We start from the raw sequence: 72089 nt of genomic DNA, 5'->3' as shown, positions 1-72089 counted from the left end.
GCTGAAACGTGTTGGTAATTTTTCCCCATCACAAGTGTTGCTGGATTCCCTTTTTGCACTTTTTATGTTGTCTGCTTCCACGCACCTTGTAAGCTGGTAAAGTCGCTCCTGATCCTACTTTACTAGTTCTTACTCTTCCTGTGCTAAAACATGGGCAACAAAAACAGAGAATTCTTATAATAATTATGTTCTCATTATGTATTGGTGCAACACATCTTGTACTTATCTGTATTTTCAATATCAAAGTGATTCCAGGCATCACTACCTGCTTTTGAAGTCTTACGCTGCGTCTCAATTCGCCAACTTATACTACGCCCTAAAAGTATGTACTCTTTTTGTGAAGAAAAAGTGCATACTTTTGAGTGTGTAGCAGAAGAGTAGACAAGTTTTGGGACATACTATCATGTCATACAATAACGTCTTTAACGGTTGCTCTCTGTCACTTAGTTACACGCATCCTGTCACGCAAACTGACCTGTCAATCATCTTGTCAAAGATAAAATCCTCCACATTTCATAATATCAGGTTAACCTTTGATTAGTCACTCAAACCTTTATCTAAACCTCTCACCGTCGGTGGCGCATATCCGCCATGTTTTGTAGTTTTTTAACACTTTTTACTCGTGTTTGTAGTTCCTCCTCCAAAGCGCAATGGGTTGTGTGAGCAGTGAGCACGGATCCACACTTCGAAAATCCACCGGAAATAGTAGACCTTCCGGAGACTTCTGGCATACTCTTTTCAACATACTATGCTTTGGGGCACAGTTATTTTAATCTCACATACTGTTTAGGATAGATAGTATGGATGGACATTGAGACGCAGGGTTAGTTATCTGGTCTGGAAACATGCTGTCCTAAAGCTAACCAATCAAGTCTTAAGTTACCACCCAGAATGCTGCTACAACCTACAGAAAATAAAGAAAAATGTATCATCATTTTCATGATCGATCATACCCGTCACTTCCGAGTACTCATGCCCATCTCTATTTAATGGCACAGACATTTAGAGTACGTAAGTCAACCACAGTAATGCAAGAACACACATTAATGATTGGTCAAGTACTCTTTGTTGTTTTACTGCTTATGGACTCATAACTGAAAGACAAACTCATGGATCACAGAAAGCATTTTCAACATCTACTGTATATAAGATTGAATACGTTGTCCTTGACTTGAAATCCCCCTTAGCTTCTTTTAGTGCATGTGAGGCCACAGAATGTAACAGAACGGTGTCAAACTAATCAAACCTAACAATTAGAGTATACACGGCCAAACCTCACCCCACTTAACCCATAATCACAGGTCATGGGGGTTATGGGTAAGATTTGTGGATAGCTGTATGAGCAGGTCTTAGCATGACAAGTCACCTCTATTAGGTTTTACACAAGCTTGTTTTTCCATTAGCCAGTGTTGGGTTTAGCGTGCCGAGACATCCAAACAGCTAGGAATAATAACCTGTGTTACTCATACATGCCACGTTTACACGCACAAACACACACACAAATAATCATGTACTGCAGATTTGTACATATAAGCGCAGTGACACACACACACACACACACACGCACACACCCTCCCTGTTCATGGTGCACAGGGCCCAGGTCTCTAAGCCGCAGGTGACCACCGAGCACTGGATAAACACTAATAAATCTTCCTGCACAGCTCGGCAATCAGTCATCTATCAAAACTTAGTGACAGAGAGAGAAAGAGAGAGAGAGACAGAGAATGGAGAGCAGAGAGGGGAGGGGTGTCCGTTAACAAGAAAGTACGGGAAAGTCACAAAGTGAGTGAGTTTAAGTGTGTAATGTATTAAAATGCTTTGACAGTGAACTTTTTTTTGCAGTATTTACACGCTTTATATTTTTTCCTGTGATTTCGAGTTTTTAAAAGTATTAAGAATCTAGGAATCAGATCATTATGAATAATCACCACTGTACCTGAACATGCTCATTAGAATGTGTGAATAATAGATGTGGCTGTCCATCATTTTAAAATGTAAAGTTATGATGTAAAACGACGAATAAATATGTCAGATTCAGCACTAATTCTAGGTCTAAGTAAGTAAGTCATTTTGTGATAATGGACCATGTTAATGTCCTTGTACACTGGACACATTGTCAGAAACAACCTGACTACATTAGGTTACACCAACAAAAGTATTTTAGTAAGGGTCAGATCAGGCACAAATAGTTCCTTAAAGGGATAGTTCACCCATAATGAGGTTCTGTCATCATTTAGTTACTCACCCTCATGTTGTTCCAAACCTGCATGATTTTTTCCCTTCTGTGGAGCATACGGTACAAGATATTTAAAAAAAGTTTCAGTTGTTGAATTTGGAATCACATACTAGCATACTACTCGTGCTATTCCTGGTACAGAAAGATATGGTAAAAGTAGTATGTGGCTCCAAATTCAGCAAGTGTTTGGATCCCAGCATTTTTCAAAATATTTTTTACGTGTAATATATTGTGAGGGAGTCGCCAATTACCAACTTTACATTCAAGACTTATTCAAATCCTCAACAGCAGCAGAAGCCACAAAACCAATTGAGACCTCTCATTAATTTTATACATTTAAAAATAAATAAACTGAATGTTAATTCTAGAAAAATCTTTTTCTCGCAAAATCATCACTTTCATCATCACAAGCCAATCCAGTATATCATGTAATCAAGAGGATATTAAAAGAATTCTGAAGCTTAGTTTGTCTCTCCAGCCTCTCCACCCTCAGTGCTGGCAGTAAGCTTACAAGACCCTGATGCCATCCATTTGTCTCATGATGAATGTGGCAATCTTCTAGCCCCTTGCCCTGTCCAACACATTTGTTATGACCTGACATGCCGGCTGCTTTCCGCTCCATTCTTGCCAGTGGGGACTGCTAGCTAAGTAGGATGAGAACTCAATAGCAGACTTTGTTGAAGAGAGGCTGCCAATTATTCTTGTTTTTGTTGTGTCAATGATACAAAGTTATTCTGTTGTGAGCTGTCGCCTGAGCCATTCTGCAATAATCTACATGCTCTCTACTGCAGTTTGTGTTGAAGAAGCCAGAAAACCCAGGTCGATCAATGTTCGGGGAGACAGAAAAGTTTCTCAGAAGCCATAAATGTGATTTGATGCTAATCGTTCCTCGAGCTTACATGACAGCTTGAGAAAGAACTGTTTACAGCTGTCTTTAGCTGAGGGTCCAGTCAAAAGATCAGATCTCTCATTCCTCAGCTAGATAAAGGTTACACTGCGTATATTAGCTTGAGGAGGCTATTTAGTCTGGGCACCCTCACCGTTAGTCCAACGCTCAAGCATGAATCACGCACTGTTGCGACAGTGAAATTTGTCACCTTTTCCAGCAGATCAATGATAATTACCTCCCTGACACGAGTTCAGTTATTACTTTACAGGATCAAGGACAGAGGGGAGGGAGGGCTGGGGGCGATAGGCAGAGTCTGATCGATACTCTCTGAAATATGGCTGCTACAGGCCTCAGCAGCTCAACAAACCATTACAGCCACTGTTCTTCACAGCTTAGTGACTGGATCTGTTCTGAGTCCAGCTGTCTGTTTCTACTGCCGCTCTGAGAATCAGATAAACCATGGAAGAGGGAAATTATGCCTTTTCTGGTGTATATAAAACTATAATTGTGGGGTTTTCAAGAAAAAAAATCCTACCTATTTCCTTGAACCTTTTGACAGTTCATACTATCAGGTGTCTAAACGCAAAGATCAACTGTGAACATTCTTTTTTTGAATAATAAATAAGGTGGAGTTTAAAAATTTGAGTTTGCTGATATGTGTATTTTGTCTTTACCATCTCCTCCTGAGGAGTCTACAGAATCGTGTGACCAACAGTGCAGAGCTTGCTCAAAATTGGCAGCAGGCAGGTGTGGGTGCATCTGAATGCACAGTGAGGCCAAGACCTTACGGCCTGGTGTCAAGAAGGGCAGCAAAGAAGACACTTCTCTGCAAGAAAAAAATCAAGGACAGACTGAAATTCAGCAGGAAGTACATGGATTGGACAGCAGAAGACTGGTGCAAAGTTATTTTCTCTGATGAAGACCCCTTCCGACTGTTTGGGACTCTTCTGGAAAATCGATTGTCAGGTAAGGGAGCTCCGATTGATTTGGCGCTGATCATTATCGGCCGATAATAGCGAATATACTGTAGTTTGATCAGTGGTCTCTATATAGGCCGATAAGAAGAGCCGAGACGAAGCAAAACTCACGAGACAATTTTCTATGCACAGCTAAAATAGCTTCACTACATTCACCAGTCTGACAGTTCTAAAATGTGTCTGAAAAGGAAAATAAATTTGCAACATCTTTGCGGGGACATTGCAATGACAGCAACCCTACATCAATAACAGCAAGATACTAGGGCTGTGCGATTTTACCATCCTTTGGATGAGATGTTAAAACTGAGGTCCTGACTCTCTGTGGTCATTAAAAATCCCGAAAGAGAGAAGGGGTGTAACCCCGGCATCCAGGCCAAATTTGCCCATTGGCCTCTGTCCATCATCATGGCCTAATCATCCCCACGTATATATACACTGATTGGCTTCATCACCCTGTCTCCTTTCGTTACTACTTAAAAGCCCAAACTTAAAGGTAGGGTAGGTAATAATTTTTCTAAAAAAAAAACATTCCAAATTTGTTTAAACTGTCTTTATATACCAATACATAATTAAAATGTAAGTACTCTGAAAAAGAAAATATAAAAATCGAGTGACTGTAGACCTTTTAATCTGCAATAAACACAGCTCATTATTTCCATTCACTCCACCCCCTCCCTTCTGAGCTCCTTCCAAAGCCACGCCCCCAAAACACATGAACGCGCGACGCCAAACGCTCAGGCTGGAACAAGACGCATTTATTTACTTACTTATTTATTTACCTGAGACGAGTGGAGAGGAAGGAGCGCAGTACATACAGTGACATCATGTCAGAATCACATGTAATAAAATACCTAACTTTATCACTATGAATATAAACAAATAAGATTTCTTTTAGTACTCACTATCAAGCTAGCATATCGATAATGGTAAAGTTTCATTCGGTAACGAGCTATATTTATAAGGCAAAACTAAAAACAGGTTGCATTGATACACGTTTTTCCATTACCATCAGTTACACTGTGATGAAGATGAATTTCGTGTAAGATTCATAACATATACGGTGTTTTGCATGTAAGAGTTTCCATGATGAAAACATTGTTGACTCTAATGAAGACTAACGTACACTCCGAGTCCGGAGACAAGTACCGCATCGTCGGTTCGAGGACAGGTCCGCGGTTGAGGGCGAAGCAGAGGAGGTCGTTCAAGAGTGCGGGCAGGGTCCGAGGAAGTAGTTTTTGCCTTGTTTGCCTTCGCTGACTGCATATGCAGGTGCTTTGAGCTGAATATTTCCGGGAACGGTGACATGTGATGAGTGCACGCCGGGCAGCGCGCGCAGTGGGGCTCGGGGCGGGCACGAGACATGAAGGCATCTGATTGGTTCTTTACATTCGCACCGAATGGCAGTGATTGGTCAGAGTTTTTACTGTCCTGCAGCTGCTACAGAGGTCTGATTTTTTTCATTCCTTTTTCTAAACACATAATGTATTGACTACTATCAGGATGGAAGGACCATTTCACCCAGTATAAAAAAAAGTGTTTCTGAACAGGATTACCTACCCTACCTTTAAGATAGATCAGCTAGATCAGTGATTGTTGTAAAATATACAGTCTACTGTTGCTAAACTGCAGGACATGCTCGATAATAAAATTATATAGATTTTATATAGATATACTGTATATAGATATTAAAACTGCATTAAGTGAAAAGTGATACTGTTCCTCAAGCAGCTTTTTGCTCGGAGACGGAGCGGAACACGCACAAGCTAAGTAAACCATCTTAGTGAGTATTCACTTAAACACTGTCGGTTGTGTCTTAAGCAAACAAAAACAGTTGGGAAATAAGTTGCATGTGTAACAGTATATTGGATCCATTCTGTCTTAAAGTGACACAAGCCCAATATTCCTGCTGTCATTAATGTTAATCAAACAACAAAAGACAAAGAAAAAAAAATCACTCACTGCTCTTTTATAGATTTAGTAGGAGTAATCTATATTTCATTTATACAGTGAAGGCTATGCAGTGTTTTACATTTGATTACTTTCTGTTGACACTGTTCTGTTTAAAAAAATTATAATTCTTTCACAGGAATAATATTTGTTAAGCTCTAAACTGTACCTAATCACCTCAAAGAGAGGGAATGGAATATGTTGCACGTTGCTTGCCAATAAATAAAGAGTTGTCAATTGATGATGCTTTCTCATCTCTTAATATTGTTATAATTAAAATACATTGTTGTTAAAGATAGTTGGCCAATTATTTAATTTGGTGATCCGTATTGGCCAATACTCCTTCCAGTGATCCGTAATCAGCCCCCAAAATCCCGATCGGAGCACCCTTATTGTCTAGAGAAGAAAAGTCCTGTGTCGTGCCAACAGTGAAGCATCCTGAGACCACATCTGTGTGGGGTTGCTTTTCATCCAAGGGAGTGGCTCTCTCACAATTCTGCCTAAAAACACAGCCATGAATAAAGAATGGCATCAAAACATCCTGCAAGAGCAACTTCTCCCAACGACCCAGGAGCAATTTGGTGATGATCCATGCATTTTCCAGCATGATAGAGCACCATGTCACAAGGCACGTGTGATAATGAAGTGGCTCGAAGATCAACTCCACGGATCTTAATCCCATTCAGAACCCATGGTCAATCCTCAAAAGTCAAGTGGAAAAACAGAGGTCCACAAATTGTGATCAACTAATCACTAATCACTATCACTAATAAGGCAAAAATGGATCACCATTGGTCAGGATTTGGTCCAGAAGCTGATATCCAGCATGCGAATTACAGAGGTTATGAAGAAGGTTCAACACTGTAAATATAGACTCTGTGGTTTTTCCTGGGTCAAAAATGGTCTTCGGTGGTGGCGGATGAACACGGTCATCCACACACACAAAGTACAAAGTACCACCCATGTGAACTGCGAGCCGTCCATTGCTATGGTTATCACTGTCAATAGGATTCAGTCATGCATTTAAATACGGTTGTCAATCTAGAAACTCTGCAATGTGTAGTTAGCAGCATGAATTGCCATTATAATCACAGAAGCTGTCAATTACTTCAGTTTAATGTGAGATACACAAACTCCTGTTTTAATCAATAAAGCCATCTACGCTGTGTAATGAATCTCTTATTGACATCGGGATTTTATTTTGTTGGTTATAATTAAAAAAGATTTGCGCTAAACATAAACTCCACCATTTTGAGCAGTGTTGAGCAGATTCGGACTAATTTAAACATCTGATTAGCCATTGCGTTCACACACTTAACAGATATGTCTGTGATTGGCTACAAAGCTCAACGCTGCAAAAACACATTGTAAGAAATCTTTGCCGCTCTTCACAGAGCACAAACACAAACAACTGGTGCGTTCATTGGTGTGCAACGTGGCTGTTATCTGATTGGCTTAAGTAGACCGTGGGTGGAGTCCACTGATTTGTGGATTTGTCTGCACTAAGTTTGCGCGGTATAGAAAATACATATATTTTATTTCAAACGGTACGATATTATGATTTTGCTAATTTCAGTACTTGATATACTGCTGTTCCAAAGTTTACCGATAAGTACCGTCTTTTACAAGACAAGAGATCAACAGGTGAGTGTATCATTCAAACAATCAAATTTAGTCATTCATTTTCTTTTAACACTGATCAATGCACACATATTGTACATAAGATCATATCGTTTAAATAACACGTAAGCTCCAGCATGCGCTTGACATGCTGGAACCAATGATGTTTAGATCTCATAATATTTGCACTTAAGTTAGGTAGGTCTAATAGTAGTCAGGTACAGAAGTAAAACTTGTTTTCCAGTATACCATTGAAAAGTGAAAAAAAATATATATATCTACAAAAACTGAAGCAGTAAACTGTCATAGACTTTCAGTTATTTTTATCTTAGTTTCAGTTTTCATGGACTTTTGTTTGTATTCTTTAGTTCCTGTTTCTTTGTTTGATTTTCCCACCACTCCTTAGTTACCATGGTTACTGATATGATTAGTTATTACAGTTCAGCTGTGTATCATTAATTAACCTCATTTGCCTTAGTGCTTAAGTTCTTTGGTTCCTCAGGTTTAGAGCACACTGTTGCACATGCTGTTTATTTTATCATTAAATTACTTAGTATTTGGAACCTTTCAGACTCTTCGGAACTGTGTGTCGCAAAATCTGCGAAACAACATCCGCATTTATCTAAATTAAAAAGAAATATCCACTACTCTTCAAAAGTGTGTGGTCAGTATGCTTAGGTTTTTAATGTGCAATTTTGGCAAAGCTGAATTTTCAGCATCTTTACTTCAGTGACCATTTAGAAATCATTAAAATATGCTGACTTGCTGCTCAAGAAATGTTTATCTTATTATTATCAATGTTGAATATGGTTGTACAGCTTAATAATATATTTGTGGAACCCATTGAAAAAAAATAAAAAAATAAAATTCCAAGTTTGAAAGAGCAGCATTTCTTTGAAATAGAAGTTTTTGTAACATCATACATTTCTGTTGCCTTTGATGCTTTCTTTCTGAATAATAAGCATGAATTATTTCCACACAAAAAGTATTATAAGTATCACTAAAGGAGTATATTTTTATGTAAATAAAACTTGTTTTAAGGAGCAAGAGAACTTAATCACTGGTCTAATACTAACAATACTTACACAAGTCAAAAGCATATGTATGTGGTGAAAACGCATGCCCACATGATCCTACATAAAGACTGAAAATTACTTACAAATGGTTCTATTTGGATATCTTAAGAGATTTGTCTTTAAACTTTGAAGATGATGGATGAATAAAATAGGCCAGTTGCCTTTTTCAGAAACTCCTGTTTCCCAGAGTTTTCTGATTCAGAGCTTAGTGCAAAAGCATATTTTATTTTTAGACTCCCACCTCAACACACGCTCACACAGTCCCCGTTCATAGGCACGCTCCGCAGAGTGAGGTCTCTCTCCCTCTCTTTATTAAATGACCTGTCTGCCTGTTTTTGCTGTCTGTCCCTAGTGGCGCTGTATGTTAAATTCTATCATTAAAACCCATTACTGAGCTATCAAAACCCTCTGTAATTCCAGCTAATGACCTCATTTCCCTAAGTGTCACCCATGTCAGTCAGCGCTGGGGCCACTTGCTCTGGCAGGCGCTCAAAGTAGTGGCACACTGTTACGGGACATCCCCCACCCTCCCTTTTCTTCCGGAAAAGAAAAGGGGGAAAAAAAGCTCTTAGAAATCAATGGCGGTGGAAAATGACAAAGCGCAGCGGCATGGGACTTGGGCCCACGTGTGTCGGTTCTGATATACTGAATCTGATTGACCTAATAGGTGCAGTAGTCAAACTGGGGACAGCTCCTGATGTGTTAAGCAGTTTGAGAAGACCGTACACCTGATAAGAGGCGAACGGATGCCATTTCACAAGTGAGTGTTGCAGATTTCACACGTGCCAATCACAATTCTCCCATTTTCAGGAGCCGCTTCGAAATGAACATTTAAAAAAATGCAAAGAGGGGATAATGACACACATCATTTCCCAGTTTAATCTTCATCCTGCTCCTCCTCTTCTCCACGAGTTCCCCTTTTTCTACACTGCCAGGCATCGTCCTCTCAATTGGAAAAAGGGCCCTAAGGCCACTGGAGCACCAAGACCCTGTTTCTTCAAGGGATGGATAATTGACTCCCTTCGCTTGGTAATTTATCGCTTGCATATGCAGCTAATACATCAGCAGGCAAAACAGTGCTGACCTCCCAACCTTGTCCAACAACTCTACCAATGCTACCAAAACAAGCCCACACACACACACACTCACACGTGCACCTTCGGCCCAGCCCACCACCCCCCCCTCAATAAAGAGCCAGGAGCCTAGAAGTGAATTGGAGAGGGACACAACTGGCAGGGGAAAGGAAATAAAATGATAGATGGGGTGCATTGTGGCATTATGAATGAATTATGCTGGCCAAATACCTTGAGCAGAGCAGTGTGTCAGCCTGTGTCTATACTAATCTTAGAGGAAATATGACTGTCTCTACATTAAAGAGTGCAGCACAGGGTGAGCTGGTGAATTAGTTGAGCAATCAGACTATTACAAAGACACACTGTATCTTAGATGGCATTATTCAGTGGCCACATTTGTCAGCCTCACGCAGTATCATACTCAGCAGTCGGCTAGTTGTTTATGCCGTTTCTATCAGTGGGGTATCAGCATTGTCTGTCACCTCCTGTACATTCAGTCTGTTTGACAAGGATTCATCGCAACCTTCACTCGAGCTCCATCTACCTTCCTATTTATCATGATGACAGCACATTGTAAAACACATTATTGTGCATACCTGAGTACATTTAAACTTGAGCTGATCACTATTCTTTGCACACCCAAGAGAAACAGTCTCTAAATAAATGCTGCAATACAATAAATGTTAGTAATATTTAAAAGGAAAACTAAAATATTTTTGATTTTAATATTTGCAGTTATAGCAGTAATGGAAGTTCAGTTTAAAAATACAAATTATGAAAAAAGAAAAGGGGGAAGTCACCATCTCTGATAAATATAAATTACTGATATAAAACATGTAGTTTCTTGTTGTGAATGAAGATGCTTTGATTCAAATTTTGGTGCATCTAAAGGTGTTTTAACATAAATGACTGAAACTAAAATATAAATTATAACCAGTCAAAACTGGAGCAACAACCTGCAAACTACATTGTGTAAATAATTAAGTGACAATGAATGAATGAGTAAAATAATTACAAATCACATCAGCAATGCGACAAATACATTTGATTTAATTTTTGATATGTGATTGTAATTAGAGTAAATAATAACATGTAAATACAATAATGCATTTCTAAATAAGGTTAATCTTTAAATAGCTGTATAATCTTTAGATTTTATTCTAGAATCTTATCTAAATATTAGGTCTATTATCTAAGTAGAACGTTTTTTAGAGTTAGAGATTATTGGGAAATAATAGAAAAAGAATATCTTAATATAATCATGAATGGGACACTGCATACATGTATTATTATTAGTTTTATATATCTTTGTTTATTTAGATTTTTTTTTTGGTAGTGCTTTAATTTTTCATATTACTCGCTTATTTATTTATTAATGAATAATTATTAAGATATTTATTTAATGTTTAGACACCTAATTCAAAAGAGGGCGGATTGAATTTGTCTTTTTACATCCCCTGATTTACTGTAGCTTGTATTCTGCAACAATGTCTTGAGGTGTAATGGGATGTCGTGTCTGATGTCATATAAAAGTTTATTAATCATGTTGGGCAACCTGAATTAAATTCATTCAGGTTGTCTGACATACTTGCATGATAAAGACGTTCATGGGTTCTTTTCTTTCTAGCATGCACTTTTGACAAAGCGCAATCCTTCTCTATTCATTTGGTTGGGTTTTGGCGCCATCTGATGTTAAATTTAAAAATTGCAGGCCTGATCCACTAGATACAAGCTTACTTTATCTCATAAGATCAATTTATAAGCAATTGATTATTTAAAACATCAAACAACACAATTCTGTAAAATTAGCAACTAAATAAATAACATTGCTGTGAAGCATGACAACAGAAGACAACAAAAAGTAGGCCTGTTAGAGCCTGTCCTAAAAAACACATTTGACCCAGTACGACTGATTTTTCACTTCGAAGTAAACATAGGAGGGAGTCTAAAATATTAAATGTTAACTGTTCTACTGTAGTTATATCACTTAATGCCCATTAGCTACCAGCTCAGCAAAGGATGTATACTAGAACAACCGAAGATATTACAAACCTGTTGCTGCCCATCTCTGCCATAGTTTACAGATATGTTAATAACTCTTGTGTTAACTTTATAACATTTCAGACATCATTGATATAACTTTTCATCAATTAAATGTACCTCACCTCAGAAAATCCACTCGTGTCAGAGTCTGCGCGGGCTTCTGGAGTCACGTGCCCTTCCGACACACTTCACACTTTATTGTCCCTCACAGTAGCCTACTTGATTGTCCTGTACAAAATAATAATATCAGGAATTCAGGATAGTATTTCAAAATCAGAAAAAAATATATAATTTTAAGTTAACTTATGGAACAAGTCAGTAAACCAACACATTTCTTAAAGTTTTTTATTTGCTTTTTGAATGTTGTAAAGATATCTCGAAGAAAATGTTTCATCCTTTGGATGCGCTGTTTTTACACACTGTTTTTAAAGCATTTCCCCAGTGCTCTGCGCGCATTTTGAATGCTATTTTAGTGTCACTTCTTAAAGTGTAATGTTAAAGTTAAAGTAGAGCAATAATGTTTAAGTTAGATTTTTTCTGTCAATGCAGTTGTAATTGTGTTGCTGCTGTTTATGTTAAACGCACTGATTTTGTAATTGTGATTTTATTCCCGCATTCATGTGAATAAACTAGCAGCTAGTAGTAGCTTTATCCATGATTAGGTTAAGGCTAATACACGGACATGAAGTCAACATGATATTGGATATTAAGTTAACTAATGAAATCTGCAAACTTGTAGTAAATCTTTACTAACTTTCTTTACTTGCAGGCTAAACTAGATGCTTGCTGAAGAGTGAGCCTCAACACTGTCACTGAGATGCAAGTGAAGTCTCCTCAGACACCCGTTCACAGACTCGTCTTTCTCTTTTCTACATTCATTGTTGGTTATACACTTACTTGTGAGTGTTTGTGGTTTTCTAGGTTTGTGCTGAGTTACACCATATTACAGAAAATGCACACACCCACAAGATTTCAGAGACTCTATGTGACATTTTAAATGTTTATGATCTTTAGGTGAGTGTAAATTTGTCTGCACTAACTAATTACCTCCATCACTGTCTTCATTGCACTATATATACTTGACTTGCTTATTTAAAGGGTTAGTTCACCCCAAAATGAAAATTCTATCTTTAATTACTCACCCTCATGTCGTTCCAAAACTGTAAGAAACGAGTTCATCATCGGAAAACAAATGAAGATATTTTTTATGAAATCCGAGCTTTCCAACCCCTCCATAGACAGCAACGCAACAATCACTTTCAAGGCCCAGAAAGGTAGTAAAGACATCCTTAAAATAGTCGATGTGACTCCAGTGGTTCAACCTTAATGTTATGAAGCGAAGAGAATAGTTTTTGTGCGCAAGAAACAAACAAAAATAACGATTTTATTGAAGAATTTCTTCTCTTCTGTGTCAGTCTCCTACGCTGTTGACGTAGAAAACAGAAACACACTGCAGCACTTCCGGAAGTAGCAGTAGCAGATTAAACATAGTAGCAGATTTGAAGGCAATATTTTCTTTTTTGAGTAAATCTGAAAATAATTAAAAACAAGAGATAGAAGGGACTCTTACTCCGACTGGGCATGGGTGCTCCCTGGAGGGAAGAGATAGGCATGGGTGATCCAGGAAGGGACTGTGCAGGATCAACTCATGGGGCTTCTGATGCTTTAGATAGTGAGAGACGTTTCGCACTTCTGCTCCCTGGGGGGCTCCTGTAGTAATGGGAACAAACTCACGGGTGACTTTGTTGAGCTCTGACTGGCACAAGTACTTTCTGTTGAGACCCAGGAGCTCCCTGTTGGGAACATGGTGGAACAGGTGCTGTCTGTATGGGTCCCAGAATGCACAGATACAGATTTTGGGATCCTGGAGGGCATAGGGGCTCCCTGGGTGAAAGAGATGGGTGCATTTAGTAAATTCTCCCTCAGATGTTCAGCAAGCCTCCGTTTTTTTCCGGGCGGGCAATGCTGCTGACTCAGCCGGCACTGCCGCTGCCTGTGGAGACCTGGCAGGCACTGCTGCTTCTTGTGGGGTCCTGAAATGCACAGGCGCTCCCATTGGGGTACTGTTGGGTAAAGGTGAATCAAGTGGGGACTTGGTAGTAGAGATGTGCGGATGGGCTATTAGGCTATTTCATAAGCAACCGTATCACAAAACTCATCATCCGTCCGCCATCCATCCGCACCAAATTTTTGTTACCAATTTTCAAAGCTGCACCCGCCCGCCATCTGCTGATTGTTTTAAGGTCTATGGCCGATGCAAGGAGCTGCTGACGCGAGCCGTGAGGCTAGAAAGCTCTTTTGCCTGTTCTAGAAGGATACTGATCCAATGCAGCAAAGATATTTAAAGGCTAAAGTCCCTACTAGTATAACCTATTGGCTATGTTGTATCCCCAGAATATCAGCAGTGAACATCGGCAAACCTGACCTTACTTGACTAGGCTACTGTACAATTTTATCATTGTAATAAAAAACGCAATTTGGCACATCATTTCAACATGCGGCTATTTAGCCTACTACTAATTAATGCCTATTGCACTTAAGTTTTTTGCATTATTCAATGTCATTAACAAGTCATTCACATTATAGGCTAATTAACTCTACGCACTGTCATGTAAGGGTGACGACTAGGACGAGCCTGTTCTGAAGACTCCCGTTAATTTTGACTGCATGGGAAGAGTCTTTTTCAGGCTGACGGTGCAATTAATTTTATACCAGCAGGTCTAACAATCATTTGATTGGTTCAACCGCCACCTGCCTGAATTTTTCGTCACGTCATCAGCCCAATCCGCAGTTTATCCGTGGAGTCCGCGGCTGTAACCGCCAACCGCACATCTCAACTTAGTAGGCATGGGTGCTACTATGGAAAAGGCTTTAGGCTTCTGCTGCAGCAGTTCCTTTCTCAGCAGCTTAGGGATCTTCAGAGTTCTCCTTTCTGGGATCTTGTCAGGGATACCCTGAGCACCCACTATGCAAAAGACAGGTGCTCCCTTTAGAGAAGAGGCTATGAGCTTCAGCATCTCCTGTCTCAGCGGCTCACAGATCTTTAGTTTTTGCCTCTTTGAGATATTGTTAGACAGGGGTGCTTCCTGAAGAGACCGTATCACAGCAGCTTCTGCTGCTGTAGCTCCTGCCTATATTAGATTTGGCTATCTGGAACCTTGTCTGGCATGGGTGCTCTATTTGGGGAACATGTAAGCACCTTTGAGGCTAGCATAGGTGGCTTGGCTTGGACTTGGCGGGCATAGGTGGCTTGGCTTGGAATTGGCGGCCATAGGTGTTTCTTGCATGGACACAGAAAGCATGGCAGCTCCCTGTGGGGACTCAGCAGGTATAGGTGCTCCCTGTGAAAAAAAGGCCTTTTGCAGATGCTTAATCAGATGCCCAGGGATCCTAAGTTTTCCTCTTTGTTGGGACCCAACAGGCATAAGTGGTTCCCGGGGGACCCAGCAGGCACGTGTGCTCCTGTGGGGACTAGGCATCCAAAGCTGCTCCCTGTGCCTTTTTCTGCTTCTGCTTTCTTCGCTGCTCCCTGGTCTTCAATGATGCACATGGGAAGCCTGAGTGTGTGGCCTTCTCAGAAGCATCCCTAAAGACTAGGGTTGAGGTGAGCTTCCCCATCTCAGAAGAACCAACAGGCGCAGGTGCTCCCTGTCGGAATGTGATGGTTGGGCACTGGTGCTCCTTGTGTGGACCCGTCAGGCATGGGTACTCCCTGAGTCTTCTTCTGCCTCCACTGCTTCTTGGAAGCTTTGAATCCTGAGTGTGGGGGTCTTCTCGGATGCATCCTTGAAGACTGGAGATGAGGTGCGGTTTCCCCCCTCAACTTTCTCAGACCCAGCAACCACAGGTGCTCTCTTCTTCTGCTCTCTTCTGAAGTGATGAGTCAAGTTAACATATGGTTTTCTTAGTTTTCTAAAAAAAAAAAAATTACAGTGTATGCCTTTTACAGAAGAGGCAAGGGAGGATGAGAACCTCCTTAAAATGTATTCAAAATGAACCATGAAGTTAAAGGTGGGGTAAGTCATTATTGAAATATGCTGTTTGGAAGTTAGTCGGTCCAACACAACAACAAACGTGTAGCCAATCAGCAGTAAGGCGCGTTTGACGCTGAAGGAGAGAGAACGAACGATCAAGAGGGAGATTTGAACTGAAGAAAGACTGCAGAAATAGAGATGAGACACAATACAAAAGAGAAATGCTCAGAAGAAATCACTGGAAAATAAAGGGTTATGTCTGGCCAAGAGCTTTAGGACCCGTCCCGTGTTAAATTAGAAACGCTGTCCAGCGCAGGAAAGAGCTGAGCGGGAAGGCCTGAAAACAGACGTGGATGTTGCTTTGATTCGGGTCCACACGTGAGCAACACTGGGTTTGAGTGTCATTGTTTGTCTGGAGCTGCTGTGCTGTTGGCAACTAACAACCAACTGTTTTGTAATTGTTTGTAATTACTATTGTGTACTGTACGTTAGTTTTTTTGTGCTTCCTTGTCATTCGTTCATTATCTATGCTTTATTTTTCGTGAAGCATTATTCTGTTGCGCTTCTACTATGATAAACAAACATCCTCTCTTGGTTTGCGTGCATATCGGAGGCCAGTTAGTCAGTCGCCTTGGCGTCTATAAGTGAATGCGGTGTTAAGCGTCATTGTTAGTGCACTGGACTCACTCGCAGTGGAATCGGGGTGCGAGACTGACTCGGAGCAGGGCTGGTAGGATTGGAGTGTGAGTTTAAGAGGCGGGGCAATGAAGAACGGGATGTGTTTGTTTGGGTTGATTTCAAATATAAAATGACTTACCCCTCCTTTAAGTTTTGTTTATATCAGTTTATCTACCAATGTGCATAACTTAGATGAATATCACGTAAAAGTATCTCTATCATGCCCGGTAGTCCAAGCAAAATTTACTGACAGCACAAATAGAAGATGATGACAACAATAGGCCTACCTGCTCCACTTATTATTAAACTGACCAATAAGAATAGATATTAAAAATATGTGACCTTTAAAGACATAAGAAAAGCTAAATGAAAAGCTCCTTTTGCATTTTTTCACCTTCCTAAATTTCTTTTTTTTTTTTTTCTTTTTTTTTTGCTTAAGTCATCTCCTTATTATGATGCTGCCCACCTCTGGTAAAATCGCCCACATCCTCAGTTGAACAAATCATGCAGTTCTACCCCTGTAGTATAATGGCCTATGTCAAGAGTGTGACTTAAAGGGATAGTTCGCCCAAAAATGATATTTAAGCCATGATTTACTCACCCTCAAGCCGTTCGAGATGCATATGTCAATCTTTTTTCAGACGAACACATTTTCAGTTATTTTAGAAAATGTCTTAGATCTTTCAGTGGTTATAATGTGAGGCAATGGGGTCCAGCTGCTTCAAGTCCGAGAATGTGCATGCATCCTTCACAAAAATAATCCACCCGGCTCCAGGGGGATAAACGAAGGCCTTCTGAGTGTAATCCGTGCGGTTTTGTCGTAAAAATGTACATATTTAAAACTTTATAAACGAAAATAACTGGCTTCCGGTGGCGGTTGGTGCGCGTTCATGGAGATGGATGCTGGCGTATGACGTAGGACGTAGCGTAGGAAGCGTCGTGACGTAGAACGAACGTGACAGCGCAGCCAGAGAGCAGAGCAAAACAAAACTCTACGTTCGTTCTACGTCACGACGCTTCCTACGCTACGTCCTACGTCATACGCCAGCATCCATCTCCATGAACGCGCACCAACCGCCACCGGAAGCCAGTTATTTTCGTTTATAAAGTTTTAAATATGTACATTTTTACGACAAAACCGCACGGATTACCCTCGGAAGGCCTTCGTTTATCCCCCTGGAGCCGGGTGGATTATTTTTGTGAAGGATGCATGCACATTCTCGGACTTGAAGCAGCTGGACCCCATTGCCTCACATTATAACCACTGAAAGATCTAAGACATTTTCTAAAATAACTGAAAATGTGTTCGTCTGAAAAAAGATTGACATATGCATCTCGAACGGCTTGAGGGTGAGTAAATCATGGCTTAAATATCATTTTTGGGCGAACTATCCCTTTAAGGCCCGTACACACCGGGACGAATATCGGCGCGCGTTATTCGCCAGCGTTTTTCAACGCGTTTTTTGTGTTCACACCCAAGCGATTTTCGCTGACGATGAGCCGAGTGAACATGCAAATTCGTTCCCTGACATTAGATGGCGCTTAATGTAAAACAGAAATACAATACCACTCCATAACAATCTATACTCTGCAATACCACTCCATAACAGTTCTCTTTTAACAAGATTTTTGTAGTCGCTGTCGCGTTTGTCATATAGTTCTTTATTCCAACACCAACGAGACCAGCAGCTCTACATTCATCTTGCCTTGCATCTTCCTCCTCATTTCTTCCCGGCAGTGTCTGTCTATGGGCAGTGTAGACGCTACTTGGCGTATATCTTCTTCGCTGTTACGTATGTGTGCTCGGCAAGACCGTTTTGTGTTTGAGCGCCCCCAAGTTGTGTTTTACTGTAACTTCAGAAGCTCCAGACATGTGAGCAAAAGCGCCAATCTCATTGGTCGGGTAGTTTTTGACGCGGCGCGTCAAACCAAAAAAACGAACCCGAGGCGTTTAAAAAAAAATTACGCTTTTACGCGTGCCGTTTTTCGCGTCGGTGTGCACACTCACATTGGCGCCCTTTGTTTAGTCACGAGGCGTTAAACGTCGGCGAATATCGCGCGCGAAATTCGTCCCGGTGTGTACGGGCCTTTAGGCTGTTTTATTTTGCCTAAATCAAAAGACAATGAGACTTGGGCAATTTTACAAGCTTTTCAAGATGGCGACTGCATCAAGAAGAACAAAAATCTACTCAACCTCAATTATTGGTTCAGTTTTTTGTGTTTTCTGAGAAACCTGAAAAAAATGACTTGGGCACTTAAGGTGACGGTTTATAACCAGTCATGGTCAGAGGTAACCATTAAACTGATTAAGGCCAGTCAGCTTACAGTATCACTTCAGTGTCTCATCAGATCTGCTATTCGTTTGTAAATAAAATATAATGAATCTCAAAGAGATTGAATGGCAGGTCCATATAAACTTTTCTCATAATAAAGGAGTAATTGAAGGAGTTTCTCGACAAGATAACGTATATTTATGAATGTTTAAAATGGTCATAGTCTGTATTTGGCACAATTTATTGCATTGATTTAACATACTGTAAAGTGTTGTGTTGATGGAGAGATTAGGGGTACAAAGGGGCTAAAGCACCAGGGTAACAGGCACATTTGGCTTTATTCTCTTTTAAACCACTAGATGGCACAAAAATTCAGCTCAGCACTTTTCTTTACAACCACTTTTGATGATGCACATGGGAATTTGGCTGATTCTTGAAACGATCACGAACAGACAGCGCAAAGTTGATTCTGCGCTAATTTGATATAATATTTAATGTTTTAAAATGTTGTAGATTTATGTAGCAAATGCAGGGCTCGACAATAAGGACTGCCCGATGGCCCGGGGCCAGTGTGAACGACGACGCTCGGGACAGTTGAGGGAAGGGGTGTGCGATATATTGTCTATAATATCGTTATTGTTGATTTAACGATCTGACATCAGCGAGTATTGTGAGTATATGAGTATATCACATTTACAAAATATTGTAATACGTAAAAAATATATTTACAAAAACCAAACAAAAACACACCCATTGAGTGCACGCATACACTGCGATGTAGGTTTAACAGTTAACGTTACTAGTTTAGACTAACGTTAGCGCGCGTGTGCATTTAGAGCGCACACGTTCACTGCGGCTGTGTTTTTTATATTTATATAATGTAATATAGTTAACCAATATTACTCGAAAAGCGCCGTTTTCCCCCAAATATCAGCATGATTACAAATGTGACATTGATTTTATACAACGTACAGTTTAATAAACAAGTTCATATCAAGTGACTTACATTTTAGACATCAAATCGCCTGTTTCTCTCTATTCCGCCAACGAAAATACTAATAGTTCCAAACAAAGTCCACAGCAATGTTTTGCGTCTCAGAGCAACACACGACGGTTACTGAATGAATCCGTTTTTTGAACAAATCAGCTGAATCAATGATTTAATGACTCACTCAATATAAGACATAAAAATCCTTTATTCTGAATGAATCAGGCGTTTGAAAGAATCGGTTGAATCTCAATGACTCACTCATTAACAGTGACTTGCTGCCACCTCCTGGCCTGTTTAATATCACATTTAAAGTATCTTTTCATTTTTTAAATAATTTTATTTACACAAAGATAGTGAACCAGACTGCGTGTGTGAGTGTGTGTTTATTCTGAACTTCTATAACACATTATTATTGGTCTAAGATTCTGTCATTAATTACTTACCCTCATGTCGTTCCATACCCATAAAACCTGTAAGGCAACAGAGTAAATTCCTAACCTCTCTGTGCTCTGTGTTCCAGTCCCTCCTGCTCTTTAGTCACGCCAGCTCCGTCGTGGTGGTCACCAGTCCCGTCAACTCTGCTGTGGCAATGTTCAGGTCTCTAACTCCACAGAAATGGTCTTCAGTCCCATCAGTGCCGCCATGGCCTCCTGCACCACCTCCGTCTCCAGTCCTTCCTCCACCTCATGGACCTGGCCCTCCATCCCACCCCACCCCCAGGACCACCTCCCTCCTAGACTTCTGTGACCCTTTGAGGAGCGTCTGGAATATGCCACTTAGTGGGGGGGCCTTTGTCACAATCACCAGCTGGAGAGCCCTTGATACCCACCAGAGGGCACACCTCCCTAGTCCACTGCCATCAACATGGACTACATTTCCCAGAACTCACTGCCTGGACACCTCATCCCTGATTGCTGTCAGCTGTGTATCATTAACCTTGTTAACTCTGCCTAAATAAGCCCGGTTTATTCAGTCATTCATTGCTAAGTCTTGTAAGTGTTACTGCATTTCTGAGCTCTATACTTCTGGTTTCTGTGTCATGGTCTTGATCTTCTATTTGCCTGTGCCTTGGACTATTGTTATTATCTGTTTCATTTACTCTGTAGTTTTGACCTTAAGCCTGTTATATGGATTACCTTAATAAACTACTGCGTTTGGATCCTCAACCTGTTTTAGAGCATTTTATTCGATCAGGTAACATTAAGCTGTCATATGGTCATGTTACAATGTACCCCACCTATGGGGCATGTTAACACATTTCACTTCCATTCTTTCGGGGTGAATAAAGAAAAAAGTATACACTGTATTAATGAAACAAAGCCATGCACATAATTGTCCTAGACATGTGTAAAATTAATGTGGGAAAAAATAAATACTCTGAAACCTAAGTGGATTTACAGAACACTGAGAAGGTCCAAAAGTGTTAGGTTGTGCCCCGCTCTCCCCTATACGAGCTTGTATAATTCACTCTTCCTCTTCTTCTAAATCGGTTTCTTCTTCAAACATATATTGCTAAATTAAAGGGGTGGTTGAATATGATTTCATTTTTCTAACTTTAGTTAGAGTGTAATGTTGCTGTTTGAGCATAAACCACATCTGCAAAGTTACAACGTTCAAAGTTCAAAGCAAAGAGAGATATTTTCTTTAAAAAAAAAAAAAAAAAATGTATCGACAGCTGGTAGGGACTACACAACATTCCTTGTGACATCACCCACCCTAAAATTTACATAAACCCCGCCCCCTGAACACGATTTATAGACTATCAAGACAGAATATGCTAATCAGTGACTAGAAGATAACTACACAAAAGTTACATAAATTCACCAACTAACCATTCAGAAATATTGTCTACATGTTTTCACTTCTTCTTGAGTCTCTCCATCTTTCTGATTTAGGTTTGAACAATTTTCAGTGCATGTCTGTGTGACATAAAAGGACACAAGCTGTTGAAGCTCCGCCCTCTGTGCCGGGAGCAGCAGCTCATTTGCATTTAAAGGGACAGACACAAAAAATGCATTTTTGCTCACCCTCAAAAAGTGACAACTTTAACATGCTATATAAAAATATCTGTGGGGTATTTTGAGCTAAAACTTCACAAACACACTCTGGGGACATCAAACATCTTGTGAAAAGGGCATTATACCACACCTTTAAATCAGTATTTCCACTTGCCATTGTGGAGAGTTTACTACCGTAAAGCTGACCGAGTGAATCTCTAAGCTGGTGTGAGTGAGTGGAGGCGGGGCTCATTTTCATATTCATGAATCCTCGTATACTTAATGAAGCAAGGGTGTAGAGTTACATTCAAGCTATTTTAAGGCATGAATAAATAAAAAAAATTCATAGGAAAAAACGTTTAAATATGTAATTTTGGTGATCAAAGATGAGTTTTAAGGGATACAATTATTGACCACTTACTCTTTTAAGCACTCTATTGATACTTTTTTAAGTAGAGTAAAAATTTTAGCAATGTGTTGATGTGTCCTCAAGGTGTCACTATTGGGTTAGAGATCACACCGGTTAGAAACAGAAAGGATTGCACGGCATTGGCTCACATAATCATTATCAAAACGTTTTGTAACTATAACTACTGAAAAGTTCGGAAATGCTCATATTGATGATCCACTAACATAATTTTAGTGTCTTGCGTGGTTATAAGGGTTGTGCATCACTTTTAACTGTGTTTCAAATGCTCTTTTTATAAGATGTATGAAGAAGTTAATGAATTTATGTAAAATTGCATTATTTATTTTGAATTTTGTGTTATTTATTGCATTATTTATTTGACATGTTACATCATTATTATTTATTGTGGTTGGATATCGGTTGGGTAATTTCCCTGTTTGTCTTTGCCCTGACATGTCACTGCAAAGTTTTCATCTCCAACAAGGTTAAAAACAACGTCACCCAACGTGACTGGCCACGCCTTGATATCTTAGACGGACGAATGAGAGTGGTCGACTTTTGTTAGTACTGACGCAACAGCCAATCAAAATAGATTTTGCTGATCTTCATTTGCATGTGTCCAATACGGATTGTACTGCTCTCACTCATTACAGCTCTCAGGGAAATTAAATCGAATGCAACGACTCACAGCGTCAGATTTAACCGGTGACAGCCAGAGACAGAAGACCTACGAGAACTCGTGTGGATTTTAAAAGGAAAGTTATACAAGTCCGTGCTGGATTTTACGTGCAACATGACTTTTGAGGAATTTAATGGAGATTACTCTATTGAAAGGTAAAATTGACAATATGCATTCACTTGGCAATTCAGACATATACCATTATTATAGTAATTTACCAATAATTGAATAATGTACTTATAAATAAACATAAACTATGTGAAATGAACATGATGATTTGGAACATATTAAATAAAGATATATCTCAAACACATGTACCGGGTGAACTGTCAGTCAGCGGCATGAGCTCAGCTCACGAGACTCGAGTCTCACGAGACTTTTCGCTTGTCATGTGCCGGATTTTGTAGATCTTTAAAATGTTGCTAAATTATTTTTGCTCATATTTTATCTGCATGTATATGAAAATTCTCGGTAAATTACTCACTTACTAGATCAAACTAGCATATACTCGAATTATTAGTTTTCAACCGCCGCAGTCTAACGGTGCACGAGCTGTTGCCATGCACACATGTTCAATCGTCTCGACTTTACTAAAGTCGTATTATTTAATAATATATTCAAATTCTGTTTTTTACAGGATGGATTCTGTGATTAAAGCTCTAGAGGAGGTCCTGCGCTCCGCATTACCGCAGGGATCTATTACAGTTGGGGTGTACGAGGCTGCAAAGTCACTCAATGTGTAAGTTTATAGGCTTTTTAAATGTTACTGGTTTTCAAAGTCATTGCAACTAGAGCAATAGTTTAGTAAAGGCTAAATAACTAAAATCTCAACTCTTCTGCTCAGGGATCCTGATAACGTGGTGTTGTGCATCCTGGCCACTGACGACGACGATGTGAAAGATGTGGCGCTTCAGATTCACTTCACTCTCATTCAGGCTTTCTGCTGCGAGAACGACATCAACATCCTGCGCGTGAACAACACGCGCCGCCTCGCGCACATCCTCGGGGGCGCGGGCATGCACGGGAGCGAGCAGATGGATTTGCACTGCATTCTGGTCACTGTAAGTGTCAACAAATCATTGCATATGTTCTTAGAAATCTAAATAGTAAGCAAATAGGCCACAATAGGCCAAAACAGCACGTGAGCGACTCGTCTTAGGAACTTGTCAGGACTTTTTTTATTTTTTAACTTGTCAGGACAAGTCCAGGTGTAACTGCCACTGCATGACGTCCACATGAACATCCTGCTCTGTACTCATTCATATGCAAATAGGAGTTTGTTGACTTAATTGTTGCAGGTTTCTATTTGAATTTTATTCACAGCTGCCTCTGTGTTCATCATTCTTATATTCCTTCAAAAGACTTAGTAGGAAGCATTCAATAAGATTTGCATACTCCCAAAATCACTGGTCATTTGAATTGTCATCTATTGCAACTTGACTTCACTTTGACTCCTACACGAGATTAGTTTTGGGAGGTCAAGGGGTCAGACTCATTAATGGCCTATACTAAAAGGCAGAGAGCAGGATGGCTGTGGTGGAAATAATGTTATATATATATATATATATATATATATATGTCTGTAAGAACTGGAAAGGACAACGCTTAGAAGTTACACAGCAGGACATGTTCTAGCTGATACAAACAGATTGTAATCCCATCTCTTCCTCCGATGTTCACAGGTTCCACATGCATCCACATGGAAAAACCCAGCTCTGGGAAAAGTGAACCACTTCTGCAGAGAGAGTCGTTGTATGGATCAATGGGTGCCCATTATCAACCTTCCAGAACGATGAGGACAGCTAAAACCAAGAGGGGAAAACATGGATAAAAATATCTAGTAAAAAAGATAAAAGATAAAAAAGGTGGTCGCAAAAAGGACTGATTGCCCAGACCGGCGGAAACAAGGGACTGACCTTTAGTATAAACTGGAGGAGGAGCACCTTTATGCAATCTGAGATGAGTCAGCGCTTTTTGGCTTTGTTTGTGGGACTTTTTAAGGACGTCACATGAAGCTAATTGTGAATGGAAGTGAGCACCTGAGGATCTTGTGAGATTGTTTATTGGTGGGGTGTCAAAGCACTTCGGTTAATTACAGAATGAAATATTTCTCATAGCAACACATGAAGCACTATTTTTCAAAGAGGCTGGCCTATTTTTGTATCTTTGCCATCGGTTTGGAACAGTATACCATCAGTACTTGTTTATTAATGTTTGAAAATAAATCATTTTAAAAAGGAACTTGCTTCTAAACCACTGAGATGAAAACTATGCATTCACAGTATCCGGGTTTTTTTTAATTTTTTTTTTTTTTTTTTACATAAGTTAATTGTTCTTTTGTGGTCTTTAAATTATTTCTATTCTATTAATTTAAAGAAGTATTTATGTAAAAACTTTTTATACTATTATATTCAAAAGTGAAAATGAATTTTGTGTTGTAATAAAAGTATTTTTGAACACAACGTGGTAGTCATGTGGGTTACTCTGTTGGAGGTTTCTGGACTAGTAGAATTGACCCGACAACACCAGTGGGGATCAGCGGGGTCACGCTGGACTCGGTGGCCTTCGTGACTCCCTGTTACAGTCCGACAAAAGCCATCCAAGCCTTTCTTTTGTCCTGCTTTAGTTTGCGTGACCACTGCGTCTATTCATCAGAATCCTTTTTCAGCTGAAATGAATTGCTCAGGTTCAGCTTACTGTATCGCTTGCTCATGTCAAGGTCAAACTTGCTGTCATAAATCAGTTTGCTCTTAATTGTGCTATGCGTGACAAACTGATACTGTTCTGTAGGGCAAAAGTCAGTCACTGCGTAGCAAGTACGCAAGACATTACACAAGGCCATCTGGAGAACGGAAGCGCCTCAAAAAGTGTGTAAAAGGTGTGGTTGTGATCACATGACTGGCACATATTGGGTCAGGTTTCCAGACACTACATACCAGTAAATCAGTTGTGTAACCCACCACTTCCTACACACAGGTTATGAAGCAAGGCTTGGCTGATGTCAGGCCGATGCAAGGCAGGTAAACCCCTGTCATGTGACATCAGAAAAAACTGATTTGCTCAAGGACAAAATAGCATTTCTCAAAGACAACTTACATGCTAAACATGTCTCTGTAAATAGTAGATGAACCAAGCAATCCAGGTCAAAAGTCAGCTAGTGCCTCAACTTAAATAATGAATGCGCCTTTAGGCGTTAGGCACTTTCAGTTTTTTGACGTCACTAAAAGGATTATTTTTAGACCGCAGGTACAAGGACCAGGTGATATGAGAGATGTTTCGTCACAACTTACATCACTGCACCACCACTCCTTGAGCTCAGAATAACACACAGCACACAACACATTAACTATCCTTTACTAACAATCATTTCTGTCACATCTTTGATGGCTACATCATCCAGAATGGATTTACTTTAAATAAGATTTACTTAAAAAAATATATTTTGTTATTTTAACAGCCGTTCAAAACTCTGAAAGTTTTTAAAAGTAATTAATACTTTCAATCAGCAAAGATGCATGAAAAGTAAAGAAATGTATAATGTTACAAAAGATTTTTAACCAAAATAAATGCTGTTCTTTTGACATTGGGGGAAATGAATCAAGGTTTTCACAAAAAATATCAAGCAGCACAATTTTTTGGGGGATAAAAGGATAACAAAAAGTAGTGTTCTGTTTCCTTTGTGTACAATAAAGGGATCATTCACCCATATGATTTTCTTTCTTTCTTTGAAACACAAATACAGATATTTAGCAGAATGTCCGAGCTGCTCTTTTCCATACTATAAAAAGTGGCTGGAGTTACCATTCACTTTCAGGGTACGTTTACACAACAACGATGTCCTAAAAACGGAAAAGTTCTTCCTTTGTGTTTTTCGTGCACAGATGACAACGTAGACAAAATTATCCCCATTCACACGGATCTGTGAAAACTATTAAAATCGCTGTATTATTCATGCTAGGCCAGTAAATGGCGATGTCACTTAGTAAAGAAACATTACGAACATGTGACATGCACATGAAGTCACCATTTTCACACATTTTTGTAGTTCACGACGATGACGGTATCGTTTTCAAAAACTTAAAATGAATGAATGTGTAAATGAAGAGCCAAAACGCATACAAACTTTTCCGTTTTAGTTGAAAACGGTGTCGTCTAAACGGCCCCTCATTCTATGAAAAATAACCACATTTTCAAATGATACACTAATATAGTAAAAACTGTTTAAACATTAAGACTCTGCAAGAACACACGTATGCGATGCATTTTGTTTTACTAATTCACAATTTAATAAAATCTTTCTTTCAAGGTACAGTACGTATAGCACATGTTATGAAGGCTTGCAAAAATACAGAAATTAGAAAAGAAAAAAAAAGAAAAAAACAAATATAAACTATTTTCTTCACAGAGATACTGAGGTCACATGGATTTGGTCTCAAATCTCAAATACTGCATAACTTCTGATGTCTCTAAAATAATACAGACATATCCACATCGATACATGGTTGCTCGGTCAATTCAAGGTGTGAATGTTAAAGTAACGTTTCATGGCTGCCCTGTTTGGAAAAATCCATTCAATTCATAGACAAGATCAAACAGTAGTGGTCTTTGTTTCAAAATTGTGTCTTGACAGAGGAAAGAAACGTTTAAAACAGAAGGAAAAGGCACTTTAAATCTAAAGAAACATCAGAATAGAAAAGTTACTCAGGGTCAACAGATGAAAAGTCTCATCTTTTCAGTCGTATACATCAATAAGTAAGGATTGCTTTGAAAAATCGAAGGCACATGTTTGAAAGTGCAGGGTAAAGGAATCAGCTCTCTTTTCTCATAAACCACTCTAATAACTTTTCTCTAATGGCTTTGCACATAGTGGTACTGCCTTTCATTGAGAACAAATCAGTATTTGTGTGATGTGATATCGCTTACTATATTGTTTATTTACCCAGCATGCACTTGACCATTGGTGATTGCAGAAGCCACATCAGACACATTATCCAGTACGAAAAATGGATCTTTAAATTCCACTTATTTCAGTCAGTCCCTTTGCTATGACATTATTCATAGAAGCTACTAGAGGAATATTTAATCCACGTCTACTTATTAGACATTAAGAGGGATTTCATCAGTTAGTGTATATCTGCAAGCTCTTTTTATAATAATGTGACGATGATATCTTTAAAAAGTGTAACTAAAGGCACCATTCGGTGGAAAGAGGAAATTAATCACAATTCAAGCATTTTAGATGTTTTTAAAACGGTGTTATTTCCTGGAATGACTTCAGTTTGGCCAAAACAACCAAACAGGCAACCAAAATGGCAACTAATTAGTACTGATTGGAGTTTATTTACAGTAATAAATACTGTAAGAGCTAAATATAGTTAAGACATGGCACAAAGTTATACTAAGGAGCTAAGGCAAAGTTGAGTAGAAGTAATTAAATAAGACGAGCGTACACTACAATATAGTGCAGGGCTTTCTGTCCTTGAAGGGGTTTTCTGAGGCAGGGATGCCCATGAGAAGGGGGTCGTATTTGGCGTTTTCTCCACAGTAACGCATGAGATCAGCAGAGGCCTTGGATACCTGGATGAGACAAGTCAGAATGTGAAAAATCTTCTTGCATGTTTTTTTTATTTTTATATTCATTTAACCATATAGTGCATGAATCATTAAATCACAAAGAAACTATATCTTATGGTTTATTTTGACTTCAAAACAAGAATTTAAACTTCCGTTCAAAAGTTTGGGCTCGCAAGTTTTTTTTTAAAGTCTTATGTTCACCAAGGCTGCATTTATTTGTGCAAAAATACAGTTAAAATAGTTATAATATGAAATATTATTACTATTTAAAATAACTCTTGTTATGCAATTTTTTCCTGTGTATTTTTAGCATCATTACTCCAGTCTTCAGTGTCACATGATCCTTCAGAAATCAGTCTAACATGATGATTTACTGCTCAAGCAACATTTCTGATTATTATCAATTAGGGATGCACGATATATTGGCCACCATATCGTTATTGGCCGATGATATATGTTCATTTTTAATTATATCGTTATCGACCCGATAAGAAAATTTGGCCAATATATTAAAGCCGACAAATAATGGATTATTTCTTTCAAATAATAATCCAAACATGTTCATCATGATGGTTTTGAATTGCTTGAAATATGATTGGAATCACTTCAAAAAAGGAAAATTCACTTAAAGCACTAGTCTGTCATACAGGCTACATAACATTTTTATGAGAACATTATGATTGTGTGCTTGGGATATGGCTTTTAATGGTGAGACTTTTGTTTTTGTAATAAGGCTCTCAAAAATTATATTAAAATTTGCATTTAGATTTATCTGGCAATATATCGGTTATCGGCTTTCAAATATAAAGAATTATCGGTTATCACTATCGGCCGGGATTTTCATATCGGTGCATCCCTATTATCAATGTTGAAAATAGTTGACCTGCTGAAAACCATTATACATTTTTGAGTTTCTTCTTATTCTGACAAACACAAAGTTCAAAAGAACCCACATTTTTTCGGAATATTTAATGTATATTTGCTGAATAAAAGTATTTTATTTTTTTATGTTACCGACCCCAAACTTTTGAAGGGTATCATTACCATAACTTTTTTCAAAAATGATTTCCTATCTCTATTACAGCAACACAGTCATGCACATAAATCCTTACTGTATTGTACATTTTACTATTTTACTATTTTATCCCCCAAAAAGATTGCTGTCGAATCGATTAGTCGCGATTAATCGCATTTAACATAAAACTTTGTGTTTACATAATATATATATATATATATATATTATTAAATGTATATATCATATACGTCGGTGTGTGTGCATGTCTGTGTATATGTACATATACATATATGACAAACTTTTTTGCAAGATGCGATTATTCGTGATTAATCGAATTGGCAGCAAACTTTTTTTTTTTAATAATGCATAATATTAATTCAAATATCTTTAAATGCATGGTGTTCGAAAGAGTACATTTACATTTACATTTACATTTAGTCATTTAGCAGACGCCCTTATCCAAAGCGACTTACAAATTAGGACTAAGTTCAGCGAGTCATCATAAAGAGGCAAAAGCAACAACAACGCAGGAAGTGCTCAAAATACGAAGTTCAGGTATTATTCAGAGTAGCATAAGCCTGATAAGTGATGTTTCAAAGGGAAAGGATTTTTTTTGTTTTTTGTTTTTTTTCTATAAGGTTAAGTGCTCGCGGAAGAGATTGGTTTTCAGCTGTTTTTTGAATGTTGTCAGGGATTCTGCATTCCGGATGAGGGTGGGGTACAATATTCTTTAGTTTACATGAAGAATAAAGTGGCTATTTTAAGAACTTTTGACTGAAAGGTTCTTTTGGGAAACCAACAAATGAATTAATAATGCCTGAATAAAAATCTTCATTATTTTTTATTCTATTAAAATGTACAGATCACCTAGAATAAAATATAATCTAGAGTTATTTGGCGTTTCAACCACTTTCGTCAGCCATGTTGTATTTGTTTTGTTGTAAAAAAAAAAAAAAAAGCACAAATCACACAAAAAGAGGATGTTCATCTTGGGAAAGGGTCAAAGGTGATCATCCATGGTGGTAAATAAAACGGCTTTAAAAGATCTGTTCACAGTAATGGACACCAGCATAAGAGGGTTAATTCACAACATAACATACCTTTATCCTCTCGATACTGGCCTCGACTTTCAGTTGCTGGACCATCCTCCTAGCATGTGTCAGGTTGTTTGAGCCCGCCATTTTAGAGGACATTTTTTAAACCATACAACTGCAACAAAACACACAAAACATTCAGTTACAGAATAGATGTCATAAAACACCTACATGTTGTTATATGCCAGTGTCAGAGAACAGAAAGTCATGACAACATCGCATTAACAAAACCTTCCTCCAAACTTGTCAAATCAACACCCATACAGTAACAAATGAAATTGAGAGCAATTTCACAATAAAAAGGCACAAAATGGATGCAAACGAAAACAGTCTTCCTAATATAAAAACATCTGACTGTAGTGTCCCAATTAACAAGGGCGTTCACTATTGGAGTCTGTTCGGCACATGCACTGCCCTCTACCCTTACCCACACAACTCAATACGCAATAGCTACTGACAGACACTCAATTGATTGACGCTTAATTCTCTGCAAATAAAATGTCAAAACCTTCTCAGGAAGCAAAGTAATACTGGTATTCAAGTGCGTGTACTGTGGAAATCAAATTATTCCCTGAGCTTTTAGAGGCTAATAGCACCCACAATTGAATTCATTATGTCAGTTCTGTTATATATGCATTTCTGTCATTCCTTGCTTTCATTTTTAAAAACATTTTATGCCTCTAACCTGAAAGACCATACAACTCTAACCTGAAAGACTAGAATCTTTAAACAGGACAAACAGGATCAAATTAAAGAATGGCTTCTTCATTCAAAGAAGGGGTTGGTCATGATGGTCAACAAGTTGAGATTTCCTCATCTATTTTTTAATTTTTCATGTTTAACACTAAGATTATTTCAGTTTATAAAAAATATATCTCTGCATTCTGTTCACAGTCAATTTTTAAATGCAAGAAGAAAGAAATGCATCTGTAATCAGGTCAGGTGATTTTAACCAGCATAATTACATAAATAATTCAAAAGTTCCTGTAATGTCTTACATAAATTCGGTTTCCAGTTTCCTGCATTCCCTAAAGACTGGAATACTTCCACGAGTGAAGCACAATGAGGTAGTCAACCGCATCTATTGTCACTCATAAATACTTACAAAATACAAAAGGTTTAGGTTCTGGGTAAAGGAAGAGGAAATATTGCAGTTTTAGGTTACTAGTCCACAAAAACAAAACTTTTTTTTAATTTCAGATGGGACATGCCCTACTTTCCCTGGCTTGAGGAAGTTTGGCAGTGGCATGATGTCACACACTTACACAACCGGAACAGTGTTACAGTGCTCTCTATCGGGAAAGCTTACATAATCACAAATGCTCCTCCAGAATATACTGACCCCGGTCGACAGACAAACTGCAGGAGACCGTGTCTCCACTACAACTGAACAGTTTAAGCTATTCAACTTAAGTTATGCCAAAGAAACTCATTCAACTATCATGAAAAATCATAGCTTTCCAATTATTATCTATATGACACTGTCTACAAGGTCATTTCCCATTGATGTTACCCATGAAGTCAGAGAGGAACATTCCGAAATCATTTATTATGGTGTATAAATAAAATACTGGAACATTTAGGCTAAATATAGTAACTGAAGATACAAAGTTTACACAATCTGCAGCACAGATAAGTGTGCGTCTCTTTGTCTGAGTCACAGAAAATGTGCTGATGACTTTATGTCCTGCATATACGGGGGGTGTATGGATGCGTGTATGGGGTGGTACACTTTTGGAGAGAGCACAAAACATTTCCCTGTCTGAGTGGTGACCTATTAGCCCTGAGGTCATCAACAGCTGCCACTACACAGTTTATTCAGCAGATGTTATCAGCTGCTCCTGCTAACTGCTCGCTTAGTCACATGATCTCGCGGTGACACCAGCACACCCTGATCAACACACTGTGGAAATGCAACTCATTCTCACTCAGCATGTACTATTGTGACTATTCAGCACATTTAGACTTGCATCACCTGAAGGCAGCAAAATTATTTCAGGTAAGCTCAGGTTTTATGCACTAAACATGCTAATTCAATATGCAAAAAAAAAAAACGTTGTATGAAACACAAAAAAATTATTTAGTATGCAAACAGATTTAAGAAAAAAGTCCAACTGCAATTTAATATACGAATATTACAACAACGTCATCAATATCAGTTATTTCTTGAATGCATTGAATGAAGTTTATTTTACATTATGAGGGAAAAAACCAGGGCTGAAAAACCAGGGCTGAAACTATCTACTAAAAGTTTGAATGGCTTTTGGCTGAATTATTTGCACACATTTAAGGCTTCTCAAACAAGCGGTCCTTAGATGTCTTAAAGCTGGCTTGCAATTAAAATTGAGATTTAAAAAAAAATGAGGTTTAAATTTTTTTTTGAAAAAATTAACAAAATGCCATAATTAGATTTTCCTGTGAAATGCCAGACTTCTCTCCGGTGACGTATGCCAGACTTTTCCAATCATTTCGTACACATAAACCCCGCCCCTTACGTAAGCTCGCATTCAGATCAACAATCAACAACAAATGCAAAGTCCCCAACCTAATTATTTATTTTTCGATATTCCTTTTCTCTCAGACGTACGTCACAATACGAAAGATATGAACTGTCACTATTTCCAAATAAACATGCGTCCTTCCTTTGAAGAGAAAAAAAGACCCGCTGAGCAGAGTGAGTAATGAGTTTACGTAACAAATCTGCATCTGGAGAACATCTGTTGCATCGGGGTTTTACACTATGAAATGTTCATTTCATGATGAATGATTGACAGGCGGAGAGATATAAAGATAACCAGCCTAATATCTTACAACCATCTCTCTTTCTCCATGGAAATGTTCTTAGGGCAGAGCCTTCTACAGAAAGCGATCTGTTAACCCCCAGGGTCCAGTTCTATAGAAACAGAGACCTGCATGCACAGTCAAATGTGAAGTGGTTTCGAGAGCTGACAAAGAGAAGCCAAAAACAGTTATTCTACAGAACGCATCAGCCTAGACCATTTTTCATATAATCACATTTATCAAAGGACACTACAAACAGAAAATACTTAGAACTCTTCCGAGGAATAAAAGTGAAGTGAACATTCAGTGCAGCAGAATTCAGAATTTGTCCAGAACGAGACCGTTTTGTGTAGTTAGAAAGAACTTTGCCTAAACATTGATGTTATACCTAATTGTAACCCTCTCTTCATTTAAGATATGGATATACTGAGTAAAATTCTGACCAATAACAATAAGATCAATTATTTTCATAACTGATAAATAGCTTATCAAAAATCTGTACGTTTTGGTCTAAATACACTACTTAAATGTTTGGGTCGTTAAGACGTTTTAATGTTTTTGATGCTGAATTTACTTGATCAAAAATACAGTAAACAGAAATATTATTATAGGTTAATATAGCCTAACTATTATTTTAACATTTTAAAATGTGATTTATTGAGTGTGTGAGTGTGTGTGTGTGTGTGTGTGTGTGTGTGTGTGTGCGCGCGTGCGTGCGTGCGTGCGCGCGCGCGTGTGTGTGTGTGTGTGTGTGTGTGTGTGTGTGGTGATACTTTTTGGCCATTCTTTGATGAATATAAAGTTCAAAAGAACAGCATTCATTTCAAATAGAAATATGTTGTAACATTATCAATTATTTTACTGTCACTTTTCATCAATTTAATGTGTCCTTATTTAATAAAAGTATTAATAATTTCATAACAGGATTGGCTAAGTATTATATTTAACAGTGTTTTAAAAATTATAACTGTTTTTAAAGATTAACTTTAAGTGAGCATTAGATGACCAAAAAAAATCTAAAAATAGAGAAAAATGATCATGAACAATTAAATAACTACAATGACTGATACCAATAAATGAATATTAATAAATTAATAAATATATCAACCTATGTACATATTCAATAAAGGATCTTTGCTAACTAATTGGGAGATTTATAGACCAAAAAAAGCCCTAAACCATTAAAAGCATTATAGCACAATCAATGTGGCCAGTTTGCTTTAATATTTAACAACTATAATCTGATTTGCAACCAACAGCGTAAAGCACAAAGGTGGTGTCATGCACTTTCCCAAGCATCATGCAGTATCAATGACTGTCAAAAATAGACACTGTGCAGTGACTCCCAGCAGATGGGAATATGTGAATAAATCCTCAAAAAAGAGCCAATCCACAATGAACAACACAGGGCCAGGGCTACATAATGGGCCATTATCAGTCAACACCTGGGGCCTAAACAAACACCAGCTCTTGGAGATAATGTCTCATCTACGTCAGCATGTGTGTGGGCCTGATAACCAGGAGCTGTGTGTAAAGGTTTCACCCACTGGAAAACAAATAGCTTTGTCGTGAGGGGATGAACTGGTGCAGAGGTAGTTCCCAAAGTCAAGCAACCCAGGAAAATTCTGGGGGAGGGAACAGTTGGAAAGCAAAAGAATCATATTTTTGTTCTTTTCTGTGGTTTAAGGGGAAATTACATGAGACAGAGAGAGAGAGAGAGAGAGAGAGAGAGAGAGATGCAGCTGTGAACGAAAGGTTGTGCGTGTATTGTATGGGAATGATGCCAGATATGCTGGTGCAACAGAGGTGCAATAAAACTCCCGTCCATTGTGTTCTCTGCCTGCCACCCCCCTCTAAATGCCCCCATTCATCTCAGCAGCTGAGAAATGCACAACTATTCAACTTCGAACAACAAACTCACCCCAACAGAGCTCTGCGTTTAGACTACAGCCCTAAAACAAAGCAGTCTTTATGAAGCCCCGGTCACTGGCAGCTCCACTGTGTATGAGTACATCAGATTATATACCGCTATCCGAGGCCAAAGGTCTGCGCTCGGCTCCTCCCAGTTAATATGCTGGATGGCTCAATAACAGGGAAAACACTGTAATGTCACACAGCAGTGACTGGTTTGGGTTTTTACAGGGAGGCTTTGTGCAGAGGGGCTCCACTAAAGGAAAATTGAACAAGAAAACAAGCAGAAATGTAGAACGAGAGAAAGGAAAACTTGCTGTGAGATTATGGAAAACAAGTGATCTTTAATAAGATAATCTTAAAGGGGTCGCTCACCCAAAAAAAATCCATTTACTAACCATTAGATTGTTCCAAACCTGTGACTTTCTTCTGTGGAAAACAAAAAAATTATTTTGAATAAGATTTTTTTTGTTGTTGCAATTTTGTTTACACCCTAATGTTTCTTTATAATATTTTCTTTTGAGTTCAGCAGAAGAATAAAAGTAATACAGGTTTGGAACGACATGAAGACAAGCAAAATATGACCGAATTTCCTGTAGAAAGTATCTAAATGACAATTGGTTAAAATTTATTCATGTATTGATATAAGTTGCAACTAGTTCAGAGTGTTGCTTTGCAGTTGCTTTATAAGGTGGTTTTTAGTTGTTATGCATTTGCAAGGGTGTTTCTGGGTGGTTTCCAGGGTGTTTTAGCAGTAGTTGATCGCCTCACCCCCATGTCTTTATGATATTCTGGTCCCTATAAGGCTTCAGTCCAGGGCTCCAGACTAGAAAAAAATGAGTCGAGTCAATGGCTCCTAAAATGAAACATATAGGAGCCAAATTACAGATGCTTGTTCAACAGCATCAAAAAAATGCATGCACCACTTGATGGAAATACATGTTGTGATGGTATTTCCATCTAGAGGTGCACTCTATTAAGTTTACTCCTGCACATCCCAAGGACTTTCAATGATTTTAAGGTCTGGACTCAGAGGTGCCGATTCATGTGTGAAAATGATTCTTCATGCTCCCTCCTAACCATTCTTTTACAATTTAAGCCCGATGAATATTGACATTGGCCTCCTGGAATATGGCCATGATGTGTCTTCCTACATGGTTGTTTAAAGGTCCCATGACATGCTACTTTTTGTAGGCTTTAATATAGTCCTTAGTGGTCCTTAGTACTGTATCTGAAATCTCTTTCCAAAAATTCAGCCTCGGTGCAGAATTATAGCCACTACAAGCCAGTCCCAGAATGAGCTTCCTTCAGACGGGCCGTTTCGGTGTCTGTAGCTTTAAATACTAATGAGGAGGAGAAAGGCGGCGCAAGGTGGAGGGTGGGTGTGGCCTTGACCATCTTGCGCAACGGTACCATGCATGTTTGTTTATGTTGGATATATTGCAATGGCACGAAGACACGCTGTCGTTCAAGCATTTCAGTTTGACCCAGAATCTGATCCAGATGGAGAAGCAACGGATGAATTAGTTGCAACTCAGCGGCTCCAGCAGGACGTTTCCGAATGGTTAGTTTAAAATATTATGTCTGGATACGGTACTTTATTCGGATGGTTTACAGTTACTATTATGTAGCTAACGCGAACCTATTGCCTTTTCATGAGAGATCTGTAACGTCTGTAATTTATCTTATTACAATTACATCAAGCTCTGCGATCTTGAAATGCGGATATCGCGCGCGCCATATAACCAACAGGAAAACGGTTATCCAAATAACAAAGAAATGTACAACACTTGCGTTACAGTATGTGTAACTTGATGCTGTCTACCTTTACATTAGCGCAAGTAACTGCATAGCTGCATAGCTAATGTGACAGCCACATTCTACGTGTAAGAAGCTAGGTAACTATAAACAGTAAAGCAACACACTTATATATATTTTGTTGACTTACTTGTCCGACGTTCAGCAAGCCCAGCTCTGTATTGACCATTCGATGTTCATTTGTACATCCAATTATTGAGCAATTATTATGCTTCGCTCGCTCAAAAGCCATGATATCTCTCGTGGACAAACTAAAATCGCGCGCGCGTTCTACTTCCTAGCTCATTTTCTCATGGGCGAGAAATATTCTCTGGGCGTGCAAAGCAGAGAAAGGGGAGGTAACATTTCTCCTTATGACGTCATACGGAGGAGATTCAAGATCAGCCCGGTTGAGCTTCCAATTTCTCAAAGGCAGAGAAAGATAGCAAAAGCTCGATTTACACAGATTACAATTTTTAGAAACTTGGGGACCATATACAGGCTAGGGGAACTCATATTAATGTTAAAAAACCTCAGAAAGTGGAAATTTCATGTCATGGGACCTTTAAGAAATGAAAAGCTACACACTCCATCAATTAGGGTTAGAATAAATGTTGCCAAACATATTACATGCTAGAAACATAATAATCACTGCAATAATGATCCAGTCCAGTCCTATGATATTTAGGCTCTAAAGCATTTGCCTATTTAAATCCAAACAGTGATTTTTATATTTTTTTTGGTTGGGCAGTTGTTTTGTAAGAATATTCAAGCTTGATTGAAAAAAAGAGAGAAACTTTTTGTTCATTATGGTTCCAACAGGTCTGCAAAGTAACCGTTTACTCCATAAAGTTTCCCTTACAATCGATTCAATATTACAATTGGGCTTCGCTATGCTAAAAAATAAACAATAATATTTTTAGTGAAATATATTTAAATGGAAACACTTTTATTACAACAAACTCTGATGTTAATATTAGGTGACTGAACGATTATGATACAAACCTCACAATTAATAACCTTGAATGACTCATTAAAAGGAACCGGTTCATAAGAGTAATTAGTTCGCAACGGCTCGTGCGGATTTTAATGGATCATCAGGAAAAACATGTTACACACTCTAAAGATGTAAGATAAGCCATCTCAAATGATGACATCGGACTAAACCGCAAATGAACGCACACAAAATTCTCAACTTCCACTAAAGAAGATACAAAAAAACAAAACATTTTTAAATTACTAAAAGGTTTACATTGCTGTTGAATTAGATATCATTTTAATCTGAGTCCTGCTCATCTCTCCTTCAATGTAAGCATTTGGGATTTTTGCACATTTTATAGTCACAAGGCTTAGAAAGGTAAATAATTTGAAGTAATATTTTGCATGTTACTAGCCAAAATTGAATACTTGAGGTTAAGAGTTTGTCCCAATCCCATCAAGCACAATTAATGAGTAACGCCCCAGTCACAACAGTGCTCTCTTGTGACTCTACAGATGTCTGAACGGTGTAACTTATAGGAGAGGGTTGTGTGTGAAATGTCAAATATTTCCATAAAGGCCATGAAGAGAGCATGGGGAATGAAGAGGAGCATCAATGCAGTGTACAAGATAAAGCAGCTTCAGAATGCACAAAACAAGCTAAGACTTGAAATGAGAAATTAATTGGGACCAAAAGAGCCTGACCTGCAAGGTAGCCTATGTTTTGCATATATTTGCATAAACCATTCTTTTTTAAACACACATGAACCTATACCAATGAGCACACTCACATTCACTTTTGTACAGCAAAGTGATACAACTTACAAAGGGAAATAATATATTCTGATAAAAGACAAAGCATGCTATATATGGTTAAAATGTAATCCTGTCGAGCCAGCCTCCCTTTACAAAAAAGGAAAGAATTCCACATATGAACGCCTTCAGAGTTTCTGCATGTGTCACATGAACGGATGTGTCATCATGGGATCAAAGATCATTTCCACGAACTCATCAGCACATGATGACACCCTATGATATATTGCTCACATGGATTCACAGCATCACAGGTTTTCACTAATGGAATAAAGCCTATGGAGATTGTCAGGTTTGGGCATCGTGCCACTGATAAACGTGACCAAGTATGAACAATACTAAAATAGTGATGTTCATCTCATTAACCACAAGCATAGCACTATATAGTGCACACTTGCAAAATTGCACACTTTTTACTAATTCGCATTAACTTTATTAACATTTTCTAAACCAAAATTTGAACAAGATATTTGTGACTGGCTAAAGAGGGGACCAGAGGCAGAGAAGACAGCGGCTCATGTCTCTCAGAATCAGAATTGTGTGGTGGTTAAATATTTTAAACCAGGCAGAAGCTCAGAACATGATGACACAAAGATGCACCTGACCTGACCGGCAAAACCGAGTACTTGGAAAAGGTCATGTCAGGGATCTGGGCCTTGTTTCTCCAGAATTTCACCCCGATATTATTTGCACATGTTACCTTCTGATCTGGATTCAGGCATGACTCAAGAGGTCATTTTATGCCTTATATGATTAAGAGAAAAAGAATGTGGCCGAAACATCCTTTGGTTCCAGGTAAGCAGAGTTAGTCAAGGACAAACGCACATGGAGCATGTGACTGGGGGAGAAGAAAACACACGGAAAGAGACTTCAGAGAAGAGAAAAAGAAAGTGTTTCTAAAGTGAAACGCAATGGTGTGGAATGTAGTACCAAAAACTTCCAGCAAGGGGCATGACAAGAAAACTTCTTTTCACTTCTTGGGAAAACCCACAGAAAAATTCGGTTTACAGCCGTTAGCCAAATTATCAATTAAAGTTATTTTGCAATAACTGGATAGAGGACAAACATCAACTACAATGTTAAAGGAGTTCCCCAAAATTCACACAATATGAAAGATTCCCCTCACACTAGGCTAGAGAGAGTCCTGAAATTTCTTTGCTGTTGTCCCAGTGTTTCCCTACAGGATTTCCCCATTTACAAAAAAGATCTGTGAATGTGTATCTTTAACAAGTTCAGTCAGTAATGATACTGGCACAAAACTAATTTCATTTTGATATAAACACTGAAAATAAAAACATTCAGTTCAGTAAGTCAGTCAGGTGTTGATTCAGTAATCGCTCTGATGGATTCAGTCCAGAAGGACTCATCATAAGGAGTAATTTGCACTTTGAGACCATTAGAAGTGATATTTTTAAGACATATCTGTTAAACATGAGAACCCAGGGCATTCCCAGGAAGAAACAGACATTCTTGTCAATAATGGGTTTGTTTTCCTTGTCACTCTTGTTCCTGGTTATCAAACGCCTTTGAATCTAAAATGAAGACTAGCTTCAGTTCTAACATCAAGTCCAGTAGGGGCTCACAAAGCAGGAAGAGTAAGTGAGATAGTTTTCCGAACATAGAGGGCATTTGTATAGCTGCATGCCACCTGCACACTCCATTCTCCTCAAAGAAGAACAGCGGGACAAAACACTTTGGGGCCCTACGGCCACCCCGAGTGTGAGCTTCTCCCACACAGAACCTCTCACAAAACTCCCTTCACAAGTCCCCCCAACAGGCCAACCTCACGTCTTTGAGGAAGCTTCCCAAACTTCTCATAATCCCCGCTTTGTTCCCCCTGACAGTGAACTTCCCCTTGGACTCTCACAGAGCTTTGTTTCCTCATCAGCCACCTGAGGCTGCTCACAGCAATGGCCACTTTCTCAGTTTACACCAGCATGAAACACCTTGCTGGATCAATGGCTTCCATTCATCAGTTGCCTCATGGGAGCCACTTTCTTAAGTCTTGCCCATCTCTAATCTCAGGAGGAAAAAATGCTCTCGCCACCTTCCCAACAGGAAGATAATTTTAGCAGATTCCTGAGCAGAAGTGGAAATTAAGCCCAAATAAGAATAGGTAGCGGCAGGTTTAAATCCCAGAGGAAACAAGATTCCCAGAACGAGCACCTGGTAAATGCATACATTTAAAGAGGATTTAACCAGAATCATTAAGTTCTTTATGACTCCCATCCAGAAACGACGTGCCTAGCACCTTTTTAATACTCCCACAAACAATTGGGATATCTATTATGCATTTAAAACGGTTGCTGTTAAATTCCTCAAATGTCATAAATGCAGTGACAACATTTTTATGCCACTATATAAAGATAAACTGTCACTAAATAAAGCAGCACCTCAAAAAGGATAAGACCAGGTTATAGAGTAACAGAACCTTGTGTTGATATCTCTGACACATCTGTTATAACTCCATTTATGGTCAAATCCTGTGCTTTTGTATTGATTAGTGGAAGTAAAAAAACAATTAAGGTGAATTTGGACTAGTTTCTGACAGTTGTAGTTAATGAACAAATATGAAACCTCAGATTTACTCTGTATTAATCACTCTAAATGTTGGTGTCAGACAGCAAGGAAAAGTCAACTTTGACCAACTGTTCTTGGTCAAGTTAAAAGGGGACGTATCTTTCTGACCATCTGTCAGTGTTAATGGGTGTTTATATGCTATGTCTGACCCCTACCAAACTCTACAATGGAGAACTGTGTCAAAAGGCAGCATTTATTTTAAACTATGGCCTCAATGGATTTCATCCACAAAATCAAGAGTGCAGAATCAAGTGTGATCCGCTATCGCCACCTTTTGGAGACAAATGGTAGTGCAGGGCTGTAGCTGCCAAAACAAATATCTTTGTGGCTACAGGCCAACATTTGAATATATAAATCCCTGCCAAATATACATTACCAGCAGATGGCATCCTAGTATATAGAGTTTGAGCTTGGCTATAGCAGACACATAATCTGAAACCTTTCGATTTAACAGTACAAATGTTCCAATATTCCATTTAGGAAAAAAATGCAAGTTCATAATAAATGACAAATTACTAATCTAATAATAACAACAAAATTTTTTTTATAATAAATTAATAACGTTTTCACATTTGGCATGAGAACTAGGAAACTATTAACTAAAATGACACATGATCTTGTAATGCTATTGTATAACTTTAATCTTCCAAAGTAAAGTCTTTTGATTTAGTGTTCTGAAGTCATGTGCTTTACATTTGTAGCTAATGGTATCAGAGGATGAAAGTGACTGCATGAGCCTGATCTTGGCAAAGACATTTCTCTGTGAAATAGCAGGAGTGAGAAATCGGGGTATGACGACACAAGTTGACAAACCCACATCACCCGGGAAGGACACGACTCGAACCGTTTCTATAAGTGCACCAAATTAAACATAATATAGTCTGATCATAGCATTATATAGCCAGTCTATAGAGATCATGTGCCAGTGTAATTTATAGTATTTTCAGCTCAATTGTAGTAATTTTGTTATGTGATTGTCATTTTTATTAGTTTTTATTTTTCAATTTCTATTTAGCTTTAATTAATTTTTATTGCAGCTTTAGTTTTACTAATTTTAGTACTTCAACTGAAACTTGTATAATTTTCAAACTTTTTTCACCTAATATTTACATTTTATTGTGTTTTATTAACAAAAATGATTTAGTTAACAACAAAACTGTCACGTGCCATTACAGAAGACTACAAACTATGTCCACATCTAGTTCAAGAACATCTTTGGAAAGACTTCTGGACATGATATTCAGATCTTTCCTTATTCCATTCTACAGTGCATCTAGCTGTAAGGTGAGAGTGGTGGTGACAGATAAATACAACTTTTCTCAATGTGGCTTCTGGGAAAACCAGAATGGTGCAACACTCAAGTTTCTCAATCAAATTGAGAAAGGACTAGGGGCCTATTGCAACAATTACGAACATTGGATAAAAGTTACAATGCCTTGTAGACAACTTTTTTTTTAATTATTAGTCTTACAGCCTAAAACAGTAGTAACAGTGAATATTTCATAACCAAAAACTAAACAAAAGAAAAAGAAACTAAGCTAAAACTGCAGTTTTCAGAGTGAGCAGGGTGGAAAACGCCAGTGTTTGCAGGTTTTGAAAGTCTTATAAGCCATATTGCAGCCAAATGTTTGAGGGCTGGTGGGTCTAAGGAAGTAGTACAACCTTGATTGTTTTGAATTTCTAAAATAAATAAGTAAATAATTGTTGGTTGGGTCATGCACATGCAATGTAATTGTATTGCCAGAATCAACCCAATACTGATGATTCATGACTGATAGCAAAGGTACAACATGTCACACAAAACGTTTAAGTTGAATCAGAGGTTCTGGCAGAGCTCGGTTTCCAGTAACATCCTCTGACTAACAGACAGAACATAAACATAGAGGACAGATTCGTACAGAAACAGTACTGTGGTTAATCACTGCAATGCTAACAGCCACCACTATCTCAAAGGGAAGTAAAGGGATTGTGTATTTTTTTTATTCACAAGAGATTGTTTACCCAAAAATGAAAAATCTGCCATTATTTACTTCTTGTGTTGATCCTTTTTTAAAGTCGGTAAGAAAAGAAAATGAACCCGATCTATTTTCTAAATGCATGTTATTGGAATTACTGTGAATGATTCATCCATATGTTTAATGTTTTTGTTTGTTTGTTTGTTTTGTTAGTTCTATTGTGTAATCAAAATGTCATAACTTAACTTTCTGGTGAAATGACAGACTTCTCTCTGGTATGTCGGACTTCTCCTTGACGGCATGATCGCATTCAGATCTGCCTCCAGCAAATCAACAAAACCAAGTACCATGCCTACATTTTTTATTTTCCAATAGTCGGTTTCACTCAGATGTACGTCACAACATGGAGGAAAAGATCTGTCGCTACTATAGTTTCAACGCGACTTTACAGAATATTAACGCAGCTCTTAGCATTTTCCATTCAACAACCATTCATGGTGACCACCACATCTATCAAGCTTAAATCAAATCAGGACGTGAATTAAGAGATCCAGAAGGCTGATTCTCCATAGGTTCATTCGGTAAAGTGAAAAGGAGTTTTACAACACCAGTTTTCAATGTTCTTTGTGGCATCACCAAAAGAGAAATCCTGAGAGAACCCATGATTAAAGAATGCTAAGGATATTTTTATGTACATTTGACATCAATAACATTTGGGAAATACACAGGGAAAATGTATTCATCACAAACACATCATATGGCTCTAGAAGAATTGGAATATAGCACTTGAGTCATATGGTCTGCTTTTATAGTTTTTCCTCTTTGCCCATTTTGGACTTTGATAGGCACAAACAACATGGTGGGGAGTAAAAAAATCTGTTTTTGAGCAGAGTATTCTATTAAACAGAAACCTGAATCTGATTTAGTTGTATGTATGGGAGTTCAGTGACATCCTCCAGGCCATGAGTCCGCTTTCAAATGAGATCAGACTAGATTCAAGGCACTCCCTATGAAGACAACATGGATGTGTCTACTGAGCAAGTAACATCAGACTTCATTGCTCAAGGACTCAGTAGGACGGTCCTTGATAAGTGTTTGATGAAAGCGAATAAAATGAAGGGCTGAAATGGATTCTGGGTCATTAACAGTGTAGTCATGAATGCAAACCCCTTTTAGAGGGGCAAAACTAGGGGTTTAAACATACTGGACTACAAGTTTCTTAGCCTGGATTTAATGAGCAACACATCCCCTATGGCAAGAGTTTCAATTTGTTTAAATACCACTGACCCAAAAATATTCTCATTCTCATTCGAGGGTCCCCAATCCTAAAATTTTAAAGACAGCTATATATTTTCATGTATAAAGACCCAATTTATAAAATGCATATATTAGAAACGTGTAAAATATTTAGTTTCTGTTACTTAATTTGTTTTCTACTCACTATGAGTAGTGAGTACTATTAAATCTATTAATTTAATTTATATTTGTGTATTATTAAGTTATTTAAATCAACATTTTTAATACATTTTGAACAAAAAGCACTAAATATTTGATGTTTAAATATTATTTATTTTTTTTAACTTTTGCACAGACCCCCTAGCACTCTCTTGCGGCCCCCTGAGGGACCCCGGACCCCAGTTTGAAAACCTTGCTCTGACTGTAAAGAAATACAATTCTATTATCTATACAGTCTACTTGTAGTTTGATCTGAGGCAGTTTCATAGAAGTTGAGAAAGACTTAAAATTATTTCTGGTGTATGTTAGTGTATTGTCATCTTAAAACAACCATTCCATAATAATGATGGCTTACTATAACAATGATATAATAGAGGAATTTCCCTCGCATACCAAAGGGTGGATACTAGGCATTCGTTCAACTTTAACTTTGTAGTTAATGAGTTTGATTTATTAATCCGTAAATAAATAGGTGCCTAACTGTCTGTATTTCACAGTGACCAATACCTGTTGAATCGTGTGTGTTTGTTATCTGCTTCATAACTTGCTATAAACTCCAACTTAAAGGATTACCAGGCGACAACTTTCTATTTTCGACACACAAATATATCTAGGCCACAAAAATAAGGAAAAGCGTTGCCACATCTCGTGTTATATATGAAACACAAGAACATTAAATCCGTTACACACTCATCCGACGTCGACAGTTTCACTCTTACCTTTAAAAAAAAAAAATCTCCCAAGCGTGAGTCCTGATAAATCAGTGAAGAAACGGAAAATACGACCCCCGGATAGGTTTCACGTAAACTTCAAAAGGTCCGTGTGAAAAAAAAAATTGCCAGGGAAAAGGATCTCAATACTAATTCAAAGTTAAGTGCATTCTTTATCACTTTTGTAAATGTATTCTTGTTACTTTGTGAATGACACCGTTTGTAGCACTTCCACCTACGCCGACCAATCACAGTCGGCGCACGGCATGACGTCATCACCGTCGACCTTTCGAAGCCATCGAGCTGTGGAGAGAGAGAGACGCCGCAGATTGTTTTCCGCCTCTTTTCTCCCGGATTCTCCCAAATTCAGGCGCCCTCTTTCTGTGACCCTGGGAACAATCAATCCTTGCCTTGACAACATAGCAGAAATGTTGTGGCATTGGCCATGTTACTTTGGTACTGTTAGGAATTTGTCGTTGTAATGATGGTTGTCTCTTTACATTACGACACTGACACAGTCAAATATGAGATGTAGCCCATGTATTGCACTGTTTCTGCTATTAGTTGTGAAAAATTACTACATTATTACCCACCACTTGTCCTCACATTGTAAATGTGCTTAAATATATCTCTTTTATAAGGTTTTCATTTTGTCAACACAAGTCACTCTTCATTTTTCCGCATTTTACTTGTTCACTATAATTATGTTATTTTCTGTCTCAACCATTATGAAAACTCTGTTACACAGATAAAGACATTTAAGTTTAAGTCTCATTATGAGCTAGAAACACCATACAGGAACAACCACTGCATTTAATGCATGTGTGATGTTCTAAATATTTGACTCATTATTTTATATCTGTTTATTTACTTTGAGTGGGATAGTGAGAAAATAGGTGAAGCTACATTAAAAAAGGTGAATTCCTGTCATAATATAGAACAGATTAGGTACAGTACAAATAAATCCTTAACATGTAAACTTTTTTCAGTTTTTTATTAATTAATGATAAATCTTCCTGCAGAATTAATAGGCTTTGCCCACTCTGAAGCAGAAAAAACCCCATCTCTTGCCCTATAGTGTATACTGTATATGTTAGATATATGTTAGACCATCTCTATTATTACACCAGTGGAGCACTGGATTGCACCTGGTCAAAGAACACAGCAGGAGATTGTTGAGGCTGAAATAAACTGAAAGGCTGCTGTGTTGCAGAGATGAGCGGCAGGAAGAGGACCACAGCATACTAAGCAATGAAATAGTGTTCACAGGGTTTGCTATTTAATCCTAAAATCCAAAACAACTTTTTCTCAGAATTTTTTTATAGTTTTGAGTTATCTTTTATTTTTGTGTTTTCAGTTTTAATTCGAATTTTTTGCAATTTTATGAACTTTTGTCTTTTTTTATTAGTGTGGTTTTTCAAATATTTTTAAATAAATGTATTTTTATTTCAGTTTTATTAGTAATTTTAATACTTAATGTTATTTAAGTTAGTTGCCAAGTTAAATTAGGTTATTTAAGTAGCTTTTGTAAAAGTGCATTAGAATTAAAATATTTTAACAATAGGTTTAGTTGGCCTACCTCAATCCTGTCTCACTAACAGTTGGTTAAAAACGCAGCAGCCAGACTGTTAACTAAGGATTCAGTAAGTTAATTACTGGATGCTTTAAAAACCAGTCTAATGAAAGACAAATTTTTATTATCTGTGACGCTGTGTATGTAAGCTTGAATAGTCTGTTTTATATGTATATGTGTGTACATGTGTATATGTATGATTTTTATTTCTATTATTGTTCTTTATGTATTTTTTTCTTCTTTCCCACTGTAAAACAATTTAGATTAACTACAGATGTGTAAAATTGTGCTTTATAAAATAAAGTTTGACTTGACTTCTTATGAAATATCATATAATCCCATTAATATAAAAACTTGTTTTGACTTAGAGTTCAATGTTTGTGTCTCCATCACGACTGTATATAAACAAAAATGTAGGTGCAGGATGCAAAGTTTAAGTGAGTATGTTCACCAGTGATTCAACAAGCTAAGTCTCATTACCCCAACAAATCTACAATGTTCTTTATTTAAATTAGCATAAAAAGCATGAAAAAAACCCAAACCCTAAATTTCCACTTGATGCAATCGAAGAAACAAAAACTCCGATACTCTTTTTCTTTTCTTTTTTTACAACACAGTGATACAATACAGCTACTAATGCTTTCATACAGATGAAAATAAGCACTTTATAAAAAATATATCTCTACATTGTAACATAGAACATAGTGTTTGCCATTCAGAGCATAAGGACCGATCTATACGTCACTTGACATCCACATCTTGTTCTGAGACCTTGGTTTTAACTCAGTTACTCAGGTTATGTGTTCCATGGGTCAGTTTACATTTGGTGGGGAGTGTTTAAGGAAGTGAGATGAGGAAGGATCAACCGACAAAAACATAGATAACTATACAGTATGCTAACAGTTTTTCTTCCTTGTTTTGTAATCACAAAATGAAAGGGGAAACAATGATCTCAAAATATATCAATAGGAAACAATGTCCTTGTTTCCCTTTCCTCCTGGTTTTTAGGAGTACTTTATATTGGTCCTTGCAAACACCAGTGTCTTTGCCTATCCACAGTGCGAGATACATGTGATAATTTCTCCCAGCACCACAAGATGGTGTGCAACTCCATGTCTCTACAGCTCGGCACAAGCAGCAGTTCTTAAACGGAACCTCAGTGGAACGGAACCTCAGTGGAACGGAAAGTCAAACTGTGAAAAAGGGGCTTAATATTTGTGACGCTGTGTGTGAAATGAGGAAAACCACACAGGACACCCAAAAGAGTATTGTTTGAACTTTTGAGACTCTGCTGGCTCTTGTTGGACTGGGTAAAGGTGACAGCTACTCTTGAGCTTCTTTCCCGGTCATTTTGTAGAGCTCTGTAGGCCCGTCCACATGTGTGATGGTGGTGGTCAGCTGAATGTCCTCTCCACTGTTTCCACCTTGATCAGCTATATGGAAGAAGAGAAGAGAGGAAAAATGTATCAGAGACTGATCAACACTTACACTAACAGATCATTATGGCAGGAAACATTTAAAATTTCAAGGCGATGATATTTTCTCTATGTGAAGAATCCAGCATAAACAAAATACCTCAAAATTGCTGTAGTAAAAAACGATCTTATCCAAGTACATTTTTGCAATCATATCTTAGGCAATTGTATTAATTTTGGTGAAATTTGACAATTCCCAACTCACAACAGTAACAAAAGAAGTCAAAACAGAAGTTACACAAGAAAACCTCCGCGATGGAGGAGACCAGTATATATTGTGATGTAGTCACGGCCGGCTTCGCTGTGCAGCGAGGGATGCTGTGTTTCCATCACCAGTTTTGACGTTAAGTTTGTTGCGTTAAGAGTTACGCAAAACAGTGAAATCCAATTTGAGCAGCCAGGACGTCCAGACTGAGGGGCCATTTACAGACGTGAAACTTTTAATGTGTTCGGTCATTCATTTACCCGACAACGGTGTTTTGGAGGCCTGAAAATGCAAACGATACCATAATCGTCTCCGTGTAAACGATACAATCGCACATTTGTGAAAACGGTGACGTCATGCGCATTACGCATTCAGTCTATAGGTGCTTAGTGTTTCTTTACAGTGACATCGCCATCTACTGGTCTGACAGCAGAATACAGCGTTTTGAGTCGTTTTCGTGGATCCGTGTGAACGGGGAACATTTTGACAATAGTGTCGTGAAAATGCGAAAGAAAAATGTTTCTGTTTTTAGAACATCGTTGTCGTGTAAAGGCCTAAAAGGAAGGAAGCAGTTTGTCACCATTTCTAACTCATTCCCTTAGGCCGTGTGTCCACCAAAGCATTTTTAACCAGATGAAAAAGCCAGCACTCTTCTGAAGCGTCGCTGAGGGCTCTTGAGTGCGCTTCAGCGGTTTTTTTTTTTTTTAATTGAGGCTCAGCGGAACGGTTACTAGTATCCGATTTCATAAATAGTTTGTTTCTGAATATAAATGTCGACACAATGTAACATACTTGATATGGCACTAGTTTTGGATGAAGAGATGTGCGTGTCATCATTTGTTATCGTTGTACAAGCAGAATGTGATAGTCGGTCATTGTGGTATTTGTCCCGCCCCTCACTGTGATTGGATGGCTGGGTAAAAATAGATAGTGATGAGCACTGCTTTTATCCAAAGTTGAACATTCAACTCTCACGACCAGTAAAAAAACAAAAAAACATTTAACAGTTTAAGGTTGGTAAGAAGTCTCCAGTGCCCAACAAAGCTGGATATATTTGATCAAAACTACAGTAAAACGGCAATTTTATTGTCATAATTTAAAGTAACATTTCCATTTGAGTACATTTTAAAATGTAATGTCTTTCTGTGATGGCAAAGCTCAATTTTCAGCAGCATATTCTATCCATCAAACATCTTATCAGTAAAGTCATTATGAACAGATTTTCAGCTCTTACATTTACTCAAATTATAATAATAGGAGAATTTAGGAAGGATATAACCATTGACAAGTCAAACAACAATATCATTTTGTCTTCATGTCATCTACAAAATGTTAGGAAATTGGAGCCTGAGAGCTGAGGGTGACACTTTTTACCACTGGCTCAAGCACCTTAAAACAATTTTTTTACCCATAAAAAAGGCACACAAAATATTGAAGTAATTATTGAAAAACACACTGAATGACTAAATCTAATAACAACATATGCCCTTTGGGAGCAAAAAAACATGAAGAAAGTTTCAAGCATGACATCAAGATATTGATGGTTTTCATTACACCAGCCCAAGTAGGAAGCCTGGCTTAGATTAGAGACACCCACTGCCGCCAAAGAGGCCCATTTCCCCAAAGGAAAAAAAACACAAGCCCCTCCTTTTCCTGGCATCAAGATGAGCGCGTCTTAAAACAAACCAAACACCAGCACTATAAAACATGGTGCCAAGTGAATGCCTTCGCGGTACTGCAGGTACTGATTTCTTCGTGCTACAGACATGAAACGGCTCCGTCTGACTATCAAGAGACATCTTTAAATACTAAAATTGATTTAGACAACCCATCCATTTAGATACAGCACAATAAAAAACAACTTGGGGAGTATGACACACATCTTTCTCAGGCTTCATGGGGCAAAACTGAGTGGTTTTGGGTGGGTGTGCCTCAAAGTGTAGTCTTAGTTTGTCTGAAAACCAAATAATTCTAATGTTAACATATTCAGGGTTTTATATGGGTAACATTTTTGCAACATTCTGAGCAAAACTACAAATCTGGCCTTCATTCATTTATAAGTTATTGTTGATAAGACAACTATCATTCAAATAACTTTGCACAAGGAAACCAGCCTTTGATATCTCCAGAAATAGAATAAAGATTTAGTTTTAACTGTCAGCAACAGGTCCAACAGCCCCTTAAGGCTAGTCATTTGACTCGGTGACCATCTTTGAAACGCCTCTCTGGCAGCCATTTCAGTCAAGCAAGTACAGCTTCTATCTTTTACAAGGGGGAACATCAAATCATGGTAAACTCACACATTAGTTGTGATAAACTGAAGCTCAAGCATGTTTTATTGACGTGCGAAAATCTATGAGGTTCATTCTCGTGTTACGCAGCAAGTTTGAGCTTCAGCAAGAACCAATGAGGTTCATTCTCATCTGTTACGCCGCAGAACGTTTGAGCTTCCTCAAGAACCAATGAGGTTCATTCTCATGTTACGCAGCAAGTTTGAGCTTCCTCAAGAACCAATGAGGTTCATTCTCATCGGTTACGCCGCAGAACGTTTGAGCTTCCTCAAGAACCAATGAGGTTCATTCTCATGTTACGCAGCAAGTTTGAGCTTCCTCAAGAACCAATGAGGTTCATTCTCATCGGTTACGCCGCAGAACGTTTGAGCTTCCTCAAGAACCAATGAGGTTCATTCTCATATTACGCAGCAAGTTTGAGCTTCAGCAAGAACCAATGAGGTTCATTCTCGTGTTACGCAGCACGTTTGAGCTTCCTCAAGAACCAATGAGGTTCATTCTCATGTTACGCATCATGTTTGAGCTTCAGCAAGAACCAATGAGGTTCATTTTCGTGTTATGCAGCACGTTTGAGCTTCAGCAAGAACCAATGAAGTTTGATTTGAGGGTCTTCAGGGTTTGAAACGACATGAGGGTGAGTAAATGACAGCATGTGAAAAGCTGTCATTTGACAGCAAGGTGATCATCATGGAGAAATAAACTTTGGATCAGCCAAGGAGGCCGGATTTCCGATGGTTGTACAGTACAGTCTGAACATACATGTTGATGCTAGATTAGGCACGTTTAGTAAAAGTCATTATTTTGGTATTTATTTATGATTTAATGCCATTTCAGCAGTAATGGGAATTTGAATCAAAAATAGTTTCGTTTATCAATTTATAAAGCACATTTAAAAACAACAGATGTTGAAATCAAAGTGCTGTAAAACAAATAAAGAACAAACTTAAAACATAAATAATCTGAAAAAACAATTGGACAAATATAAAATAATACAACCTCAAACAGAATCAAAACAAAGTATAAAAATAAAGTCTTCAAAGAGGATTTAAAAATAAATAGAAGGGGAAGATCTTGTGTGAAAGGGAAGACTATTCCAGAGCCTAGGAGTAGCCACAGTAAATGCCCGGTCACCTTTAGTTTTAAGATGTGAACGAGGGACTTTGAGGAGAAATTGATTTGATGACCGAAGAGATCTAGTAGTAGTAGTAGTAGTAGTAGTAGTAGTATGTGGAGTAAGGATATTACAAATATACTGGGGAGCACATCCATGAAGAACTTTAAAGGGGTCACCGGATGCAAAATTCACTTTTATATGGCGTTTGCATATACATGTGTCTTTGCAGTGTGTGGACAACCACCATACAATGAAAAAAATCCATTCACTCCTTTTTTTTAATCCTCAAAAAGTTAACACTCAATAATCAGGCCGTTTGGATTTTCTGAGCACTATGATGTCATAATGCTCATATGCTCCACCCACAACCACTAACGGACTGTCCCATATTAGCATATTTCTGCCCTCAGCCATTCGACACCCCCTATGGAAGAGAGGGGTGGGATGAGCAGTTGCTGCTCATTATCATTTAAAGAGACATACACCGAAACAGGTCACAGTGAACAAAGCTGTTTTTGAGGAGGTAAAAAGGGGGTTGTTTTACACAACCATTGAGGAAATTTAACCAAAGTATATTACAAACTTTACATGAACACCCTAAAGAATCATACCAACTTGTAGAAAATGGGCATCCGATGACCCCTTTAAAAACAAAAAGCACAATTTTAAAAATCCAACACGGAACTTGACCGGTAGCCAGTGTAGAGAGGCAAGTACAGGAGTGTGTGTATATGTGCAGGTTTTCTAGTGCCAGTCAATAATCTGATAAACTGAATTACAGTAATCTAATCTTGATTTGATAAAAGCATGAATTTCGGTTTCAAGGTCCTTCTTAGAAAGCATCCTCTTCATTCTGGCAATTGATCTTAACTGGAAGAAACTACCTTTTACCACAGCACTGATCTGCTTATCAAACGACAACGTGGGATCCAAAATAACACCAAGGCTTTTAACCCAGTAGCACATATTAGAAGAGAGGGGACCAAAATGATTAGCAATGCCAGAAGAAAGAACTGAAATAATATTTTTTCCCCTACAGCTTTATCACTATTTAACTGTAAAAAAAGAAAAAAAAGAAGAAGTGTCTATCCAGCATTTAATGTCCTGAAGACAGACAAAAAGATTACAGAGAACAGGTGTTATTTTTAACGGGAAGATAAATCTGAGTGTCATCAGCATAGAAATGATACGATAAGTTGTTTCTGAATATTATAACCAAGTGGAAGCATAAATAAAGCAAAAAGAAGAGGACCTAAAATAGAGCCCTGCGGAACACCAAAAAAGATGAGCATGAGATGAGAAACATTTCCCCAAGTTAACAGAAAAAGTTATATCCTTGAGGTAAGATGCAAACCACTCTAGCACAGATCCCTGACACCCAGCTACATGATCAAGTCTTTGTAAAAGGATGTCATGATCTACAGTGTCAAATGCTGTACTTAAGTCAAGAACTAAAAAACTGCAAGAACCAGAATCAAGAGAAAGTAAAATATCATTGGCAACCTTCAATAAAGCAGATTCAGTGCCATGAAATTCTCTAAAACCTGACTGGATTGTTTAAAAAAAAAAAAACACTCAGGTACGAAGAGATCTGAGAGTAGACAACTTTTCCAGGACTTTGAAGGATCCTGAATGAAGGATAATTTGGAAATAGGTCTGTAGTTATTCAAATAATGCTGATCAAGATTATGCTTTTTTTTTTTAAATGGTTGGACTATGGCAGGTTTAAATGTGGCTGGTACAACTCCACTTGATAGAGAGTGATTGATAATAGCAGTAACAACTGGACTAAGAATAGGAAAAGCCTCTTTAAAAATTTTAGAAGGCAAAACATCAGAAGGACAGAAAGATGGCTTCATATTAGAAACAATATCGAAGAGCTGTGAAGATGACAGGTTGAAAAAGTGAAAGGGAGCTCTAATGAGGGACTCGTTCTAAAAGAGGAGAGTTTTGGAGTGGTATGTTAGACCTAATGCACTCAACTTTATGGATACAATTATTTAAAAACTGTTCACACCAATCAGCGGAGGTCTCCAATGAGGCACTAAGAGTAGAATTTAAAAAAGCAATGATTGTACTGAAAAGAACCTTCAGTCTCTGTGCATTTTGTACAATTAAATCAGACATATATTTGAACTGCTTTCTGTTAATGCTCAAGACAATCCCTGAAAATTTTATATGATATCTGAAGTTTGTCTGTCTTCCATCTGTCCTACACTCTTGTCTGAGGGTGCGAGTGGACCTATTCAACCTATTCAATAATTATGATTACAATATCACTTCAATAAATTGTTTACAATAATTTAACAATTGTGTCTTAATATACAAAAACATACATATACCAATAAAAACAACAGTAATGATAACAATTACATAGAATCTTTCAATTTAGTATATGATAACAATTCTAAATGATTCCAGGAGAAACCTTTTTAAAAATATATTTTTTTATATATATATTTTTTAAACATTATTAAAATATGTTTTAAAATTCTATTAAAATATGTTTTACACAAGAAATTCTTACACAAAAATCACAAACTGGTTTCTCTTCCCCTTTCAAGAAGACAATCATATATTGCTGGTCTTATTTTAAAATCTTGTTTCTTTAAAGAGTCCACTTTTCCTATTATGCTGATTATTATAGGATGTTGTTTTCAAAGACTCAAAGTGCTTGTAGGCAGGATTTAGAATCTGTGCAAATTTTTAAAAAAATGACGCTGTTGTTCATTTTCTATTTGTTCTAGAGCTAAAAGTAATGCACAAGATTCAGCTGTGAAAAGTGAAAACTGACATTTGTCCAGGGATACACTTGCCAAAATGTTTTGGACCAATCACTACTGCAGCAGATACATGACTGTCTGACTTTGATCCATCAGTGTATAATGGTACATTGAGATGGTAAGCTACATCTTATAATTTCTCCTGACATACATTTGGATGATTTATCTTTTTTTTGTAGGTTTTTTTTTTGTAGTTTTTCTCAATTGCTTGAACACATTTATTGAAAATATGCCTCGTATTCTCAAAACTGTTAACACAAATCCATAACGTCTCACCCAATTCTCCAAACATCCTATTTTGAGGTCAAAATGAAGCTCTACACTCAAAACCATTCACTCTTGCTGAAAGACCAAACTTTGCCCTCAGACAGTACACACAAGCCCTCAAAATTAAACACACTACAACATAGTCTAACACACTGGTGCAATAAATTTAAAACAACATTTCCAAAACTGGTAAGTTATGTTGCTTGCGGTTCCCCCCCTCACAAACTTTTTCACATGATGAACACAAAAGACACAACCAATGGATACATTGGCATATTTTTATTCATTCATGTACTTCACAGCACAACACAACAAAACAAAAACTTTTTTCCCCGGTTTTACTTTTTTTTTCTTCTTTTTTTTCTCTCCTCTAAATCTTTTTTTATATTTACTTAAGATGTGTGTGACCATCATATGACAGTAAAAGAGCACACACAAACCTTATTCTAATATGGAATTGTATTGGAATGGTAAAGAGTGTTGGTCGTGACAGGAGGGCCTTCACTCAAGGATACAATATGATGAAAAAGTCTAAGAATGTTCCACATATGGTTGATATACCATCATTGGCCTAGAAAGATAACATTCTGGGAGTCAAGAGGAGTCCTTTAGTCTCCTTTAGGAACCCTCTGTGTGACTGTACGACTGCTGGCCTTTTCTTGCAAGGAAAATAAACCTCCTCAAAGACTATTGGAAATGTTTGTCTCTTATTCGGTGATAGAATTTAGTTTGCCACCACACCTCCCTGAAGGTTCTCGAGGCAACGGTAAAGCAACTCAAATTTGGCCTTACTTGTAGCCCAGCCTCCCTCATAGTCATACCATTGACAAAGCCATGGGCAACTAGAGTGGCTTGAATTTCATCTGAGACTGCTTGTCTTCTTGCCCTTGCCCTTCGTCGTCCTCCTCCTCCTTATCCCCCCTCTATCTCTTCCTTCATGTCTTTCTGGATCCATTGTTCCAAAACTCAAACTAATTTGGGCCCTTTTATCTATCTATTGAAGGATCTGATTAATGTGTATTAAATTTTGACTCAATGGGCCCTATTTTAACGATCTGAAATGCAAGTATCAAACGCGAAACGCAAGTAACTTTGTGGGCGGGTCTCAATTGTATGGAACGTATGCTTAATTTGTGAAAATTTCTATGTCACTGTCCATCTTTATTATGTGGGTTTAGGGGGCACGTAGATCTAGACTATGTACGGAACTTTCTTTTTTTTTTTAAGCGGAAAATTTATTTTCAAATATATGCATTTATAGTGTATATAAACAAATATATATATTTTATAATGACATAATTATACATATACATGTACATTTATATGTTTTAAATACAATCATGATTACTGTAGGCTAATATATGTAGCAGTGCATTCAGTTACTATTTATTTTCAAATATATGCATTTATAGTGTGTATATAAACAAAAATATATTTTATAATGACATAATTATACATATACATGTACGTTTATATGTTTTAAATACAATTATGATTACTGTAGGCTAATATATGTAGCAGTGCATTCAGTTACTATTTATTTTCAAATATATGCATTTATAGTGTGTATATAAACAAAAATATATTTTATAATGACATAATTATACATATACATGTACGTTTATATGTTTTAAATACAATTATGATTACTGTAGGCTAATATATGTAGCAGTGCATTCAGTTACTTTTAAAAGGACAAAAATAAGGTGTCAGTGTATTTCATTAGACTTTAACTTTGTCAGCTATAAAAAAAATCTAGCATTTCCTCCGTAAATGAAATGTGTAAGCTAGATTTATGCCTATTTTTTCACATCTTCATGGACACAACAATGATTTCCCTTTAAAACTTTAGACTAGGTTTTTCAGTGGCGGAATTGTTTTATAAACCTGCAAAATAGCACCAGGGAACGTTTGCGCCGGAACACGCCTCCTCTTTGGTCTGAACCACCACCGGGAGCGCAAATGCATTTCCTAGTTTACCGACGTGCGTCTGTGGAGGGAAAAGTCCGCTGTGCGCGGGTGCAAAATAGGAATGATACATGCGTCGGTGTACAAAGTCAATTGCGCTGGGTGCAAGATAGGGCCCTTAGTGTTTCCACCTGGGTAATTGTGTGCTAACTGAGCTGAAGCTGTGCTGACTTGAGTGAACAATATTGAATGCTAGTGCTTTCTAAATGACAACATGGTGTGTGACAACAAGGCAATGAGAAATGAAGAGATTTGTGTGTAGAGTTTTGCAGTGACAGTTAAACAAATCTGACTCATGTGTCAAAACAGGGAATAGTGTTTATGGTTTAGTGAAATGGGTGTGATTTTTGATAAATGGCATTATGGTTTTGAAATTTAGTTCAAAAGCCTGGTTATAGTGTTTAAGCAATCGAGAAATACTGTAATACCGAGCCAGGTTCACGATGACAGTAAGATTTTTAATATACATTATTAAATATTCATATATTTTAATATTTAATATAGGGCATAGATGTGTTGATGTTATATCTATATTAATGTCCGTATTCTCCTTTTTTAACTTTACAATTAACGATTAAGTGTCCATTTGTCTGGTGACTAGTGAGGTACATGTAGCTGGAGTCTCTTTGAATGTGGTTGGTAAAGTTGTAATTTGTAATAACCTATTGTCGATATGCAGCTTTTCTGCATAAACGTTTTGCCATGAGAGATATAAAGTAGACACTGAGAATTCAAGTTGTCAGAATACAGGGCACATCCTGATTTAGCAGAGTTAGACGCGTTACTGTATTTTTACTGTTTTTTCCTTGATCCTGGAACAACATTCCAGTCTGTAGATTTTGTCCAAACCCTATCCCTACCCCTAAATCTAACCCGTCCCATTAGTTATTCCTAAAATCAGAGGGAAACGATAGGTGAATAACACTGATGTAGAAGCACCTGGTTGTAAGCCAAACATGACATATACCGTAAACTTGGCGCTGAAATCTGATTGAAATGTTGTTCCAGAATAAACAAAGATGATGTTGTTCCAGGAACATGTTGCACTTGGTGAAATCAGGTTCCGCAAATCCAGGAGTCATACAAATTTCTTTGCTCTTCAGGAGTCTTACCGCTTGACTGCTCGTCCCCGTAGCGTTTGTGAGACGGTGCATAGAGGAACATAAGGGCAAACACATAGAGGTTCCACATGCCATAGATCCCAGTGAAGAAGGCGCTGTTGACCTGAACCGTGTATCCGCCCCAGTGCCAGTGACCCTCATTCACCTGTTAACATATAACACGTACATAACAATGACCATCATCTGAAGGAATCCATTCACCTATAATCTACAATGAAATATCATATAGAAACAGATTTAGTGGATAACTAATCTATACCTGGCTTATGATGAAGAAGATTACAGTCATGGCAGCACATGCCAGCGTGACCAACATCAGAAATTTGAAGCGGAAGATGAGGCCCTAAGATAATAAAATAAAATCATCATTAAAGAAACTCAAGCTATAAAAATGCAAAATGATAATATAAACATATGGAACTTTTAAAATAAAAGTATTATAAAACTTATAATCCATAAAACAATTATACATAATTGACATTAAAGCTACTACTACTCAATTTGGGCTCAGTAAGATTTTTCTTTTTGAATTTTTTTAATATAATTATACATTATATAGACGCATTAAACTGATGAAAAGTGACAGAGACATTTATAATGATACAAAAGTTTTCCATTTCAAATAAATGCTGTTCTTTTAAATTTTCAACAAAGAATGCTTAATATTTTTGTGGAGTCTGTAATATGTTTTTAAGCAGCTGTTTTCATAATTGACCATAAGAAAATTCTCTTGAGAATCAAATCATCATATTAGAATGATTTCTAAAGGATCATCTGACACTGAAGACTGAAGTAATGATGCTGAATATGTGAAAAATATAAAACAGATACAATATTTCACAATATTAGTTCTGTATTTTAGATTAAATAAATGCAGCCTTGGTGAGCACAAAAATTTAGGACATAGTAATTCTCAACATATGATCACATCATAAGCTATTCACTACTGATATAAAAGCTAGCACTATCTATCTAGGTTACACATTACCTCATAGTGCAGTCGACGAGCCTTCGTCATAGCAGGTAAGGACGACCTTTTCCCGCTGACGTTTCTGAACACTTGGAACACCATGAAGCACAGGAACAGGAAGTAGAGACATGCACAGATTCCTGCTACAATAATGAAGGCCATCTGCACCAACCTCAGTTAAAGTCATAACTTTACTATACTATTGTGCTGATTTCTGTACTTCTGTGATAGTGTTGTAGTATGCATGGTGTTAAGACATCTTCCTGTGGATCATCATTTAGTCCAGACGCCTTTACTACATGTTAAGCCTGAACAGATGTGGTATGCAAGGCAGTAGAACAGGGTTTCTCAAACTCGGTCCTGGAGGGCCACTGTCCTGCACAGTTTAGCTCCAACCATGATCAAACACACCTGAGCAAGCTAATCAATGTCTTCAGGATCACTAGAAACTCACAGCTAGGTGTGTTTGATTAGGGTTGGAGCTAAACTGTGCAGGACACTGGCCCTCCAGGACCGAGTTTGAGAAACCCTGCAGTAGAAGATGCATGACCAGAATACAAGACTGAACATCACTGGGTTTTGACCATCAGCCACCATCATAAAGAGTTTCTCTTCAATTAAGAAACATCTGTATCGACAGCCCACACTTTCAGAAGGATACAGCCAGTTCTGTCCCAACATCTGAGGCCCAGATACTGTAGAAAGGATTCTTCAGCTGTACTCCTCTAAAAAGTAAAAAAATTAAATAAAATTGGTTTACCCAGCAGCACTAAGCAGTCAAGAACTCGAGTTAGATGGGAACTAAAGAGTTACTTCATGCAAAGAATGCGGGAAGTTCAACGTTGGCTCACCTCTCACACATATCAAAGATGAAGAGGCAGAATGAGCCAAAAACAATGGGTCCAACCTGTTTCCAGTACACAGAAAAACGGTTTCTCTCAGTCTGGTCCTAGAACAAAACAACAAAAGAAAGCATTAAAGTAATACGTTTTGAATATGGAAAACATATTCCAAAAAGGAAAAATTGGCTCCAACCATGAGATGTTCTCCACAGAAGATGATCCAGAAGGAAAGCAGCATGGCGTAGAAGATGCCCTGACGGATGTCACCAAAGAGCAGCATCCAGGTCCAGTCGAAACCCACTGAGAACCATTCCACAGGGATATTGATGAAGGTCATGGAGATTCCCAGAGCAAAGATAACCCTGAAAGAGAGCAAAGTGTACAGAGATAGGATCATTATCAATATACTAGCAAAGATCACTTTATTACCAACGTATATCTGAGAAGATATCAAAAGAGTAGAACCAAGAAAAAAAAAAAAAAAAAAAAAAAAGGTCAAACAAATTTGATTCCATCTTGCTCTTTGTTCTCTAGTGTTCAAAAGCAGGCATGCTAGGACAAGCTAGAAGACCATTTGGTGAGACTGAGATGGGGTGTGACTTCAAACACATGAATCACATTCCAGGCTGCCCGATCGAGGCAGAAAGAGACCATATTGTGTTGGAATGCTGGGAATTTCCCATGAGTTCAACTCTGGTGAGGGTACGAACTACGAAGGTGCATTTGATTTGCTGCCGATGTGAACAAAGCAGCTTTTCAGCTGTTGAAAAGTAAAACTTGACAAGCGATCCTTTTTTAAAGAAATAAGGCATTAAATTAATAATACTTTAAGACTGTTACAAAAGATTTCTATTACAAATAAATGTTGTTCATTTATTCAATCCTGAATAAATGCATCAGAGTTTCCACAAAAATATTAAGGAGCTCAACCGTTTTCAACATCGCTAATAATAATAAATGTTTCTTGAGCAGAAAATCAGCTTATTAGAATGATTTCAAAAACTAAAAAGAACCACATGGAAAAAACTAGGCGTTTAGCTTCCTCTTAAACATCAAGGGCACAAAAAAAGCTAGCTGTGAAGTGCAAGAATGCAAGACAGCACACATCCATGACGTCAACTAAAAAAAGCTGTTCCCTGGAGACGTGTGTAACTTGCACACACTGTCGGCTCCACTGGCATGAAGCAGCATTCTGGCATCATTCCAATAATAAGAAAATCAGCGGGGAGCTCATGTCACACATTCTTGGGCTTCTCTCTTTGAGATGTAAAAAGGGATTCTAGCCCATCTTGACACATAAGTGGAACAGTGTGCTAGTTGGCTCGGCAAAGCTTTTAAAACATGAAAGAATAATTATCCTGCCTGTGAGTCACACAAAGTATGACTGCTTGAGAGCTTTCGGTCTTCAGGGACTGCTAGTGCCAAACCAGAGTGAGGGAGAAATGGATAGATGGTGCATGTGGTGTTTAGTTTGTAAAGAAGAAAGATGTAAAAATTATGAAAAAGATTTTATCAGGAAATATGAATTTCTAAAATAGTATCATATCAAACACTGTTCACAGAGTAATGCATTTTGTATTGAGATATTAAATGCTAAATGCATTCCTATAGCTCAAACAGTTGAGCCAAGGTCATGGTTCAATTGTCGGGGAATGCATGAATTGATAAAAAGTATAACAAAAATGCAATGGAAGTTGCTTTGAATAAGAGCGTGCATACTATACACATAAATATATGCATGCATGTATAAAATGTTTAGGATTTATGATTTTCATCAGAATTAACCTACTCTGACCAGATTTAGAGACCAGAATATCACAGAGACTTGAGAGAGGACTCATTTGACTCAGGCCAGTAAGCAGGCACCTAGCAACCACATAGCAACACTGTATAAACAACTCGTAACCCCTTTCAGCCAAATAGCAATGCCCTGGCAACCACCCCAGCCAAAAAATTTTAATAATAAAATGTTTCCTATAGTCAGACCAGTGTGAGGATCTAAGTTATCTTATATTCCTTCATTCCATTGACCAGTAAACTACTAAAACCAGAAACATTCTAGTCCCATGTTAACATTTGACCTAGAAGCCAAGTTTAAGTGACAGAAACATAGCTTTACTTTTCCAGCAGGACGGGTGGCCTGGTCATCTGGGTGATTCTCTTCCAGTACCAGATCATGATAATGAGGATGCTGGGAGTGAGGAACGTCTTCATGGCAAACCAAACCTTGGTGAAGCCACCGTTTTGATGAATGCCCTGGAAAGTTATATTGAGAGGGACGTTATAGTGACATCATGAGAAACACATTAAGGACACTTAATTGATGGGCATGGTTGTTTGCTGAGAGTCAAATAAGAAGAGCAAGGCAAACAAAAGTGAAGATTAAGAGGTGATGCAATCCAGATGTCTTCAGTCCACTAACATTTGTATAACCATTGCCCTGTCCAGAAGTGTGTGCCAATTATAACAAGCCGAGACTGGGCCAAAATCCTCCCATGCAAACAATGCTCAAACAAAACCGTCTACACAACAGTGAGTTTTAAACATGCATCTATGACCGTATTAAAACTCACCACAAGACGGATGTCTCTGATTTCTCCAATCCCGATGTTGACTTTTTTGCGTTCGTTGACAGGTAGCCGGATGTTGAGGAGATAGTACTTATGGGCCACGCTGCCAACCTCCATAAAGGGCAACAGGTCACAATCATAGTAACGGCCTTCATACTCAGAAGTCTGAAGAAAGAAAAAAAAGTGCTTACAGAGACTGAAGGGAACTAGTCAAGTACAAGCCAAATTCATTTGGACAATTTGAGAATAAAATCGGCCAACGACAAGCCACAGCCTTGTAGCTTGTAGAATGGACTTAACACTTCCAGTAAGGGGTGTGTTTGGATCTGGTATGGGTCAGAAATGACTAGTGTGTTTACCTTGGTTGCAGTGAAATTGCAGCTCAGTTTGCGATGTTCTATGGAGTGGGCCATCTCAGTCCACTCACTCAGGGTGCTGTCTCTGTAGGCCAGACCAACGTCCATGGTGACCAAAGCTCCATCATCTACACACCAACATCCAACACACTTACTTCAGTTTGAAATATCAGAACAATTCTGCACTTTAACCAGTCACAGTGGCTGCATTATAGAGTAATCAATTAGTATAATTGAATATTAACCCATATGACTTCTTTTCTACTGTGCAACACAGAGGTGATTTTTTTAAAGAATATCATGACCACTCTTTTTCAAATTATGAAAGTAGATGAGGAGTCTCAATCTCCAAAAGGTAAATATAAGTATTTATATGACTAACGATATCCATATGACTCGTTGTCCAAGTTAAACCAAGTTACCTGAAAACATACAATTGCAGCTAATTGAAAAAAAAAAAAAACTAAAATAGTTTGAAAGTAATTTAATTTATTGCCTGATAATCTTCCCCCGTTAACCGCTACAACTGGATCAGGGCTGGATTCATAAAACATTAAGAATAAAATTCTTCCTAATTGCAATTTTCATTTAATATGATTATTATGGTAATCTGAAGGCAGTGCAAAAAGAGCTGATCAGCGAGTCTTCGGCAAGAACCGCCATATTTGAGAACTTAGAGTTTTTAAAATATTTAGACTTCAAGAATTGCACTCTTATAAAGAACTTAAAATTCAACAAAACATTTCTTAACTTCTTTATTAAGAATATTTCCATGAATCCGGCCTCTGATTTGTAAATGAATAATTTAGGCCAATTTTGTGAACTAGATCAAATCGATTAATTGAAATGATCATATTTCTTAGTGAATGTTAAATTCAGTCACTTACTCAATCATCGTCTTAAAGGGCAAGAGTCGTATGAACCATTTTTACTGTGCTTTTTCTGCTCATTTTAGATTAACATCATTAGTCAGGATATAGCTCAAATTCACGTTCTGTGTACCAAAAAAAAAAATTGAATCACATGCAACAACATGAGGGTGAGTACATGACAGAATTTTAATTTGAGATAACTCTTATCTCTTCGAGACCTTCACATCTGAAAAAAATGAAATGAGTGCCTGCTGACTGAAGAACAGCAGTGGACATTTTCACACAAGGCCAAATGCAGACACGTGAAATGACAGCTTCATGACAGCTCATACCATTCTCATGAATAAGCCCTGCCATTGTTGTGTGGCTAAAAGTAGCTCAAGGTAACCTGGGAGTCATTTAATCTACGGAAACCCTATTCAAGTCAATCATAACCTCACAGACTGGCATTTTCGTAAATGTTCAAAACTTGGGGATTGTCAAAGTATTAGAGAGTCATGTGGTGTGATTCTCCTGAGCTTTGGGAAAGCAGGAGGTAGCTGGCAAAGGGGCCCGTGGTTTAGATCGCTTTGCACAGCCCTGTGTGTTCCACTTCACCTCTCTAAAGAGATCCTTGTTGTGTTATGAAACAAGCTGGAGAGCACTAAAGAGAATTCCTGGACGTGGAGGACTGAGCTTTATGGGGGGAGGGGCAGGAGGTAAAGAAAGGCAGAGAGCGGCAGACATTATTAGCCCTGTCCTCTCTCCTCCAGCGTGTCTGCAGTGGCCCCCACCTACGAGCGGCTGTGCCAAAGAGCTTTGAATGTCAGCTTAGCGCACACAAACATTCCGCCCGGGCGCAGCGCGCATCACCCCGGCGACCAAGCCATTTCAACAGCTGTGTTATTGCTGGAGACCGTCCAAACTGTGGCTGCTTGGGCCAGAGAGATGAGAAAGCGAGAACCAATGGCACTCCATGGAAAATGAAGCAGAGGGGCTGGTGACAGGGGCGTTGCTAGACCCTTTTTGAATAAAGTTTTTTTTCGTGCACCTGTAGACTTTTCCTGATGAGTAGATATGTCTGAAAATAAGCTTTCCTATTCATTGAGCATAGTCATTTACATCATTTGAATTATTTAAAACTTGAAGGCTGATTGTAACAATAAGCGAAAATATCCTGCGCATCTTCTTCAGTCCGCCCTCTCGCTGTGCTCCTCCTCCTTCACTTTTCCCTGTGGAATACTCGACTTGCGGTCAGTCACACGATCATAATACGACGTAGTTGAGGATAGGTAACTACCAGGCGGCTAATGCTTATTTATGTGATGAGTAGTACCCTATTTGAATTTTTATTATTTAGTTGAATGAGGACATCCCGTTTTCCAGATCCAATTTACTTGGCACAGATTTGATCATTAGCTTCTTAACTACTAAAATAAAGCTTGCTTATCTCTACTAATTTGGCCTTGTTTGCTGCTTGATCATCAGTGAAAGCTTTTTGAAGTAATATGATTACAGAAAATGAATAAATACGACTCCTAAAGTCACCAGAATTAAATGTTTTGGTGTGGTTTCTTGAGGGGGTGGGGGGGTTATGCCCCCTAAAATTTTGGCCTGTGCTCCAGTGATGATCAAACTCTAGAAACACCCCTCGTGATCCAATTTATATCTAAACTAATCAAATTCTATAAATATTTATTACTATAATAAAAAATGTTTTTTTAAAGTTTGCTTAAAATGTTCTGTTTAACCAGCATGAGGATTTCCTAGCCTCGTATCTAGATTCTGACAATTCTTTTGTATAAATCAAACGAAATCAAACCAACTGCAATCTGATGATGACCTGTGAAGAGATGACACCAACCCCTGCAAGGACTTCAGATGACGCCAACTCTGAATCAACATACACAACTGCAACATTTTCTATATATTGTAATTATTACGATCACAACTGCTGTAACAATTGCTTTAATGAAATCGTTTCTGCCTAAATTAATACATGATATTAACTAACTGCATTATTTGTATTATCTTAGAACTGTGCATTTATGACATTTGGACATTACTTTGACAGTCAGTCGGTGTCCATCTTTCTGTAAAGCTGCTTTGAAACTATATGTAATATGATATGCTATAAAAGCGATATAAAAACCTATTTGAACTGATTGAATGTCATGACGCAGCAGTGCAGCCAAAGTTCGTCTCCAGGGTTTTGGTAATAAAAAATGTGTTTAAGGAGTTGATTTGCATTGGTGTCTTTGCCCATGTGCCATCTGTAGTTTAAAAGCAGCAGTAACGCGCCTCTCTCTTTTTTTTTTCTCTGTACAATATGTTACTTTTTCAGAATGAATTGACTTTCCAAACATTGCACAGTACGCCTGTGTTGGGTGAATGCAGAGTGCCAAATGAATCCCTGCTAGGACCTTATTAGAGGAGACCGTTGACAGTCTGTGAGGTCTTGCTCAGAGAACAGGACACACACAGAGAGAAACAGCTCTGGCAGAAGATCACACAAGACTCATGGTAAACACATAACATCTGGCTGAGGAGGATCTTCAAGGAGAGCGCGTTCCAGATGGTGCTACAAAACCCTGAACAACAAAAATAGTTTCTTCAAGTGCCAAATGCATATGATAGAAATGCACAGCAAATATAATGCAATGAAACAAGCGAATTTTTTTATTTTTTGCTGGTTTATGCATAAGCATGTGCTTCAGGGTGGAGTATATAACAGCAGGAGCATGGTGGTTTCCTTCCACACTAGCAGTTAACGTGTTAAGAAACCAAAAAGACTCCTCCTACATTTCTCAAGACATGAATAGCCAAAGGTTCTCCTGCTGCTAGAAGGAGCCGATGTTCCGCTCACTTTCCCAGACTGCTCTAGCTCAACAATGGCTCTTCATTAGTGGCCAGTGTTATCCGCTTAATCCCATCTTTGAAAGGGCAGACTTGGAGCCGTTCCAGATCCACACCCTCCCACAACCAGATGATTTTGAATGGCAACAGTACTATGCAAGTCTTCACGGCTGGAACCAGTCAGGTTCAAACAAAGACACAGTAATTTGACAAATCAAGAGAAACTGTCAAGAAGAGCCTGATTTAAATAATAAATTGTGATGGAATGGAACCATCTAATAAGATCAGATATTAATAGTCATTATTTAGTCTACACTAATCCAGGTACATTTGAAAAAGCATCTTTCTCTCTACGTTTTGGCCTTCCATCCACACATCATTTTTTTTTTTTTTTATAATGTATTATTATCATTATTTTTCTCTGTATTATTCTTGTTATTTTATCACTTGTCTCAGATAATATTCATTTTGTTTTGTTCTGTGAAAAATATAAATAAAAAGTAAAAAAAAAAACTGGATACATATCAAAAAGCTGTTTTCCCGTTGTAGTGTGGACTGTAAAAAAAAAAGGAAGGTATTTGAAAATGATGACGCATGTTTAGTCATGTGATTATTGTACCAATAGATCTCTCTTTATAGTGGTATGTACCTGCTGTGTGCTAGTCATTTTTCACATTGTTGCTAAAGATAAAGTTTCCTTCTTCATATTACATTCCCCCAAAGATGACAGAAAATGTACTCGCAAGTGCTGTCCAGTGGAAAAACATGTTGACTAGGGATGCACCGATATGAAAATGTTGGCCAATACCGATTACTCTTTATATTTGAAAGCCGATAATCGATATATTGGCCGATAAATCTAATAAAAAAATTATAAATGTAAGAGCCTGATTACAAAAGCAAAAGTCTCACCATTAAAAGCCATGTCCAAAGCACCTTAACATGATTCAAATATATACAGTACAATAGCCTATAGTGAACCAGTGTAAAATTCCTTAACTTTTCAAATGAATTTTACACTCTGATGGCCAAATTTCTCTATCAAAAGAAAACTACTGCCTTACAATGAAATAAAACAATGCCTAAATAATGCAAACAAGTCATTGGACTACACGTATAAAAAAATACAAATGCATGTGCCATAGATAAATAAAATGGAATAGTCTACTCAGACAATAATTAAATCATTTTAATTAAACCATATTGTTTATGAAAATAATCTGAGAAAAAAGTGCTAGTTATTGTTGACAATGGTCAACAGCAGCATTTTCCTTAAATGGAGTGGCGACCTGAGTAAGTGGTGATGTATTTTGCTACTAAAATGATTGTGCCAGAAGAACAGCGTGAGAACTTTGATCTCTCAGTTTCATCTCAGAGAGCTTTTATGACGTTTTATTCATGCACAGTATTTACATTTCAGTGTGGACTGAAAACTCTAGTGTGGATGGAGAGCTTTTGAAACGAAAATGCTGATTTCATATGCATCTCTGGATTAATATAGACCAAATTAATCTTAATCTTCAAAAGTTGATTTTGTAGGTGTATCTTAATTCATGAAATGGCAATGAAACCAGATGGCAGGACTACATTCCTTTTATTATCCTCCAATTGTCTGTGTCAAAGCCTAGAGCATTTCCCCCCCTACCTGCATGCTGACTAAATCCTTATTGAGGTCCCTCAGGCTCCAACTACAACAGTGAGAAAACAGACCATCCATCATTGTTAGTCCTCTCACAGCATGTGAGAAATCCAATCTACTTTTGGGTGAATAGAATGGGAAAATCCTCTGGGTGTTCATTTGTCCCCTCCTACACTTTCAGCAAAATAGCGATGTTCTCATAAGCTTAAAAACCATATAGTGATATCATGTTTTTGGAGGGAAGATGAGCAAAATATGACCTGCTCAAACACATACACACATTTTCATCACTTACCAATCGGGTTTTGCATTTTGAATGCGATGTCAAGCTGGAGGATAACCAACATGAACTGGAACCAGGCACTCATCTCTCTGTTGGGCAGAGGAATGTGGACCGCAAACACAATGTTGTTGGCCTCGATTCTCTTGGCCGTGGCTTCATCAAAGTCTCTGATCTTGCTGCACTGGTCGGGGCCCCATGGCATGAACCATTTGGAGCCCTTATGGTGGGTCTTCACGGTGTCCACACACTTGGTGGCCAGGTAGTGGACGGCGGTGGTGGGACTTGGAGCTGCAGAAAAAGATTTAAATTATGCATTATATGAATAATTTAAGAACAGTCTGTCTAACAAGTTATAATAACTTGAGATATTTTGTGTCCATATTTTGCATATAAGCAAGAGATAAGAAAAATATCTCTGCATTTTACATTGAAGAACCTTTTTGAATTGCAAGGAGCATTTATATGTATTCATATTCTATCTATATATTTTTTTCATTATTGCTATTTGTCCTGAGATGACCACTTCAATAAAAGCAATATATTTATGTAACATTTTATAAAATGTTATAAATTTGATAGTTTCATAAATTTATCAAATACCAAGTAAATTTTTATTTGTAAAAATATGATTTAGTGTGAATGATTTGTAAATAATAATACATTTTAAATTCATACAGAAATCCATAAGTGCATATTAAGCTAAACAATGCAGACTGAGAGAAAAGACCAGCAAATGTGAAAATTAATACTTGTATCCAGCAAGGATGCATTAAAAGTAACAGTAAAGACTTTTACATTGTTACAAAAAATTATTTCAAATAAATGCTGGTCTTTTGAACTTTTTATCAAAGTACCCTTAAAAAATGTATCACAGCTTCCACAAAAATATGAAGCAGCACAACCGGTTTCAACATGGATAAGAAAACGTTACTTGAGCAGCAAATCAGCATATTAGAATAATATGTGAATGATCATGTGACTATGTAGACTGGAATAAATTACATTTTATTGTAAAATAGGCTATATTCAAATAGAAAACAGTTCTTTTAAATTGTAATGATATTTCACAATATTACTGTAGATCAAATCAATGCAGCCCAAAACTTACCACCCCCATATTTTGAACGGTAGTGTATAATGAAAAAAAGGCCCTACACAATGAATACAAGACTTGTAAAGTGACTCTCTGATAAACTCTTGCTAAGAGGGAGTCATTAGCATGAGAAAGTACGGACAGGCTTCCTCCACCATTCAGGAGGCTGGTCCTGGTAGTTTGTTAAGTACGAGTCAATAGATCCCTTCCTGGGTCATTGAGGACATCTGAAGTGACCGGGAAGTGTGAGATAATGTGAACCAGCCTGTGGCTTGAGGACACTGTTCAGGTTCAGTCTCGATTCCAAACGGTGAAAGCAAAGCAACATTAAAATGGCCCCAATATTTTAAAAGCTAATGTGTGGGCTTATAAATTGCTCTGTTCCTGTTTTGAGGGGTACAAGCTACAACCCTGTTCCTGTGAAATATACTGAGCAAACTAAATTAGCTTTACTAAACCTCTTTCAGTTCAATTATTCATTGACCCACAATCCTGAGAACAAACCCTCTTCAAAATACCACCATAAAATAATGGTCGCCTTTCGGCCCGGTGACCTCATGCCGTGTTTAAGATGTCCAATAACAGGGGGAGCAGTGCGCCTTTCTACTCAATTACCCAGTCTGCCACCAGCCACCGAACAAACACAAAAGAATCCCGCTTCATTAAATCAATCGCAGGCAAGAATAGCCAAAGCAAGCTAATTTATCACCATTCATCCCACATTCTGCAGGAGACCAAGAAATGATTCCCTTCCTATCAAAACCAGAAGGAAGTCTGAGGTTGCGAAGGGGAAGTGTGGATGAGGACGAACCGTGTTTCCCCAATAGTGCAAAACAGAACAAGCTACATGGAAAAGAATACTCAATCCTTAAGATAGAAGGGAATATTTGATCGCTGTACAGTCAAAAAGGGCGTAGAATAACATTGGTGAGGTCGATTGGAAATGCAGACAGGAGCCTGTGGGAGCAGAGGGCTTGTCTGTTCAGATGTAGGATCAAAGAAAACTTCTAGAGATGCACCTCGTTTAACCCTTTACTGGCCCTTATTTATTAACCCTTTCACTGAAGAATAGAAACACAAGTTAATGCACTACACTTCACTAAAATAAACATAACATTTGTAATATACAATATACTTTACTGTTAAAGGAAATGTTAGCTAGCTTTGTCTATTGTTTGCACACAGAAAACTGTCTATAACATCATGCTTTTGTTAATATGTCTCTTACACGTTGTACTAAGATTTCTCCTGAGTTGTATTAGTCTAACTGCTCTAACTTTAAGTTATTCATACTGAACAGCTATTAAAAAGTTGGTTCAAATATAAAATGTGCGTTTATGATACACAAACCACGCGTGGGTATATAGCAAAAAAATCTCTTAATAATTATCAAGCTATTTTTAAACAGTACTGACCGACAAATACATTCTTTCACGGTCAAATATTCAAGCTCAAGTGGGTTTAAACAAGCAGAGTCTTTCTCGGGCTAGTTCCTCAAGGATTTTCAGGTAGGCTACCTGGGAAAAACAAGAAACTTCAGGGCGCAGAAGTAGCGAGTAAAACTAAATGTCGCGTCTCTCTTATATCGGCTCTGAAACTTCCAGGCGGAACGCTGAAAGCAGCAGCACAAAGACTGCAGCAGTCGACGGGTGAAAATAAGCGCCCATCTTTGACACTACTGTAACAAAGCCATTCCGCAACTTTTCACTCCTTGCCATTACGCAAGTAACACTTGTTTTTTGCTAGAAAAACACACAATTTTGCACACCAGAACGAATGACCACACACAGTGCAGCAAAAAGCCAGAACTAAAATCTAGGCGGATTTGTAAAAGTAGCCACTCACCAATCAGTCCTCCGACCATAAAGGAGAACGCCTGGAATAAAAGGAGGATTACTCCCACAATCACCAACTTTTTGGTGCTCATATTCTCAATAATTGCTCCAGCCATTTTCAAAGTGTCTCTTTCGCTAGGATTGAATGCAAAGAAACGAAAGTCACTGCATCCAGGTGGACCAGTGCGCTGTCCGAGATTAAGTGCGCGACACGGGCTGTGTCTCAAACCCCCAGTGAACTGCCCGTGTTGCGCTCTTCATAGGGAACTGTATGGGAAAGGGGATGACCACGTGACCCACCCTGCATCAGGAACAGAGTGCACGTGACGTCATGCCAGACTCCTGGCCAGATGCACAAAACTCAAAGCTTTTCATTGGCCACAGTGTGCAAAACAGCAGTGGTTGATTTTATGCTTTCAACATTTTTAGTAGGCTACGTAATCATTTTAATACAAAACATTGTTCATATTGT

At 38.0% G+C, this 72089-nt stretch overlaps 3 protein-coding genes across 4 annotated transcripts; 1 reads left to right on the top strand and 2 right to left on the bottom strand.

Annotated features, from left to right (window-relative positions):
• The first annotated feature begins 22868 nt into the window (after nt 1-22868).
• On the top strand, nt 22869-25324 carry gadd45aa (growth arrest and DNA-damage-inducible, alpha, a). Its single transcript, XM_082172194.1, has 4 exons — nt 22869-23017; nt 23500-23601; nt 23707-23923; nt 24545-25324. Exons 1-4 carry the CDS (start codon nt 22977-22979, stop codon nt 24656-24658), a joined length of 474 nt encoding a protein of 157 aa, XP_082028320.1. The 5' UTR covers nt 22869-22976; the 3' UTR covers nt 24659-25324.
• Nucleotides 25325-27124: 1800 nt separating this feature from the next.
• Nucleotides 27125-45981, bottom strand: gng12a (guanine nucleotide binding protein (G protein), gamma 12a). Of its 2 annotated transcripts, none has more exons than XM_082172197.1 (3): nt 45535-45981; nt 30552-30660; nt 27125-28439 (listed from the first exon to the last, which is right to left on the bottom strand). In XM_082172197.1, exons 2-3 carry the CDS (start codon nt 30642-30644, stop codon nt 28314-28316), a joined length of 219 nt encoding a protein of 72 aa, XP_082028323.1. In that variant the 5' UTR covers nt 30645-30660; nt 45535-45981; the 3' UTR covers nt 27125-28313. The 2 variants fall into 2 exon arrangements, with proteins under 2 accessions (XP_082028323.1, XP_082028324.1); XM_082172198.1 differs by lacking the exon at nt 45535-45981 and adding an exon at nt 31544-34029.
• A 1593-nt stretch (nt 45982-47574) lies between these two features.
• wls (Wnt ligand secretion mediator) lies at nt 47575-71878 on the bottom strand. Its single transcript, XM_082172173.1, has 12 exons — nt 71628-71878; nt 68702-68977; nt 63064-63188; nt 62708-62869; nt 62254-62390; nt 60328-60496; nt 60144-60241; nt 59954-60017; nt 59311-59454; nt 58582-58665; nt 58314-58467; nt 47575-48531 (listed from the first exon to the last, which is right to left on the bottom strand). Exons 1-12 carry the CDS (start codon nt 71731-71733, stop codon nt 48422-48424), a joined length of 1629 nt encoding a protein of 542 aa, XP_082028299.1. The 5' UTR covers nt 71734-71878; the 3' UTR covers nt 47575-48421.
• Between the last annotated feature and the right edge of the window lie 211 nt (nt 71879-72089).

Source organism: Leuciscus leuciscus (assembly GCF_965113295.1).
Source record: "Leuciscus leuciscus genome assembly, chromosome: 6".
In the NCBI taxonomy this organism is placed as follows: domain Eukaryota; kingdom Metazoa; phylum Chordata; class Actinopteri; order Cypriniformes; family Leuciscidae; genus Leuciscus; species Leuciscus leuciscus.
The sequence above is the reverse complement of the archived record's forward strand: the minus strand, read 5'-3'. Positions and strand labels throughout refer to the sequence as shown.

What these genes read in the sequence shown, in the direction of transcription:
- gadd45aa (XM_082172194.1), top strand. Translation starts at nt 22,977, where the DNA reads ATGACTTTTGAGGAATTTAATGGAGATTACTCTATTGAAAG. An exon ending in GGAGATTACTCTATTGAAAG is followed by an intron (nt 23,018 to 23,499) that starts GTAAAATTGACA and finishes TGTTTTTTACAG; the next exon opens with GATGGATTCTGTGATTAAAG. An exon ending in GCTGCAAAGTCACTCAATGT is followed by an intron (nt 23,602 to 23,706) that starts GTAAGTTTATAG and finishes TCTTCTGCTCAG; the next exon opens with GGATCCTGATAACGTGGTGT.
- gng12a (XM_082172197.1), bottom strand. Translation starts at nt 30,644, where the DNA reads ATGTCCTCTAAAATGGCGGGCTCAAACAACCTGACACATGCTAGGAGG. An exon ending in CCAGTATCGAGAGGATAAAG is followed by an intron (nt 28,440 to 30,551) that starts GTATGTTATGTT and finishes TGTCTCATCCAG; the next exon opens with GTATCCAAGGCCTCTGCTGA.
- wls (XM_082172173.1), bottom strand. Translation starts at nt 71,733, where the DNA reads ATGGCTGGAGCAATTATTGAGAATATGAGCACCAAAAAGTTGGTGATT. An exon ending in ATGTTGGGACAGAACTGGCT is followed by an intron (nt 59,455 to 59,953) that starts GTATCCTTCTGA and finishes AGGTTGGTGCAG; the next exon opens with ATGGCCTTCATTATTGTAGC. An exon ending in CGGGGACGAGCAGTCAAGCG is followed by an intron (nt 48,532 to 58,313) that starts GTAAGACTCCTG and finishes TCTTCCATATAG; the next exon opens with CTGATCAAGGTGGAAACAGT.